We start from the raw sequence: 72,089 nt of genomic DNA, 5'->3' as shown, positions 1-72,089 counted from the left end.
GAACTCTAATGCGCACAAGCAAAGCTCAGGCTCGCTCACGCTGACCAGTGCAGATTGACTGTCTCCGGAGAACACACTGCATTATTCCCCAGACCCTGCGAGATTAAATAAATATCTTTTAACTACGTGAGTGGCCAAAATAATTTCTGTCCAAAAGCTGGAATGGCTACCCACTACAGTCCTTGGCCAGAAAGTGCACACACAGGATGTTCCTTGTGTGGTCATTGTGATCATTCATAGCATCTTTGACCTAATTTAATATTAAGTCAGAACACTGCTTCTTTGCTGCAGTTTCTACAATATGTATAGAAAACAATTCTTAAATTAACACTCAGATTTATTGTCACAGGTAATGTGTCATTAGATTATGTATTTCCCCATGGGAATCAATTGGGCTACTTTTCTTTTTATTTTGACTGATTGGAAATTTTACAAGTCATTTTTGGTCAATGGAGTCTAGTGCAAAATAGAAATTTATCAGCTGGGTGGTGGTGGCACACGCCTTTAATCCCACCACTCAGGAGGCAGAGCCAGGCGATCTTTGTGAGTTCGAGGCCAGCCTGGTCTACCAAGTGAGTCCCAGGAAAGGCACAAAGCTACACAGAGAAACCCTGTCTCGAAAAACCAAAAAAAAAAAAAGGAGAAAAAAGAAAAAGAAAAAGAAATTTATCATTACTGAGGATCTTAAGTTCTTTGGAACCTTGAGACTGAGGTCTTCGGTGGATTTTGTAGGTGGTGTGTACCCAGTGTATCTTAATTAACTTATGGCAATTCTGTACAGTAGCTAGAAATCAAGGGCTGATGACAAAATGCCTCGGAACCAATGTTGTGACATTTTGTTATCTATGACAAGCCACTCCCCTGCCAGTTCCTGATAACTCCTGCAGAAAATAAAAGCAAAAGAAAGCAGATAGCAAGGGTTTCCTTTTTGTTTTCAACTCCATTTTTGTTGTTGTTATGGAGATGGGGTCTAAGGAGCCCAGGCTGGCCTCAAACTTGCTATGGGGCTGAAAGTGAGCACATACCCCAAGCCTTCTGCTTCTATCTTCAAAGAGCTGGGATTACAGGAGGCACTGCCACATCCAACTCCAATTCCATTTCTAAGGGCTATGATTGCTCTAGGAGCTTTTGTGTGCACTCTAAATTCCATGTGAAAAGGTAAATCTCTCAAGAACAAAACGGCACACAGCAAGCTGCTACCCTAGAAAAGAGAGCTGCTTTCCTAGGACTCTGCCTTTTGCTCTCAGCGCTCACAATTCATACTAAGCCCAGCCACTGTGATCTTTACCTAATGCCCAGCTCTGATGCTCTTCATGCTTCAATACCTTTAAGGCCTACCTAACACCTGAGATTTTCCCCTTTGAATCATATCATGTTAATTGTGCTACAATCATATCTCAAGCATATTAATATGCTAGAGTTGCCATAACAAAATGCCACAGAGGAGAGGAGTTACACAAAAGAAACTTATATCTCTCTGGTTGTAGGCTGGAAGCCCAAGATTGCAGTCTTTGCCAGGTTGGTTGCTTCTCAGGCCTCTGTTCTTAGCTTGCAGAGGGCTGCCTTCTTCCTGAGTCTGGTCATAAACCCAAGGCTTTAGCAGGACCCCAATGCCTCCTGCCCTCAGAATGAGTTCATTGACTCTTCTGAGCCTTGATACACATCTGCCACATACACTTGATTCACTCCCCCTCATGACCGAATGACCGTTTCTGCCCCTCTGTGTTCTAGAGATTCACTGAAGAGCTCTTCTTTCCTGGAGAGCCTCTCAGAGAGTTATCATCACACATACTCTTGGGGTATTTTCTACCTCTTTGATGGCATAGACTTGTTCTGTCTGCTAATTGATTTAATTATTGGTATCTCATTACCTTTCCAAAACTAAAGCATGGAACCAAGTCTCATCCATCTACATTCAAACCTGCTGTTGCAAATGGCTCCTTTCTATTAAAGGAGCATTCAAACCACTCCAATGTAGGATGTCCACTTGAAGCTGAGACATGTACTCCTCTGCTTGTTGTCATATAGGCAGCCTTTAATTCTACTCCTGCCACTCAACATAGAATGACTGTGGGCCACAAGGGCAATATCCCTCTGTGTACACACAAATGCATACACATGCATGCATACATCTTCATGGGGACTCTGTGTGGTAGGAATGCCTATCCCTTTAGCTAAACAAATACATTTGCATCCTAGGAAGCAACAGAAGAGAATCCCCCTCCTCACAGGCACCAATGTTAATTTCTTGGGCTAGTATGACAGACTACCAAAAACTAGGTGATCTGAAACAACAGAAATTTATCCACTCACATTTTAGGAGCTCAGTTCAGGTGGTAATATGCTCCCTCAAAGGCAGGCAGTCCAAAGTTTTGACATTATGGCATGATGCTATCATTGTTGTCTACAAAGTTCATGCTTAAGAATCTTGAGTTACAAACGAAATCTCATATTGTTTTAAGTGAGCTTATGATTTTGTATTGGGCTGCCCTCATAGCCATCCTTGGCTGCATGCCCTGCCTTTTGTTGCTTCTGGTGGTTTCCCGAAACCTCTCAAGTTTGTTGACTTGTGTATATGATGGTTAGTCTTAATTGTCAAGTTGACACAATCTAGAATTACCTGGGAAGAGTCTCATTGGGGATAACCTAGATTAGGGGATTAACTTGATCACATTAGCTGAGGTGGGAAAACCCACCCACTCTGGGTGGCAACATTCCCTAGATAGGAGATCCTAAACTGTATAAGAGTAGATAAGACAAGTGAGTACAGTCATGCGTGTATTCATTGTCCTTTGTTTCTAATTATTGATGTGAGGTGACCAGCTCTCCCAGACACTTGATTTCTACACTATGATGTCTGTAATCTAGAACTATGAACTGAAATAAACCCATTTCCCCCAAGATCGCTTTTGTCAAGTATTTTATCACAACAACTGGAAGTGAAAGGAAAACCTGGTGTCATTTCCACTTGTCTCCTTTCTCTGCATCTCTTCTGTAAGGACACCACTTGCATTGTAAGGCTACCCTCACCTAGTATGGCCTCATTTTATCGGGTCATGACTGCAAGCATGCTGCTTTTAAATAAGGTCACATTCCCCAGTGCTAAAGCAGGGTGTTTCAGCACATCTTCCCAGCTCACCACAGCTCTGCAGCCCTCTTGTCCAGCAGATGAGTGCCTCAGCAGACAGCTGCTCTCCACTCTCTAACAGAGAGACCGTAGCAACTTCAAAGCCCTTGAAAAAGAACTGGTAGTTCCTTAGGAAAACTAACTTACCATGAAAAAATTATTTTATGCAATTGTAGTAAAATATATTTAATATAAAACTTAGCAGCTTGGCCACTTCCAGGTTCAGGCTCACGGGCATTAAACATACACATTTCCACAACTGCCACAAACCACCTTTATTCCCCCATTTTCTTTTGCAAAACAGAACTCAAAACATTGGCTGGTCCTAGCGATAGAGTCTCCATAATAGACTGGTGTCATAAGCTGATCTGGTGCAATTAAGAAAACTTTTACATTGCTTGTCCCAGAATGCGACTCAATTCCCTCATTTGACTGATGCAAGTATTTCCTAAGCAAAGGTGACTTGACTGGAGTCCCTTGGGGATGTTTGTGACAAACCCTCATGGGAAGCATTACTAGCCCCATCTGAAAGTGCATTTAAATGAGTGTAGTGCTACAAATCCTGTTCACAGCCCTTACCTATGGCAGAGAGTGCTCAGCACACTGAGATGTATCTTACCTTGAGCTCTCAAGTCTATCGTAGATGGAGATATTTAACACTAGAATGTCTCTGAGAGCATATCTTCTGTTGTTTTAAGACTGGGTCTAATTAGCCTGAGCTGGCTTAGAACTCATTATGTAGCTGACGAACCTAGAACTTACAATCCTCCCACCTCTGCTTCCAGGTGCTGAGATTTCAGGCATTTGCTACTGGCCCTAGTTTATGTACTGCTTAGGATCTGATCCAAGGCTTTGTGTGTTCTAGACAAAGTACTCTACTGAATGAGCTACAGCCTCAACACTTATTCCAAGTTTCATTTTAACAAATAAATACTTAACCTAGTTATTTGTATGTACGAGTGTGGGCGTGAGTGTGTACTTGTATTCAGCTGTACTGGACAAGACTCCTGGGAATGATTAGCAGTGCCTGTCAGGAATGTAGACCCACATTGAAGTGTCATACACAAAGTACTGCAGTGCCGATGGTGTGATTACTAGTTCTCAGGATTGGTGGCACTGAACGGAAGTGGGAACGTGATCCACGGCATTCATCAACTTTGTTAATCACTCCCACCAGGGCTGATTTAAAGTAACCAAAATGTTTCAAACTGGCTCTCAAATTCCTGGACATTGAGTAACCAGTCTTCATGACTTGACAGGCGCCAATCCCAGCACCGCATTGAATCTACTGATGACGTGTATTTACCATTGCACCTGAGACTGCCCCGTGCTCTCCTTCTCCTTAGAAGTGAATTGAAATCCGGAGATGGGGGCACTGAATCAAGATCATAGAGTAATTATCCCAGTATTTTGGAGTTAGTAAGGAGGGATGGGAGTGCTAGGCTAATCTGGATGACTTATCAAGACTACGTCTCAAGAACAACAAACAATGCATTGTCCAGCAAGGCTGTTGCACCGGCCAGTTCCTTGTTCCGAGGCCTTCTGTTGTGGTGGTAAAGACCCCCAGACAATGGCAAAAAGAAACTACCAAGAGACACCCAACACACTCTTGTTAGGCATGGTTATTAAAAACTACAAGCTTTGAGCAATGAAGGCTTCTGGCTACAGCTCAAGCAGGCTTGCAGACTCTGCTTTGGCTATGAAGACTCAACTCCTGCCTCTTGCTTGAGACTGCTGTGCTGGACACAGGTACCTTTCCCTCCTCTGAACTGCAGTTGCTTCTTTTGGCCACATAGACCCAAATGAGAAAGCCAAGGAACCGACTCACTATCTAGTCTATGTTTTCACCTCAAGGCATGCAATTTAGGGACACTTAGTGACACTCAGCTACACTTAGGGACACTGTGACATTTAGTCCTTGTTATTCAAAACAGAATTGAATTCATAACTTAAAAGAACACTTAGAGTGAAACACACACACACTCCTTATACCCATGCTTCTTCTGAGCCATGCTTCTTTATATTCTAATAGCAAGCATGTTATAATCACTTCCCAGGGATGTTCATACAGTAAACTTGTAGGATCGTTGGGGACAGGAAGTTGTTCTTGCTCATATTATATGAGTGAACAAATGACCATTTAACCCATCCTTCTTATTGGTCACTTTGGCTTACTCATATTGCACAAACCCACGGGATCCAGAAGAGACTGATGTTGGAAGAAACTAGAAAGCAAAGGACAGCAATGAAACCTAGCTTTGGAGCTCTATTCTAATTTCAGTGAGAAGGGGCTAAGAGAAATTTTACCACTGCCAACAGTTCTTCCAAAGGGCCCACTTAACTGAATGTCCTCTTTCTCTTCTTTAATGCCAACGACCAAGGGCTGACCAAATCCAGTCACCTCTGCTCTTGCATGGTCTGAAAGTCAGAGAGGCTTTTGCATTTCTATTTTATTTCATTTCATTTTAAATTAAGTGTATATGTATATATTAGGTGAGTATGTGCATGAGTGAGTGTAGCGACCCATGGAGACCAGAAGAGGGCACTAGATCCTCTGGACCTGGAGTTAAAGGCCGTTGTGAGCCACCCAACCTAAGTGCTGGGAAACAAATTCAGGTTGTCTGAAAGAGTAGTATGTGCTCTTAAATCAGAACCCTCTCTTCTTCAGCTCCTGCTTTTACTTCTGTTTTTTTTTTGGGGGGGGGGAGACAGGCTCTTGCTAACTAAGTAGCCTCTACTAGCCCAAACTTGCTATGTAGATGATGCTTTCCACAGACTCAAAGATGCCTATCTCTGCCTCCCACATGCTGGGATTAAAGGGGTGTGACAAACACACCCAGTCACTTGTATGTTTTTAAAATGTATTCATTTTTTATGTGTGGAGTTGTTTGTCTGTATGTACTGTATATAGTATGTGCATTACATCCATGATTGGCACCTACAGAGGCCAGAAGAGTGCACCAGATCCCCAAGACTTGGCATTATATTCAGTTTGTGAGCTGCCATGTGGGTGCTGGGGATCACACCTGGGTCCTCAGGAAGAGCATCAAGTGCTCTTAACAGCCAAGCCATCTCTCCGGCCCCCATGTTCACATCTTTAAAAATACTTAATTTTCTGTGCATTGGTGTTTTGCTTGCATTTATGTCTGTGTGAAGGTACCAGGTCCCCTGGAAGTGGAGTTGCAGACAGTTGAGTTGCCATGGGGTACAGGGAATTGAACCTGGGTCCTCTGTTAGAGTACTCAGTGCTTTTAACCACTGAGCCATCTCTCCAGTGCCCACTTTTACATTTTTAAAGGATTAAAAACCTCAGAAGAAGCTGGATGTTGGTGCATACCTTTAATCCTAGGAATCAGGGAACAGAGGCAAGCAGATCTCTGAGTTAGAGGCCAGCCTGGTCTACAGAGTGAGTTCCAGGATAGCTAGGGCTCTACCTTGTCTTGGAAAAAAAAACAAAAAACAAAACAACAACAACAAAAATACAAAACAAAAACCAAAAACCCTCAGAAGAATTATGACACATGTGAATTATATAAAATTTAGATTTCAATGTCCATAAATAATAAAGTTTTATCAGAGCCAAACTGTGCTTGTTCACTTATGGGTTGTCTGTGGCTGTTTCGTTGTTATAACAGTACAGTTGAATAAATAGGACAAATGCTCTATGACCCATAGTAGTTAAGATGGAGATTATTTGATTTAAATGTAGACATTTGGCAGATACTTGACAGTGACTATTGGCCAGGGCCTAGTTTGACTATATTCTAGTAAAAATAAGAATTTCTTGTGTTCATAGTTATAACTACCTACCTCCCATTTTCTCCATCTAACATCCTATCCCAACAGGTGTCCCCCAATCGCATGTCTTTTTTTTTTCTCAATGGACCACTAAGTCCAGTTAGTGCTGCTCCTTTGTGCACAGATGTTGGATCACTCAGTGGACCACAGACCCCCAAAAGAATGATTCCTCCTCCCCCAGCAACCATCAATCTCCAGTAGATTCTCAGGAAGGGTGGGGGTTGGTGATCATCCACCCTACCTAGGACAGGATTTTGATTGGCTTGGTCTTGTACAGGTCTTGTGAAGTTCTTGTGAAGCAGCTGTGAGTTCATAAGTTCAGCAGCTACTTCATGTCCAGAGGACAGCATTTCATGGCACTCTTCCCCATCCTCTGGCTCTCATACTTTCTGCCTCTTCTTTGGCGAAAACATCTTTGTCCTTGATAGGACACTGCATGCCATTTTTATAACCATCTCTATAACCTTCAAATTTTCTCCACTTACCATAACTTGAATTTTTTAACTCAATATTTATTCTGTATCTACTCTATATTCTAATAAACAGTTCATCTATATTCACTTTTTATGCTGACTCCCTTTATGCCTCTTGATTTAAAATAGCTAATTTGTATTAGTCACACGAAATGACTCTCCCCCTTAATCTGTGTCCACTAGAATCTGTCCCTGACTACTGGGGCTGTCTTAATCTACCTTAGGACTTTCCATGTTCTAAGCATGCCACAGGTATAAATCATAGGAACAGTCAGACGCCTGAGCCCCACAGAAGACACCTGCTTCTCCGATGGCTCCTGCATGATCCCCTTTTCCAGCATGTGGTCCAACAGCAGCCAGTTCATGGTAATAATTTAGGTGCTGATCTAGCTGCCAAGATGGCCACTAAAACGGGGCTGGACTTTGTTATGAGAGTCTCAAAAATGAAAGCCAAAAAACACAGGCAGATTCATCCAACCCAAAGTCAAGGCCAAAATTCCATAGAACACAAAAACTATGAGCATCAAATGAGGCAAAGGTGTGAGAAGAACAAATGCTCAGTGTTGAACAGGCAGGGTCAGGAAGATCTGCAAGGGAAACAGTCTCGCTGAGGTTATGCCCCATTCTCCATGACCTTCCACACGGTTTTCGCTACGGAGACAACCCTTGGTTTTCTGAGCTTCCAGTCTTGCCAAGTATTTCACATCATTGGACTCCTGTTTCTGGAAAAAGCTCAAGGGAAGTTGTAAGTGCTTCGCAATCCCAGGGCCTTACAGAAGATCTCAAAAATAATTGGCTAGGGTAGTGGGGGTGGCAGTAGCTCTGTGGTAGAGCACTCACCTTACATGCACAAAGTCCTGGGTTCAAAGCCCAGCAATGCAAGAAAAAAAAATGTACCAGTTGAGGGCTGTATGACAGGCTGAATGAGTTGTCTACATATTCCTTACATTGGGCTTTTTAGGGAATATGGGGTGGGGGTTGTTTTGTTCTCTTTTTCTAGTTGAATTCATAATTGGGAGTAGGAATTTTGGGCAGTAGTCCTAAAGAGCTTGTGAGTTAGACCACGCACCATCTACAATCTATAACAAGATTGTCAAGGGCCTTGCATGCCAGGCCAGGGAGTGTGATTCCATTCTGTCAGCACAGGTGTCGCTGAGAAGATAACAGGGATTTGCTAGAAAAATGGAGTTCTGACTCGAGCAACTTCTTTATTAACAATTACTGCGCAGAGGCTCTTCTGTGGTTTGAATGCCAACGCTGGGACCCCTGTTATTGTCATTTCCAGGGATAACAGGCAGGGCTGATACATTTCTAGCAAACATCGGTCGTCAAACACAGATGTGCCTCTGTCAGACGCAGCTGTCCTCGAGGAGTTCACGGCTTTTGTGGCTGAGTAGTATTTATTTCTCCGGTCATTCCCCTGTCCTTACGAAGGCTGTGGAGTAGCAGTGCCAAGACTTCCTGATTTCTTCAGCCTTAACACCTGGGCCAGTCAAAGAAGGGGTGAATCAGCTTTGTGGGGGCCAATGGGTCTCAGGGAAGTCAGTGCCTGTCACCAGAGAACCCTAAAAATGGCTTTGTAAGCCACTGGCTATTTCATGTGATCCTCTCAGAGTCCCAGTAGAGATTGGTGATTGCTTTTATTTCTTATTTTTCTTCTGCTGAAGGCGGTTTGAGACCCCCTCACTGAAATGCTGTGTAGAGAGTTATGATCAGGCTCAGGGGAGAAGGGCACCATTTTCAATGTCTGAGAGAGGTGCAGAAGAAAAAGGAGCAGGACAGGGGTCACGCTCACTGCCCCAGAACCTGCGGCCCCTAAGAATGAGACTGAATCCTTCCAGGACAGTTTGTTACTTTCTTTACATTGTCAAGCCAGGGAAGAAGTGTAAGAAAGAGGTGGCAGAACCTCCAGTCAGCTAACCTACAGGAATGCCATGATCATGCGAGAAATGGTTTCTTCCCACTGATGGTGCCAAGATCTGTCCTTTATCAGCCATGCCACCTCCGTACATCTTAATCTATGTCTCTCTCTTTTTATTTTCATTAGAAAAAGGAGGTTGTCTACCCAATAGCCATTTCCTTTCCCTTTTTTTCTTTACCAACAAAGCCATCCTCCTGTGGTAAAGACTAAATAGAGAAGATGTTAAAAATGTTAAGCTCTGAAGCTAAAGTAAAGTGGGGCACTCTGTGGCCTATAAGATCTGAGAGGCTTATGGGATTTACCACGAAAGATCACAAGGGAGGTGTGTGCAAGTGTAAATCCCAGGGCATACATGAGGCCCTTCCTGCCATCCGCTCAGACTTGGACCTGTCATGCCTTTAAATGTCAAAGCAAGCTGAACACCAAGGGTGGGGACAACTTTGCTCAAAGAAAGTGGTGTCTGCTGGCAAACAGGTTCTGTGTAGCCCTGGTCTGGTTTATAAAACTGTCTAGGAAGTGGAGGCCTAGAATGCAGGTACTGGGGAGGTGGAGGGTGGGAGACCAGAGAGTCAAGACCAGTTTATAATGCTTCCTCAGTTCAAGGCAAGCCTGGGTCATGGGACACTGTCTCAAAGCACCAGCACTACTAACAACATATAATGCTCTGTCTCATTTCAGCCTTCTGGATGCTTCCTGAGAACACTTGAGACTCAGAATGGTGAAGCCCCCTTGAGAAGAGGACCCAAAAGCAGACAGGTGAAAAGCATACCATTGCTGAGCAGTGGTGTCCGCCCTGGAACCTCCTGCCTGCAGACCACTTGCTATGTGAGAAAAATGAATGCTATTGTTCAGATCACTTCTGGTCAATCACGTGACCAGACGTGAGTGGGAAAACCTGTCCTCATTGGTGATTATGTAGAGAAAATCAAATCTACATCAGAGGATGTTTCAGTATTATTACTTCTAAGAAACCATTCAACCCCTGAAGCATGAAACTAGAGCCACTGATTTCTGTTCATGGAGTCTGTGGGTTTGGAAAGAGCATACCGGCATTGAATTGTGCACCTATAATGTCTACACCCTTAACTAGATGACCAAAGTTACGGGTGACTCCATCACCAAGAGCTGGAATACTTAAAGGTTCTTTTCAGGTAAGTCTGATAGGTGCCAGCTCTCACCTTGGCTAGGACACCTACGTAGAAATTCTCCATGTGACTTCCTGAAAGTCCCACAGCATGGTGGCTGAGGTCTCAGCATGTGCATCTGAAGAAAGCCACATTGCCTTCTGTGATGCGCTCTTGAAAATCACCAAGCTACCATCTACTATATTTGCAAGCCCAGCCTACTCAAGAGGAAGGACTGCAGATGTCCAGTCTAAGAAGTGCCAGGTAGGGCACGGAGGAAGAGTGAGAGGTGTTTCTGTAGCCATCTTTGGAAGCAGGATCTTTACACATGCTCACTTTGAAGAAGAAACAAGGGCATTATGTAAAGTGCTCCACCTGTTCACACTCTCTCGGCCCCTCTCACCCTCACCTGAGTATACCCATCCCTCTGTGTATTCTCCGTAGCTCCTCTACACCACACCTATTTCCTGATGTGCTCATTTCCCTGTCACTCTCATTTTAAATACAATAGTAAAGCCTTACAACAGTGATTTGTCAAGAACTAAACCATTAACTGGCTCTTACTAAATCTGAGGTAATTGGAAATTCTCAGATATGTTCCTGTCTTGCCAGTACAGGCTTCTTTTAACCTAAGGGAGAGAATTTTTTTTTTTGAAGAAAGTTTTTTTTTTTTTAATTTGTATAATGATACAGTTTTTCATGATATTTTTAATCTAAATTTTTCTTTAAAAAAGATATATCTATTTATTTTAATGATTCATTCATTTTATGTGTATGGGTGTTTTGTCTGAACACCAGAAAAGGGCATTTGGATCCCATGGACCTATAGCTATAGATGGTCATGAGTCGCTGTGTAGGTGCTGGAAATGAACTCATGACCTCTGGAAGAGTAGCCAGTACTCAACTACTAAGCCCTAAACCCAAAATTTTCCATCAGAGATTTTCTCTTTAGCCAGGAGCTTGACCTAGGGTCTCATTTTCATGCCCAAAATCTTAATACCTGTGACCTGAGAAAGGTTTTTTTGTTTTGTTTTGTTTTGTTTTGTTTTGTTTTAAGAAAACACTTAGTGGCAAGAACCACCTAGTACCCAATTTCTAACTCAACTCCAGGTCTGAGCCCCTTGCAAATGAGGAGAACCTCCCTGTGTCTTTGGCAAGCACAGATAAAATGTTGTAGAGGATCTGCTAGCCAGCTTTCCATCACCGTAGTAAAGTGCCAGGAGTAATCAGCATATAAAGAGAGAAGATGTATTTTGGCTCACAGATTTGGAGGTTCCAATTCATGATTAACTGGTTCTGTTCCTCTGGGGCCTCTGGTGAGGATGCCAGATGGCGATGGCTGGAGGGGTGTGGTAAAGCCAAACAGTTTTCCTGATAGCTGACCAACAAAAGAAAGAGAAGGGGTAGGAGCCCCAAATCCCCTTCAAAGGCACACCCCAGTGAGCTAAGCCACTCTTCTTAACACTTTCTCTAAATGGTCTCCTTAACAGCACCTCTCTGGGTGATCCATCACCATAATGGGCACTGAGGACCCTCTGAAGATCAAAACCATAGTAGGGTCATTACCAAACTCACACTCCATAGAGTTCCTGAATGTTTACTTGTTGCCAGAGAATTAGTAATCAACACACTTGGTGGAATGGTTCCACTATTAGTTCATTAAATAGAATGGCTCAACCATGTAGATTTTATTAACCTTTGCCAAGACAACACACATGGATTTATTTTAGACACAAACAGAATCTCATAGAGCCTGAAAATGCCTTCAAGTTCATGTATCCATTCAGCCCACACAATGACCACTGCTATGTTGGGGACAGAATCAGGCACTGAGGTGTGGGAGAACAAGCCCTCATCTTTGGAGAGCTTGGCATCTAGTAGAGAGAGAAGAATCCAGGCCAGTTAGAGCACCTTTGTCTCCTCTGGGGGTGTATAGAGAGATTCTAAGGCATGTTTCTCAATTTCTGCACTGAGAAGGCTGGGGCATTTTGAAAGGTCTGTGGGAGCTCCTGGAATTAAAGGGTGGGCAAAAAAAGGGGAGATCTACAGGTTAATTTCCCTACTTGCCACTAGGGCAATCCTTTATATATCTATTAAGGTCTAGATTTCTAATACAAGATATCCAACAACAACAAAATACTAACCCTACTTTTAAAAAAAAATGCTAGCCGGGCGTTGGTGGCGCACGCCTTTAATCCCAGCACTCGGGAGCAGAGCAGTGGACTCTGTGAGTCGAGGCAGCCTGGGCTACAATGAGCTCCAGAAAGGCAAAGCTACACAGAGAAACCCTGTTCGAAAAAACAAAAAAAAAAAAAAATGCTTAGTGGGGACATTTGCATTTAGAAAGAAGGAGAGGGCTGATGGTCCCAAATGCATCCTAACAGTTACAACTGAAAAACTTGAGCATTTCTATGTAAACAAATGTAAGAACATTCTGAAAGAGATGAAAACAGCATAGTTAAGAACTTATGGACCTCAAGGAATGACATGTGGTTTGTTTCTGGGGTTTTCTTTTGCTTCATAAATCCCAGATTTGGAGCTGAAGAAACTGTCACTGAGACACACACTAAAGAAGGAGCTGAAGTCAGACATCTAGATGAAGAACCCGGAAAGGGGAAGTGCTGTGGGATGTTCTGTATATCCTGTGGGAGCTCGTTCTTGGGTTCCTTGTGGCTTTACCCAGCAGGTCCACATAGAGGATGATTAGGACCATGGGCCTGAGTGCAGGTGTCTGAGATGATCTGCACTTGGCTGTGCTGGGGGATGGTCTGTATGTCAAGTTGCTCTGATTGGTCAATAAATAAAACCTGATTGGCCGTGGCTAGGCAGGAAGTATAGGCGGGACTAACAGAGAGGAGAAAATAAAAGAACAGGAAGGCAGAAGGGGTCACTGCCAACCACTGCCAGGATAAGCAGCATGTGAAAATGCTGGTAAGCCATGAGCTAGATGGCAAGGTATAGACTTATGGAAATGGATTAATTTAAGATATAAGAACAGTTAGCAAAAAGCCTGCCATGCCCATACAGTTTGAAGCAATATAAGTCTCTGTGTTTACTTGGTTGGGTCTGAGAGGCTGTGGGACTGGCGGGTGACAAAGATTTGTCCTGACTGTGGGCAAAGCAGGAAAACTCTAGCTACAGGGAGGCCTATGAGAACTTGCAGACAATAAGCACTGTGCTCCAGGCAAGCCCACGGAGAAAGACTATGTACCTCCAACCCCACAGAGATAGGCTACGCACCTCCAGGCCCGCACGCCACCTCCAGGCCCACACACCCACAAAGACAGACAGAGACTTCCACTCTAAGTGCCACAGTTTTTAAATTGAGATCAAATAGTGGTTCAAGGAACTTAAAGAAAAACAAGAAAAAAAAACTTTTTAAAAATTATTTTTAGTTAAAAATTTTCACAAAATATATTTTGATCATATCCTTTCCCCTCTCCCAACTCCTCCCATGTTCTTTCCACCTCTGTAACCATCCAACTTCATGTCCTCTCATAGTCTTGCTCTCAAAAAACAAAACAAAACAAATTTTAAGATAAAACCAATAAGACAAAACAAAAAATACACAAAAAACATGAAGTCCACTCTGTGTTGGCCAGCTGGCTAACTTGTCCTGGGCATGGGACTGTTCTGGGTATGGTTGATATACCCAACAGCACTCCATTGGAGAAAACGGCCTTTTCCTTTCCCATCAGGTATCAGTTGAAAATAGCTTATTGGTTACTGGTGAGATCGTGTGTCCACTTCCCCTGCTCAGTGTGGAGATTTTGTCTGGTTTGAATGTGGGCTGGTCTTGTGCATGCTGTCACAGGCTCTGTGAGCTCACATATGTATCAGTTCTATTCAGAGAGCTAAAACCAGAGAGTAAAATCCACAGGCATCCTTGTCATAGCAACAGCTACACCGACTGTAAATAATGGAGGTTCAGCAATTGCAATGTGGAAATGGCTAGACTTGATTATATAACATGACCCAATTACATGCTGCTTCAAAGAAACTCACCTCAATTATAACAGGCAAGTTGAAAGACAAAAGAGAGACATGTTAATCCAAAAAAGCAGGAGCTGATGCCTTAATATTAAAGTCAATTTGGGACAAAGGAAACTTGTAGAGACAGAATGGGACACTATGTTATGGTAAAACAGTCAATTTGCGAGAAGACCACAACCCTAAATTCATAAATAAAAACAAAAGGAAAAGAAGTAAAATAAAGACTAAAGGGGAGAGGAAAAGGGGAACACAAACTTTAAAATATGTGAATTAAAGCCAAGCAGTGGTGTTGCAAACCTTTAATCCCAGCACTTGGGAGGCAGAGGCAGGCAGATCTCTGTGAGTTCAAGGCCAGCCTGGGCTACAGAGTGAGTTCCAGGACAGCCAGAGCTACACAGAGAAACAAACAAACAAACAAAGGATTAAAATGGACACATCAAGTCACAATTACGTTTGAAACCTCAAAGACTTTATTGCAACAATTAATAGGACAAGAAGACAGAAAAAGCAGCAAGGTTAAAGAATAACAGCCAATAAAAGAAAAAGACCTCATAATCAACACACACTCGCATGTGTACACACACACCATTAACCAACAGAATCTACCAGAAAACAGTGTATAACATTTCTAAGGGCCCATGCAATATATTTCAAAATAGGCCACATGCTGGGCTATAAAATAACCTAGTCAAATATAGAAAGGTTGAAATGATATGAACTGTGATCACAATGGAATCAAACTACACACTGATAACTGAAAGATAATGGTAAAAGTCTCCAAATATATGAAACTAAACAAGTATGTCTAAGTTATTCACAGGCTGCACAAAAAGTCTAAGGAGAAAACGCTCAAGCTCAAAGAAGTGAATAAAAATAAAAATACAGTATTTCAAAGAAGTGAATAAAAATAAAAATACAGTATTTCAAAATATTTGACACCACCACAGCCACCGTGAGAGGGAGCTTGACAACATTACCTGCTCAGGCTAGGAAAGAAGACGGATGGGATGGCAAGGTGGCTCACTCACATAAGCTTCCCCTCCAGGGAATCAAAGAGCAAAACTAAACCAGAACAGCAGCTGGGGAGACGGATCTGCCAGGAGGGCACGCTGCTCTTCCTGGACCTGAGCTCCTCTCCCGGCACCGTGTGAGACAGCTCACAGCTGCGTACAGGTCCAGCTCCAAGGGACCCAATGCTGTTAGTCACTATGGGCACTAAGACCATGTGTATAACATCCCCCATACACATAATTAAAATAATAAAGTAAACCCTTTTTAAAAAGCAGAAGAAAGGAAATTGAAAAAATAGGATCCAAGCAATTAAAAACAACAATAGAAAGTAATGAAGAAGCAATGTACCAAAGATGCTCCCATGAGAAAAAATAATAAAATGGACAAACCTCTGACAGCACTGATAATAAAAAGACAAATTGTCAATACCAGGACTAAACATCACAATAATTGAAATGACAGTGTGGACGTGTTACAAGTAACGTCATATATGTGATTTGACCTCGCAAATATATCAAATGTGTGAAAGTCATGTACCTCTCCAGATTGCCCACCAGGAAATGCTTTGGATGATCTTATAACTATTAAAGACAGTGAAGTCACACTCTTAAACTCTCCCCAAAGGAAATTTTCTGGTCCAGATATCTTGCTGGAAAATTCTAACAGGTGTATAAAGAAAACCAGTGTCAATCTTACATGATCTCTTCCAAAAAAACAGATGAAGGGATTCCCCTCCAGTTGGGGCACAAAGTACTTCCCTGATACCCAAACCAGACAAAGTATATAAGAGAGACCAGCAGTCCTTCTGAATACAGATGACAAAGTCCCCAACAAAATATTGGCAAATAGAATTCATATGTGAATATGTAGAGTTATACAGAAATATATAGAATTCAATATATGAAAAGAATTATGTGCAAAGAGCAGTAGATTTATTCCCGGAAATATAAGGCTTGCTCAGTATTTGCTCATTCAAAACAGTGGATCACTTGAAAAGGTTAAAGAAAATTCATAGTAGAACAGGAAAGCATTTTACAAAATCCAACACTGATTCATGACTGAAAAGGTGAAATGTGAATGGTGCTGCCAGGAAGGTTGGTGAGTGAAGGTGTGAACCAGCTCTCCTGCTACTTGAGCTGTGGGCGCTGCAGCTGGAGCTGAGGATGTGGACTAGTCACATCTGGAGGCCGCATGGAAGGGAAATCAAGGTGTATTTCGGTAACCTGGGAATTGGTGCTGGGAAGGGAGAGTTAGAAAGGGCTTTCAGTTACCATAGGCCCTTAAGAAATGTATGGATTGCGAGAAATCCTCCAGGATTTGCTTTTGTGGAATCTGAAGATCCTAGAGATGCAGAAGTTTGGATGGGAAGGTGATTTGTGGTTCTCCAGTAAGGACTGAACTATCAATAGGCATATCTCAGAGATCTCATGTTGATAGGCACCTGCCCTACATCCCTCTGATCTTAATGATAGATGCTGTGAGTGTGGTGAAAAGGGACATTATGCTTATGACTGCATATTATTGCTATGGCCCTAGAAGGTGAAGCAGGGCATGATGTAGATCACATCCCCCATCCAGAGGTCACGACACTCTTACAGGGCACAAGCCAAGGAAGGGGGTCAACATCACCCTCTCCTCTGCTTTCAAGGTCTGTGTCTCTTTGTAGATTAAGATCAGTTTCTCTCAGAGAATCTAGAAAAAGTTTGAGTCCCCACTCAAGGTCTAGATCAAAATCCAAGTCTATTTCACTACTGAGAAGCAACTGAGCAAAATTCAGATCTCCGTCGCCTAAAAGAAGTCATTCTCCAATAGGAAAACCTCAAAGAAGTGCAAGACCCAAAAGAATGGACTGCTGTTTTCAAGTTCACCCTGTAGGGAAAAGTTGTTTGGTTTACATTATCGTCAGGGATTTGTTACGTCTGTAAAATATAATCTAATCAAAATGGATCTGGATTATTACCCTGTACAATTCAGAGCAGTAAAATACTGTTTTGTTGAATATATTAACATCTTATGGTCTGAAAATGTGGGTTTTTATTTGACACATTTAAATGAAATGTTTCTAACTAGGAAAAAAAGGTAAAATGTGATAGACACAAACAATAGAATATTAATCAGCTGAAAAGGTACATTACCTAATTTACTGGAAATTGATAATTGGTACTGGAGAGCATCTTAGTTAGCGATGGCAGCCAGATTCAGAGAGACACATATCACATGTACTAGGCCTTTTCTTTTTGAGCCACCAACCAGCTCTCAAATCATGACACAGAGATGTATCACTTGTTATGAATACTTGGGCTTATTTTATGCTCGTTTCTTGCTAGTTCTTATAGCCCAACCTGGTTTTCGCCATCTATGTTTTGCCTGGGGCTTTTTACCCTTCTTTCCTTCTGTATGTCCTACTCCATCTAGCTAGCTGGAGGCTGCCTGGCTCCTGTCCCTCTCTTTTTCCCTCATTCTCTTATCCCATTCTTCTCCCTCTTTCTTCTCTTCTTTTGCCTAGATTTCTCTTCTGTAGTCTCCCTGTCTGCCAGCCCAACCTATCTCTCTCTATTGGCCATTCAGCTCTTTATTAGACCAATCAGGTGCCTTAGGCATGAAAGGTGAAACAAATGCAACCCATCTTTGCATAATTAAACAAATGCAGGACAAACAACTGTAACACACCTTCACATAGTTAATGTAATATTCCACAGCATAAACAAATGTAACACATCTTTACATAGTTAAAATCATATTCCACAACAACTGTATTATTGTCATTCATATATACAATCTGGACGTGACATTTTTAAAAGCATAAGAGATATGGAAGTATAAGGGAGCCTACTTTGGAGAGGGGAAGGAATAATGGAAGTATATGACATATATGTGTAAAATGTCAGAACAAAGTCCACTTTTTTATATGCATAATGAAAGTTAATTTAAAAAGACTGATAGCAGACTTCTGGTCTCCAGCACAATTTAGCACAAAAACTAAATATGTGTTGTTTTAACAAATCCAAAACAAATAAAAACAAACAAAACAACAACAACAAAAAGAAACGCTGCTCAGCAAACTAGGTATGAATGGGATTTCTCCAAATTGGCAGTCTACAAAGGATGGTTAACATTAAGCTGAATGCTGAAGGATGAGCGATTTCACACCATGACTAAAAGCAAGCCATGGGTTTCCTACTCAATACAGTGCAATAAGGATGGATGGGACAAGTTAAGAAACAAACTTACAGCAACTGGAAGGAAGAGTAATATTGCCCATATTGGTAGATAATATGACTGTTCATGTAGAGAAACTCAATAAGCCTACCCTCCTGAATCCCAGGGCCAGCAGAGGTAAAAATTGCCAGCGTTTATTTATTTATTTTAAAGATTTATTTATTTTTATTTTATGAGTGTTTTCCTGTGTGTACTTATGTGCACCACAAGCATGCTTGGTACCTGAGGAGGCCAGAGGATGGTGTTAAATCCCTTAGAACTGGAGTTATAGGTGATTATGAGCCACCATGTGGTTGCTGGGAGCTGAGCCCAGGTCCTCTGCAAGAGCAGTGAGTACTCCTAACCACTGAGTCATTTCTCCAGCCTTCTTTAAAAATGTGTGTGTGTGTGTGTGTGTGTGTGTGTGTGTGTGTGTGTGTGTGTGTGGTGTGGTGTGTGTGTGTGTGTGTGTGTGTGTTTATTTAAGAGAGAATCTCACTAGCCTGGATGGCCTAGAATTCAGTTATGTAGACTAGGCAGGCTTTGAACTCAGAAGGCCAACTGCTTCTGCCTCCTGAGTGCTGGGATTGAAGATGAACTCCCCCTCGTTTATCTTGAAAAGTGGATGGGGCATTCAGATTACTGCTTTATTTGCTTAATTTTTATGATGTTAACTTATTTGCATGTGTGTAGACCAGAATTGGTTCTCTACTTCTACCAACTGGACCTGGGGATCGAACTCAGGTGATGAGGCTTGGGGGCAAGCACCTTTACCCACTCAGCCATCCTACGAGCCTTTCACACCTGCATTTCTGACATTAATTATGAACACATAGACATTAGACTTAAAGATGCAGTATCTTGAAAGTAACTTTAAAGTTGCTACAAAAGATTTAGCTGTAAAGTTAACAGAACATGTGCAGGACTTGTGACTGAACATGCACATTGGTGACGAGTATCAAAAAAGATATAAATAAATGAGGAGACACACTGGGCTCATGCCTTGGAGGGCTCAGCATAGTTAAGAAGTTACCTCACCAGCCGGGCAGTGGTGGCGCACGCCTTTAATCCCAGCACTCGGGAGGCAGAGGCAGGCAGATCTCGGTGAGTTCGAGGCCAGCCTGGTCTCCAAAGCGAGTTCCAGGAAAGGCGCAAAGCTACACAGAGAAATCCTGTCTCGAAAAACCAAAAAAAAAAAAAAAAAAAAAAAAAAGAAGTTACCTCACCAAACCAGTACACATACTTAACACAATCCTTTTGTGTGGAGATAGAAAACTTTCTGATGTATGTATTTAAAAAAAAAAAAATCAAAGGAACTAGAAGAGCCAAAGTGTCCCTAAAATGAGAGGCACATGGAAGGAATCCATCAATAACTAATCAAACTCATCAGGCTATTGTGGCAGTCACGACCGTAGGGGCTGAGTGCAAGACACCAGGACAAGTGAGCCAGAACAAAGAAACTATAGGCAGAGTCAAAAAAAAAATTATGCATGTCCAACTGATTTTTGGTAAAAAAAAAAAAAAAAAAAAAAAAAGGCACGCTCTTTCTTTCTTTCTTCCTTCCTTTCTTTCTTCCTTCCTTCCTTCCTTCCTTCCTTCCTTCCTTTCTTTCTTTCTTTCTTTCTTTCTTTCTTTCTTTCTTCCTTTCTTTTTTTCTTTCTTTGAGACTGGGTCTCACTGTGTAGCCCTGACTCACCTGTAACTTGCTATGGAGGCTGGCCTCAAATGGAGATCCACCTGCCTGCACTAGGATTAAAGTGTTAAGTGTACCACCCTGTCCAGCTAGATTCTTCAATAAATATCGCTAAAGCTATAGGATAGCCATGGAGCAAAAATAAAATAAAACTTAAGATTCATACACTATACTACAATTTAAAAAAAAAAAACAATCACAAGTTTAAATGTAAAATGTAAAACTACAAAATCTTCAGGGAGGAAATGAAAGTTTTTGGCATCCGGGATTATGCAGCACATTTTGGGGGTGTGGAACTCAAAGTACACTCTACGGAAGGAATGGTGGGTGAGCTGAACTTTAGATAAAGGCCTGAGAACTCTCCCTCTGTAAAAAATCCTGAGGACAGAAAAACTAAGACCCCGCGAAAGAAAGAAAGTTGTGTGAAATCACATGCCTGACAAAGAATGACTACCTAGAATATTCAAAACTCAACAGTAAAGACAAAAAAACAAGCGATCCAATTATAAAATTGGCAAGAAACATGGAAAGACATTTCAGCGCAGTGGGTTCACAGATGGGAAATGTGCACATGACGGGTGCTCAACATCATTAGCTGTTAGAGAAATACAAATTAAAGCTGCGTCGAGGAGCCACCACACACCTATCGGGACAGCAACGGTGAAAAGCAGACAAGACCAAATGCTAGCTAGGAGGCGAGAAGTACATATTGTTGGTGGAAATGTAAGCTGGCAAGCCACTCTCAATGACTTTGGCACTTAAAAAAATGGAAACATAAAATACCATATGACCCAGAAACTGTACTCCTAGGCACGTAGCCCTGAGAAATGAAGACTTGCACTGATTCAGAGATCTATCTGTACATGTCCTGGTTAGTTTTTTTTGTCAACTTGACACAAAGCTAGAGTCATTTGAGAGAAGAGGAGACCTCAATTGAGAAAATGTCCCCACCAGACTGGCCTATGGGCAAGCCTGTGGGGCGTCCTTGATTAATGATGGAGGCGGGAGGGTCCAGCTCTCTGGGGCGCTGCCACCTCTGCGCTGGTACTCGGTTATATGAGAAAGCAAACTGAGCAAGCCAATAACCAGAGCTCTTCCGTGGTCTCTGCTTCAGTTCCTGCCTTGAGTTTCTGCCTTGACTTCCCTCTATGATGGCCTGTTAGAGAGACAAATACGCTGACATGAACCTTTCCCTACCCAAGATGCTTTTGGTCATGGTGTTTTATCACAGCAACAGAAATCCTAGCAAAGACAGTACAGTCACAATAACCAAAGATTAGAACAACTTTGAAGTCCTTGAGTGGGTGGGTGGTTATAAAGTGGTGGCACATTCAAATTTTGGAATATAACTGAGGCATGAAAGAAAGGATCTAGCGTACTTGCTGCAGCCTGATGAATTTGCAGAGAATTATACTGAGTGGAAAAAAAAGCCCACTTGAAAAGTTACCTGCTGTTTGATCCTATTTATGTACGTTTTGAAATGACACATAGAAATGGAGGACAGGTGGGTGGCTGCTAGGAGTGAGGGGAAGAAGGAAAGTGTGTGTGTGTGTGTGTGTGTGTGTGTGTGTGTGTGTGTGTGTGTGTAGATAGCTCAATCAGTAAGAGCTCACCATGAGCCTGAGGACCTGAGTTTGGTCTTAGGTACCCAGGTAGAAAGTCAGACATGGTCGTATGCACTTGTAACCCCAGGACTGGGGAGGCAGGGATCACTGGGGCTTGCTAATTAGCTAGTCATGGGCCCTAGTGAGAGCCCTGTCTCAGAGAAAAACAAAACAAAACAAGGCACATGGCACCCGAGCTTGTCCTCTGACCTCCGCGGTGGGCCCATATACGCCTGCACACACACGATCAACCACACCCACAGATGGGGACGGAGAGAGTCGGCTCTCTCATGGTATCTTGGTATGTCAGAGCAGATGAGAAACTGTAACCTTCCTGAAGGTAGATCGGCACCATCTGAGGAAGTGCCCAAGAGTCTAAAAGCACAGAGAAAGCATGATTTATTAACAGTGGCTGGCAAACGGGCTCACATCTAAGAAACAGGTGGTAACTTTGGAGAGCAGTCGGAAACTAGAGGGTACTTGCTGTATGGGCGAGCATTATGGACTCTTTTAGTATATCCTATATAAATAGCCCATAATGGGAGCGTAATTTTAAAAATGGAGACATGGATGGCATAATTGGGACAGAAAGGGCGGTGCTCCCAGGCAGAAGGAGTTCTCTAGAAGTGGGTTGGGGCACGTCTGGGAATTTATCCCCCCACTGAAGTGGGTCTCTGCTTCCTTGAATTGATGCCAAAAATATTTTCTTCTAAGGGCGAAATACCGCTTCGTGCTTCATGGAAATGTCTCTAAGCATGAGCCTCCTTAAGCTGCTCATGGAGCATGGGAGAATGCAAAGGAAAATCTCAAACACTAATCCTATGAAAAAGGGGAGACCTTTCATATTGGGAGCCCAGCAGGTGAGAGTTTCCAGAATGATCCCGGGCCCCATGAAGAACAGCAGCCAGCAGCTCATCCAGCTTCCCCGGCGAGAAGGTTCCCAGGGTTTCCGGAAGCAGGCTCCTCTTTGGGGATTTGGGGTGAAGCTTAGAATCAGGTTAGAATGAGAAGTTGGTGAAAGGGGGGCGCTGAGAGGAGGAAGGGCCAGGAAAACAGCAGCAGGTACAATCCTGGGGCCTAAATTTGACGGTAGCGTTACAGACTGTCCAAACACAGTTTGCAGCACTGGCTGGCTGAGGACAGACAGAGGGGCCTGGTGAAATCCTCAAGGGCAGGGAGGGAACTACTTTTTTACAAGGTCATAGCACAGGCTGGCACCACCCACTCAGACTTACTTATGTGGGACAGAAACGTCCAGAAAGAATTGGGGCTTGTCACCAAAACACAGGCACACAGGCCTCTACCACCCGGGTCTGCAGCACTCGGCCATTTGCTGACACCTTCCAGGCTTGCATTTCCCTCTCTGGAGAAGGTCTTCTTATGTCATCTGTGGTGACAATCAGAGGAGAGTGAATGTCTTACATCCCGCGGATGACCACTCTGTCAGGGAGCTTCTGCGAGACACACGGACTCAGGTTAGGAATAGCCACTGTCCTGCCAGAACTGAAACCTGAAAAATGACTCTCTTTCCTTTGGCTAAGTCATATGTGAAGCGCTCGGTGGTTTGGTGTCTGAGGGTTTGCCACCAGCCCAGTAACAGCAGGATGGCTACGGTCCTCCATCATGGGTTCTCCATATACATTTGATAAACACATTAAGGCAGAAATACAAGATTAAGGGAGACGGAGGAATCTACTGTGTGTGTGTGCAATGTGATATGTTACTAATGGATTTCACATCCAACTCTGAATGTCCTGGCAGCCACGGCAGTAAGGTAAGTGTGTTGAACTACTTACTTCTCACTGTCTGGAAGAACATACCCATGCCTGCCCAAATTCTAGAGCAAACTGATGATGTGCACTACACTAGCTTCTAAAGTAATTCCACAGCAAATGTAGCAATGGTTTTATGGCGACTATTTCTTGGGGGCTAGGGGCAGAGCTCAGTGGTAAAGAGCATGCGAAGAATAGTCAAGATTTCCCCTGTGCTGTTCTCCACAAGGACCCAGCATAAGATCTTCAAGCACAATTCAGAATCTTTTGCCATTAGGGAGACAGAGTGATGGAGTCTCCTTGCTTTTTAGTGATCCAGCAGAGAGCTCAGAGCAGGCTACCGAATCACGATGGCACATTACCACCTTTACGTGGCATCTGATTCTGACGGCCTACCAGGAGCAGGTAGGAAGAGACTTGTAAACTAGCACCAGAGAGGGTCCTGAAGTGCACATTCGGTCAAATTGCTCCCAGTGCTGATGTGCACAGCCTGATGCTTGGAGAGCCAGGGGAGCCCAGGATGATGGTGTGGACCTGCAGTGTCAGCACTCGGAAGGTTGAGACAGGAGGATTTCAAATCAAGAACTGCCTGGGATGCGTGCCAAGAATCCCATCTCAAAAGTTAAGACAAGGGATTGGGGAGGCTGACTAGGTATCACGGTTTAGCCTATCATCCCAGCTTTGGGGAAGTCAAGGCACTATTTAAAGATATAGGGAATTTAAAGCCAGCCTCATCTGGCTTTTGAGACATTATCTCAAAAAATACAAAGGCAAAGCAAACATAAAGCTCCAAAAGCTGAGGATGTAGCTCACTGGGTTTGATCCCCAGAACAGTAAAACAAAATAATCCCCCACCATCCTTCCACACATTGCCATTTTAGCCCAGGAGTTAGCACATAGCTAGAGACCAGATCCCCCTCCAAGGACCACAAAACAATTGTTCTTGGCCACTAACCTTTTAAAGAATACAAATAAAACCCTCCGTTCTTCAGAACACACCCACCTGCATTTGATGGGTCCTGGCACCCTTTCTTTGCAAAGTCTCCCAAGCATGAGATAAGATGTTTGGGCGGGTCTGCCCTTGAGAATTCTGGTGCTGGGAAACTTACACTCTTTTGTGCCTCAAGCAACCCTATCATTCCATTCCCTCTGCCTGATCTCTTATCTCCATGGACTCCCGCCCCACATCCATTCTGCCACAGGCACCCTCATGCTTCATCTTCCAAGTTCCCTCTGATCTTGTGACTTCCACCTAAAAACCTCTCGTGTAGGAAGTCTTCTTTTCCTGGACATACACTCCCACAAGGTTCTCTTGCCATTGGTTCTCTCCTGAGCCTCCCCAGGACTTTCTGTTCACCAGCACCTTCACTCTACTCTAAGTTCTATGAGGGTAGCTACTCATTGACTCCACGTCTCTGGTTCTCAGAATAGAGCCTGGCTCGCTGTCAATGCGTAATCAATATTTACCAAATGCTTGAAAGATTCTCTGGCTTGTCATATTGCATGCATGAGAAAACCAAGGACCAGAAAACTTTCACCTAAAGTTCAAATGAGCGCCTTGCAGAGAGCCAGCACCAGAAATAAAACAACAAGCATGCACTGATCCTTCATGAAGTTTCTGGCACGGAGATAAGTGCTATTCATCCGTTATCTGGGTCAGTCCTCATCAGATGACGATGAGGTCATTTCCAAAGCCACGTGCCATCTTGGAGTTCTTGCTTTTCCACACCCTCTCCACAGTCTGCCACCTCCACCCACAAAATACATCCCATCTCTGACCTCTTCCCTACGCCACTGTAATTGATTGCCCAGGTAATTGCAGGCCACCACCTGGTGACCTAACGTCTTCCATCCTTGGCCTCTGTGTTAGCTGCCTTTCTCATACCCGACAAAAGTAACTCAGAGGAAGAAAGACTGATTCGGGCTCAGGGTCTGAGGGGAGAGGGCCCGTCATGGTGGGAGAGTCACAACGGTGGTGACTCTTTGGTGACGTGGGTGGGTAGCTCATGGCTGTGACAGTGAGAACATGTGGCAGCTGGCTGATGTCTCAGCAGACCAAGAAGCAGGCTTAGGCTATAAGCTTCAAGGTCTGTTCCCAGCAACCCACTTCTTCTAGCTGGGCCTCCCCACACTGTGGAGGATCCACAGTCTCCCCCAAACAGTGCCACCGCCTGAAGGCCAAACGTTCAAAGAACATGAGAGACAGTCCCTATGCAAACTATTTACAAAAACCCTCAAAATTCTCCCCACCAATGAACAGAGAGATTATTTATTTATTTTAAATTTTATCTTTGTGTATTGTTTGCATATGTGTATAATGCCTGTGTGTGTGTGTGTGTCTGTGTGTGTGTGTGTGTGTGTGTGTGTGTGTGCTAATACACAGTGGCATGTCTTTGGAGGTCACGGAACAACCTTGGGTGTCTGTGCTCACCCTTCGACCTCATTTGAGGTAACATCTCTCTGCTGTTTCTCACTGCAGGAGCCAGACTAGCTTCTGGAGAAGAGCTGTCTCTGCCCTCCATTCTGTCACAGGAGCCCTGGGACTAGACACCTACTGCCACACCTGGCTCTTGTGTGGGGTCTTGGGATTTGAACTCAGGTCCTCATGCCTGTAAAGCAGGTGCCTTACCAAGACATCTCCTCAGCCCCAAAGATGCTTTAAAAGTGTAAATCAGAGCCAGGTAGTGGTTTATGCCTGTAATCCCATCACTTAGGAACTGAGGCAAAAGGGTTGTTGTAAATTTAGGGACAGCCTGGGGCTAGCTATGTGGTGAGTTTTTAGGTCAGCCTATGCTGCAACCCTATCTCAAAAACAAGTAAACAAATAAACGACCATCAAAAGCATAACAAAAAGAAAACAACAAAAACTAGGTCAGATTGTCACTCTTGCGTCTACAGCCTTCCAGTCTTTCCATCATCACTCTGTGATAAACGATGCTCTTGAGACCCACCAGCTCTGGCCTGGGCCTCCTTCTCTGCTTTCCCCACTTCCTGTACCATCCTTGCATGCTGGCTACCTTCGCCCTTCTTCCCTGAGATCACCCTACTTGTTCCTGCTGTTGAAGCTTTGCCTGAGCTGTCCCTGGATGCTTGTTCTGGCTTCGAAAGTTCCAGCATCAGGGAAGTATTGCTCGTTGGTGCCACAGGCACACTGGTCATCGTCTGGAACACTCTCCCCACTTGCTCGTAACTCAGGGACAGATCCTGACACAGCTGCCTCAGGCTTGTCATTCTGATCTTGTTCAACTGGCTCTTTCTCAGAGAGGCACCCCGATCCACCCCTTAAGGAACCCCCTTCGGCCTCCTTTCTTTATAGCTTTTAACACTATTCATATCTTCTCTCTTAGTTAGGTTTATATTGCTGTGAAGAGACACCATGACCATGGCAGTTCTTACAAGGAAAACATCTAATTGGGGCTGGCTTACGGTTCAGAGGTTTAGTCCATTATCATCACAACAGGAAGCTGCAGAGGTACCTGAGAGTTCTTCATCTGGATCCACAGGCAGCAGGCAGAGAACTGGCTTAAGCTTCTGAGACCTCAAAGCCCATTCCCTAGTGACACACTTTCTCCAACAAAGCCACACCTACTCCAACATGGCCACACCTCCTAATAGTGCCACTCCCTGTGGACCAAGTATTCAAACACATGAGTCTATGGGGACCTTCCTACTCAAATCACCACATCCTCCCCCGTAGTCACTAACTGCTTGCTTGCCTCACTAGCATATTGCCCCCACCCTGAGTTACTCAACCCCCAAGACCTCATCTGCCACATTTACCCCCATGTTTCTATACCCTGAGTATTACACACTGCTTGAGTTCATGGTGAACATTCATTTTTCAGATACGATAACTGAAGCTTAGAGTTCTCTGAGCCCACACATTTTAGAAATTGCAGAACTAGGGTTCCCGCACACGCAGCCTGTCTCCAGAAATTCTGTTCATCCCTAAAGTCCCTGTTTCTTATCTCTGCCACACTCAGTGCCTGGGCCTCTCTAGCACTCATGATTCCGTTTGCTTGTTTGTTTGTTTGTTTGTTTGTTTGTTTTTCACGACAAAGTTCATCTGTGTAGCCCTGGCTGTCTTGGAACTTGCTCTCTAGCCCAGGCTGGCCTTGAACTCAGAGATCCACCTGCCTCTGCTCCTACGTGCTGGGATTAAAGGCATGTGCCACCACACCTGGCTTGTATTCATGATTCTTAAAAGGGGAGGTCTGGGTAGCTTCCTTCCATGATGGCTCAGGTCCCCCAGATAAAATGGGCTTTGAGAAATCAACCCTGTTCCCATTAACTTGAGGACTTCTGACACCAAGGTCCTACGGGCCACACCTGCCACCCAACCCAAGTGAGAAGACACTCGGGCAGCTCCAACTGTGCCCCTCAGGAGTAGTGCTCACTCGGCCCTTTTCCTGGGATTTAGCTGGGAAGAAAACTGTTCTCTGTTTTAGAGGAACGGCTGAGGAGATGGTGATGTGTGCAGATGCGTCTTGACTGTGACTTGACATGTACACAGGATTCTCTACAGCACGTGTCCTGAGAGCTCGAGGTCATGCATGAAGAAGGCAAATGGAGCATGAGAGGGCCCCAGACAATAAACTACAGCCCTAAGTCTATGTGGGTCCAGCGGGAAGAGCAGACCACTCCCCGCTGCCTCAGCTTACTTATCTGTAAAATGGCCACAGTAAGCCCTACCTCCCAGCTCCTCTGTGCCATCTGTCAGGTGATAAAGCTGACGAGGCAGGAGGCAGAAGGAGAGCCAGTCCCAGCCTTCCATCTGGAGATGAGAAAACGTTTGCAGGGGCAGGGATTTGAAAACTATTGATGCCCTACCCCGAGCTGCTGTGTCCAGTACGCCTGCTCGGCCATTATCTTTATGACATCTGACGGACCTCAGAGAGCCACAGCCCTGTTGCCGTAATTACTCCCACGAAGGTAATTAGATGATGATAGCCAACAACCGTAAGGTAGCTAGGCTCAGAGATGCGCTGTCGTGTATTGACGGATAACAGTCATATTTCATTTTGCCAGCTAATATTCCAGTCCCTGTTGAGATCTCTGTCCACTGCTTACCTCTTTCAGGAAGTGGCAGAGGTCAGCCCTCCTCTGCCTGTCTTCCCGAGCTCTAGCCTTACCAGTGACCTGTTAGAAGATGAAGGTCATCGTCCTGGAAGGTGGCGTGTAACTTGTCCCACTGGTGGATGTCACTGGTTTCTGCCTAACCCTTTTCTGAAGGAGAGCTGGTTTTCTCAGGAAGCAGCACTGCCTGCCTGCTTTCCAGAATCTGGGAGAAGATTCTAGCACCATCTAGCATAGTCCACTAGTCTTAGAGCATTATGGTCTAATTGCAGCCTTAAGAAACATGACTCTGAGGTGTCTGAAGACTCAGAGCTACATATAAGAGGCCTGCGGTCCCCACTGACTCATCACTCAATGTAGGCCTTGCCTTCTCTGGGAGAGATCTCAGAAAGACAGACAGGACCACAGTCCAGAAATCAGCCCACAGAGGACAATGTCACCACCAAGCTAAGGAGCAGATGCCTAAGCTGTCAGGGAGAGAGCTAGGCTGCCGGAGGGAACTGATTGTGCTTGCTCTCAGGCTGAAGGGCCACAATTACTCCTGTCCATCCATGCCCTGTCTGCCCCCGAGGCTGCATGTGCCGCAGACGAGCCCCTCAGCGAGTGCTCTTTTGGCGGCTCCAGGCTCAGCACATGACGGCCCCCCGACCTCCACACACCATGCCTTGTCTTGCTCAATTCCCCACTTATTGTGCCATTTAGCAGCAAGAGAAGAACCATGGCCTGCCCTGGGGAGTGTCTGTGGCAAGAGCAAGCGCTGAATTGATTTTCAAGATTAACTCTCATCCCCAGCTGGGAGGCAGCGTGCCCCGGAACTGAGCAATCTTCCTGGGCTTCCTCCCGTTTCAGAAACCTCTTTCTCTGCTAGATGTCTGGCAAGGCTGGACTGGTGGGTCCTGGAAGGTCTTTTCCTGACACTGATAGATAAAGCCTCCACATGCATGCACCAGCAGATGCCGAGAGAGCTGCCGGTAAGATCTAACCTACAATTGTTTCATCTTTGCTGTGTGATCTTAAGCAAACGTCTCATACTTTCTGAAGCTTAGGCTTCTCCTCTGAAAAGAGTCAACACCTCCCTCGTGGGTAGGCTTGGGAAATTAGAGATCCTTTGCAGGAAGTGCCTGGCCCGATAAGGTTTTAATAAAATGACTGATGGTCATTATGCAATCCCTACTCCCCTCGAGTAACCTATCTTACCCAGGGCTATTTTCTCCGAATATCTGGAGAAATAGTTCTGGGTTATTTCCATTTTCATCAGAAATTATATAAACTAATAGAGAACTCCTGGGAGATAGAAGAAACAAGAAGACTTGTGTTCGAGGCCAGCAGTGTCAGTGGGGGCTACACAGTGAGACGCTGTCTTGAAAAACTGAGAATGAGCAAATAAGCAGAGCGACAATGACAGCAGACCCATAGAACAGTGAGCAGTCGATGACAAAATCCTTCGACTAGGAAACTCTGTTGTTTCCAGAGCAGGGGGCTCCTGATGGGTCTATACCTTTGCATCACCGTCTTCTTTACTAAATGCACCTGCCCATCATTATTTATTTATTTCTTTATTATGGGGCCCATACTAGCTTGACTTCCCTGTGTAACTCCATATTTCCTCGCCTCCACATCTCAAGTACTAAGATGACATGGATGCACCACCACATATGTGGTGCTGAGGGTGACTTATGCATGGTAGGCAAGTGCTCTATCCACTGAACTCCACTTCCTGGTTCCTGGTTCACTTTTAGATAGTGACCAGTCATCCAGGTCTCCAGAAGAGATCTAGAGAGTATGTGTATCCATCTTGTAGACTAGCGTCAAAGCTCTTCCTGGTTACAGTTCAACCTGTTTCCTCTTGGAATTGTCCCCGCCCTGTCAATGTCCCCTTTGGCATAGGATCCCCATCCCAATCATAGTTTTAGACATCTATTGAGAGCCAATGAATACTGTTGTAGCCATGTATGAGTTTTTTGTTCACCGCAGATAGGGCACTGGTAACAGACAGAAAAAATGGTTCCACTCAAGTCTAGATGTGAATTAATGAGTTTATTGGGCTTACTTACAGGAACATTAGAAGTTATGAGCACATGGGGTGACTAAAGGCAGCTGCATCACTGAGAACGCCAGGCCAACGGGAGTGATGACTCATGAAAACTGAGTCCCTGGAGCTGGCTGCACAGTTGGCAGTCAGTTCCACCAAAGAGTCTCCCCTTTCCGGGATTGTCCACTGTTTTTATAACCTTGGCGAGGGGCCTTGGGATCCTAGTAACTCTCTGAGCTTCCTGGACTTTGTAACTTCCATCAGCATCTCAAGTCTTAAGAGCCTTCCTTCTGCCAGGAGGCAGTTTCAACTCCTAGGTAATGGCTACACAATGTGCCCTCGGTTTTAACCATGGCTGCCTTCTCCGTCACCACATGCTTACCTTGCAAGAGTCTGCTTTCCTAGCCACCACGTATAACCCAGTTCTCAGTGACACGACCGATCCCAGTGGATTCTTATCAGAGGTGCAGAGCCCTAGGCTGTGTGTTCTAGTTAGCTTCTTTGTTGCTGTGATAAAAACACTGACCAAAAGCAATTCAGGGAAGAAAGCGTTTATTTTAGCATACGCTTCCACATTACAAGTTCATTGTTGAGAGAGTTCTGGGCAGCAACTAAAGGCAGAGACAATGGAGAAACGTTGCTTACCTGCTTGCTCTCCATGGCTTGCTCAACTTACTTCTTATACAATTCAGGATCACTTGCCAGGTGTGGTACCATCCAGAGTGGACTGGGCCCTCCCATATCAATAATTAGTCAAGAAAATGCCACGCAGACTTGTCTATGGGTCAATCTGATGGAAACAATTCCTCAGTTGAAGTTCCCTCTTCCAAGATGACTCTAGTTGGTATCAAGTTGACAAAAACTACCCAGCACCGCCAGCTAAGCAGAATCCCTAAGGATGAGCTCAGGACTTGCCTGTCATTATGCCTAAGGAAGTTTGAGGGCCACTTAAGAGATACAGCAAGAAGGAGTTTTGTCTGTGGGGAGGAGCGCATAAGTACCCAAGTAAAGCAATCTGCCACACAGAAGCACTTGCTGCTTGTGAAGTACTCCATGATTTTGAGAGAAAAGGCCTATTTCCTAGTCAGGCTATATATTCATCATTTCCTGGTGTGTAGAGCTGTGCAGCAAAAAAAAAAAAAAAAAAAAAAAAAAAAAAAAAAAAAAAAAGTGCACCAAATGCTCAGGTCATGTCTGATTTCAATCTGATGGGCAGAGGAGATAGGCCTTGACTTTCGCTTGAATGTTGCCAGAAGGAATTTAGTTGTCTAATATTACAGATTCCTTGATACCTGTGTGTTATGTTATTTTTTTTTCCTGAGAAGATGCAACAGAAGTGCCTATTCACCCCAGCTAGAGAAGGCAATGATGGACCAAAGAAACAACTGCATCCCAGAGCAGCCTGAAGGAGCAAGGGGTCTATTGTAGTTACTTACAGGAGCATGGATGAAGGATGAAACATGGATGATTTAGGTAGGGCAGCTGCATTATTAAATGCCCACCCCAACATGGCTGATGACTCACAAAAGCTGCATTATTGGAGTCCCTTCTACAGCTTGCGGCAGCTGCACCATAGAGTCCACCCCAACCCCCACTCCCCCCCAACACCACCCTCCCACCCCACCCCCGCAAGCTTTGGCTGCTTATATAACCTCAGAAGAGCTCCATGAGAATGTTGTAAGCTCACATGATTCCTGAGTCTATGTTTGGCCAGCTTCTGTCCTCCCTCGAGCAGAGAATGCTCCAAACAGGAGGGAACAGCTACACAACATCGTGGAGAAAAGGTTTGTGGAGAGCTGGATCAATGACTCCATCAGTAAACTGCCTGCTTTGCAAGTATGAGGATCTGACTTCAGATCCACAGAACCTATGTAAAAATCAGGGTGTGATAGCGCCTGACTGTAAGCCCAGTGCCGGAGGTGGGGACATGCGGATCCCTCAAGCTCACTGGCCAGCCAGCTTAGCTCAATCAACAAGCATCAAGTTCAGCGAGAGACCTTGTGTCAAAAGGAAAAGGTGGGGAGCAAAGGAAAGATACTTGACATACTCAACAAGTGCACACATGTGTCCCCACATACGTGAGCACACACTTATAAATATATACATCACACCCCCTGTGGTGGTTTGAAAGAAAAGGGCCCCCAAAGGGAGTGGCACTATTAGGAGGCATGGTCTTGTTGGAGGAAGTGTGTTGTGGAATATTATTTTAAGATATGTTACATTTGTTTATGCTGTGGAACATTTGTTTAATGATGCAAAGATGTGTTGCATTCTTTTGTGTTACATTTGTTTAACTCTGTGAAGCTGTTACTTTGCCTGTCTACAACACCTGATGGTCTAATAAGGAGCTGAGCAGCCAGTAGCGAGGCAGGAGGAAGGACAGGTGGGGCTGGCAGGCAGAGAAAATAAATAGAAGGAGAAATCTTGGAGAAAAAGAAGAAAGAGCAAGAGACCAAGGGGAGGAGGACACTGGGGGCCAGCCACCCAGCTACACAGCCAGACACAGAGTAAGAAGAAAAGAAAAGGTATACAGGAATAGAGGAAGGTAAAAGCCCAGAGGAAAAAGGTAGATGGGATACGTTAAGAAAAGCTGGCTAGCAACAAGTCAAGCTAAGGCTGGACATTTATAATAAAGAATAAGCCTCTGTGTGTAATTTATTTGGGAGCTGGGTGGTGGTCCCCCCAAAAAGAGCAAAAACAACCAACAACAGAAGTATGTCACCATGAAGGTGGACTTTAAGGTCTCATATATGCTCAAGCCACATCCAGTGAGAAAGACCACTTCCTGTTCCCTGGAGTCAGATGTAAGAACTCTCAGCTCCCTCTCTAGCACCATGTCTGCCTTGCTTCCCACCATGACAATAATGGACTAAATCTCTGAACCGTAAGCAAGCCATCACAATTAAATGTTTTCCTTTATAAGAGTTGCCGGTCATGGTGTCTCTTCACAGCAATAGAAACCGTAACTAAGACACCCACACACACACACATAGTGGGGTGGATTTGGACAGCAGAAGATATATGATGTAAAGAAAGTAATATTTAGACTCATTATGTGCCCAATAGGCTATATGACTTTATATAATCATATGTCTAATCCTCCCAACTATCTTAAGTAACAATGACTAGTTCCATCTTCATAAAAAAAAATTATTGCATGAAGTTGAATACTTTTTCCTGTTTCCCTGAACTACTGAATGGAGTCCATCTTCAAACTGGAGTCTGACTAATTTCAACCTCGCATCCTGCCTCTCTTTTGTTGCTTTCCTAGTATATGTTTATGTGGCTCTTGTATCTACAAAAGCATATCTATGTAAATCAGGCTCTACCAAAACACATAAAAGAACCACATCTATCAGGAGGTCAGACTTGAAAAGAGACACTGCAGAAGCTCAAAGGAGGTGGCATTTGCCCCTCCCCATGGGGGGCGATGCTTGGGATTGGCTTGGAAAGACTGCACCAGGAGAGAGAGAGTAAGAGGGCATCCACCCTGGCAGCAACAGTACAAACAACTGCCTGGGGGAGGAACTGGCATGTCATCCAGACTGACTGCAACAGCTGCTAAGACGCAGTAAGGGAAGGAAATGGGGACTTAGAATATGGCCACTGGGTATCATTTTCTACTTCTCCTATAATACTCTGCACCCCTGGGAACTGGGGGCGAAGGCACAATGGTGGGGCTTGTGGAAGTAGAAATGGCCAAATGTCAGCTGCTTAAGGATTAGCAGGAGTGTTTTATGAGTGGGATGGCCGACTCTGAGGCTCTAAGTCCAGAAAGGAGTTGGGGTGGACCATGAGAACAGGAAAGATGAGTGATTGATAAAGAATAAATGCCTGTACTGAGAAGGCGAAGAGGCTGCCTCCAGCTGCAGCCATCAGAAAACCCCAAAGACAATCAGTTTAAATAATGATAGAGTGTTTGTGTCCACCTACATGACAAGAAGTCCATAGGTAAGACACAGCAGATGAGGGCTGGGAGAGCTCTGGTTCTTTTATTTCCCAGGCCAGTAGCAAAAAGAACTACAGAGGCTATCCCAGAAAGTGCAGTATCCAGCGGAGCAATTGAACTCTCTCTTCTCTCTGTCTCTCTCTCTCTCTCTGTCTCTCTCTCTCTCTCTCTCTCTCTCTCTCTCTCTCTCTCTGTCTCTGTCTCTCTCTCTCTCCACACACACACACACACACACACACACACACACACACATTTATTTATTTTTACCAAGAAGGAGGAATCATTTTTCAAAACCTCCAGACTTCCTCTCATGTCTCCTTAGGCAGAATTAGGTCACCTCACCACCAAGCACGGCAGAAGGAAGAGGTTACTGTGATTGGCAGCAGCTGGAGTAGAGGAGCTGAGGACAGGGAGGGACCCACACATGCTGACCACGTGCTTCTGTCCTGAGAGGTGTTCAATGCCCAGTCACGCGCTGCCGCTTTCTCTTTACAAATAAGAAGCCGGAAGCGCTGGAGATGGGCCCCTGGCCCAGGGTCCCACAGCACTGCCTGCTCCGAAGTCCCCGATCTTTCTGCTGCTCCTCACTGCAGAATCGCGGAGCAGAGTGCAAAGACCGATGCTGTGCCAAAGAGGGGATTACGAACATTCAATGCCCTCCATGTCTTTGAAGGGTTACATGCTTGGTTGGCTTCAGTGAAGCCCTTCAGGACTAAAGACTGAAAGAGCCAGTTGAGAGCATTTAAAAAAAAAAAAGACCAAAAACCCCCAAAACAAAACCAGAATCCCTCAACAGGACCAGTGGGATTAAGGAAGGTGGGTAATGTACCAGACACTGAGGCTCAGTGAAAAGGCACATGCTGGGACCTGGAATGTAGCTCAGTTGACAAAGTGCTTGTACACAAGACACTGGTTTCTACCCCCGCCGCCCCCCCCCCCCCCCGAGCCACATAACACCGGGTAAGATGACACACATCTGTAATCCCAGCACTTGGGAGGTGGAGGCTGGAGGATCAGAAATTGGAGTTATCTTCAGCTACACAGTGAGGTCAAGGCTAGCTTGGTCTTCATGAGGCCCTGTCTTGAAAAGGCCACAAGTTGAGTAGTGAGGGAGGAGAGCTGGGTACTTTTATTATTATTTTCTTTTCCCTTTTTATCTTACCAAATAAAGACACGATTCTCAGACTACCAGCTGTCCCTAAGGGAACAAAGCACCCCACATCATCCTACATAAGGTGGGAACTTGATGGAAGTGTATTCACTTTCTCGGGCATCCCTAGGGTGCAGAATCTGGGAGCTAGCAGCAATACTAGCGATCATCTAGTTGTTTTGAAGTGGGGGGAAAATTAGAAACCACAGAAGTCACGCTGTTTGTCTTGGGTCAGTAGCAAATAGAGACTTGAACCAAGTCTCTAATCTTTGAGACCAATATCTCCTCCTCTGAATATGCTGTCATGTAAGTTGACAACCAAAACTGGTCACTAGCCAGATGTGATGGCCTAAATTTGTAGTTCCAGCACTCAAGGAGCAAAGGCAGGAGGATTTCTGCTTATTAGTCAAGGCCAGCCTGGTCTATATCGTTGATTCCGGGTCAGCAAAACCGACATCATGCTACCCGCCACCTCTAAAGAAATAAATAATTAACTATGGAACGTCTCTAAATAACTAAATAATTAACTATGGAACACAGACATGCTTTCCTAAGGGAATCCCAGCCCACTGCCATTGACATTCCCAGGTAAGAAAGCATGCTCACAGTGACCCTGCTGGGTTGGCTGTTGACTCTTTTCAAAATCAACAATGCTAGAACTTCCTTCATGCTCAGCCTCACCCTTGCCGCAGCAGGGTCTACACAGATTATGTGTCCCAGTTGACACTGCAGCTACTCCCCGGGGCTGGACCAGCAGTGTCCTCTTCCCTCCAGCAACCTGACACCTCGCTGCAATTCTGCTCTTCAGCCACTTAATCCCCACTCCATATTAATAACCTGGGGCTAACCCATCAGGAATTATTGAAGTTGAAAACACGGAGGCAGAAGTGGCCTGGAGCGGCAGCTGCTCTTTATTTAGGGCAAAGGTGATTATAATTCACAAAGAGCCATGAACTGGTTTGGGAGCTGACAGAGTCAAAACCAAAAAGACTGGGAAGATTTGAGAGGATCCCAGCTCTTGGATTCTAGAGCTTAGAAAGCAGACGTAGCTCCGCTGGCCTCCCAACCCAAGTGGTAAAGTTCCTGTCTGACTTTGAATCATGTAAGTCTCAGGAACCAAAATGAAAGTACACAGCATGAGCTCTCAGAACACACCTGCATTCCAGGACTGCTGGACTCAAGGCTAGTTCAACAGTAAAAGGCAAGTTACTAAAATCCCAAGACGCGTTTCACGACACCTGCCAGCTGCCATCCGAATGTCTGGCCCTGAGTCCCAGGAGAGGATGGTAGGAGGACATGGACATAGCTAAGTTCTCATCTTCTTCACTAGGACATCTCTAACACTCCTGAAGTCATGCTTTTACCCAGCTCCAGATTAATTGTCCACTACCTCAGCTACTCTCCATAATTGATCATGTGTTATGGAGAGAGATTCACATTGTATTTATCCTTTGATCCCAAGTGCCCTCCAAGTCCTGGGCATGAGAGGCAACCCAGACACAGGAGGGTACAAGGATGTCATCCTCTGGCAGTCCTTAAATTCTGCAGTCTCCTGATTGCCCCACCCTGTTCCCTATATCATCATCACCCTGTAAATCTCTGAAACATGGGAGGCAGATGGTAGATATTTGTCTGCTCTGTGTTTTAAAATCCTCAGATATCCCTCCATCACATGCGGAAGGATGTCCAAACTCCTGATTTGGCTAGCCTGCCCTTTGCAGCCAGTGCTTGTCTCATTTCAGGCTCAGAGACATCTATTCTTCCATATTCATCCTCTAACGATTGATCCTTAGCTCCTGCACATCCTCTTCCACAAGGTCCAGTGCAGAGTTGCCATTCAGTGAAAGATTTTTAAGTAAATGAATGTACTTGAGTGTGAAAACACCATCAATACATGGATACTATGAGTCCATATGACAGAGGGAAAGAAAGCTAAGCCGGTGACCAGGCTGTGGCTAAGATGGCAGGTTCTAGAGCCTAGAAATGTGGGTGGGAATACCAACTCCCTTGGGAGTTGAATGCACTAAGAACTGGTTTTCCCAAATATTCAGGTGAAAGAGAACCTACTTCATTGGTTGTTGTGTAGAATTAAAAAACAAAATAGTTCCTGTGAACCTGTAGCATAATGGCTGCCATATCTACGTGCTCAATAAGCGATAATTAATGTTCTTACCAATTGGAAACCGAATCCATTTTTTTTTTTTTTTTTTTTTTTTTTTTAAGATTTATTTATATGACTGCAGGCCATAAGAGGCGCAGATCTCTTACAGATGCTGTGAGCCACATGTGGTTGCTGGGAATTGAACTCAGGACCTTTGGAAGAACAGTCAGTGCTCTTAACCTCTGAGCCATCTCTCCAGCCCCGAATCCATTCTTAGAGAAGTATTTATAAATCTACTGACTGCAGCTGAATGTCAGGAGGTGACAGTGGCACAGGAGATGCCTCCAGTTACCACGAGGAGTCCAAGTCCTCCCTTTATAAGGTTTCTGCCAAGACCAGGATGGAGAGACACCTTTCCAGTCTGCAGCATCACTCAGGAAGATGTCATCAAGGCAGAAAGGCACAGAGTGTAGGTTCCCATGTCTCAGGCACTAGACCTGCACCAGAATTTGTTCCCTCATTACTTAGTGTCTGAGCCTTGAAGGAAACATGTAAATTATGCAGAAAGGCACCATATTGTCGGAGGCAAATGAGACCTTCATTATCCCTGTGTGAGCATGGCTTAGCCAACAGAGCAGAGAGAAACAGTAAACCCTTCAAGGTCTGGCGGCACAGATGGGTGCTCAGAAAGGTTCCAGGGACCCTCAGAGCAGGGCCAAATGCTGTCATTATTCAAGTGATTAACACATGGCCAGGCACGTGGTGCGTCCCTAATGATTCTGCTCCTCTCCAGTCTTCTCTAGGGGAGGTAGCTCATCTGTCCTCCACGCTCATCTCTACACCCTTAAAACACTCAAGCCCACAGCTCAGCGCTTAGCAATACCCTCGCCCACCCCCCACCGCTGTTAATAGGAAGACCCGTTGTCATGTGCTCCAGACACCAGGTGTCAATATCGGTTTATACCATTGTCTCCTCCAGGATTCCCATACATCAATCCACTTTCATTCACTGAGTTTACTGGAGAACGTAACAACCTCTGTCTATCATAAAGCACTCATTCACCTTTGGCTGAATGTTGACATTTGTTTATGGTCTTCCTCTACACCATTGCTGCTGCCATCAAGATCTATTGAGAAAAGATTTCTCCAGCAACTCATCCTCCAGAATGTTGTTTTTATTTTGAGACAAAGGCCCATGCAGGCTAGGCTAGTTTCAAACACTGTGTAGCCAAGGCTGGCCTTGAAAGGATATTCCTTCTTCTACCTCTCCAGTGCTGGATTGCAAGGGAGCATCACCACCCCACCACAGTCCTGCTCTTCCTGTGTCATTGGCCTTCTCTTCCATTCCAGAAGCCCTTATTCGTAACCACATCTTCTACCTGCCAAGATCTACCACTAGCATTGTAAATCTGCCCATAATGATCTTTCATTCTCCATTCCTCTCCACCACCAGTGTCCCCGAGTCCCACACTTCATTTCTTCCACCCCTACTCATGGGGAAAGTCCCCACATAGAACTTCTCCCCATGCCTGGTGACAGGTCTGCTCTCTCCCCCTCTACTCCTGCATACTAACATTGACTCTGAAAAGTGCACAGTTCAGCAGCCCTCCTTTGGTTCTCTCACCCCATCTCTGAAGTCACCCCCTCTTTGTCAGATCCAATGAACTTTTAAGATTTAACCTTCACTGACATACCTGAGGCATTTGGCAAGGTTGGACACATCCTTCTTAGAACTTTGAACGAGTCCTCATCTTGAGTTCCTCCCTCTGCTCTATATTCATCTTCACAAGTAACTTTCTCTGCTTTCTTGTTTGGGCTCATCCTCTACATGTCAGTGTTCTAAGGGGATCTGCTCTCCATTCTCTGCTTTTGTCACACGGTGGCCTGGGCCATGGCACCTATTCATGTGGCTTCTCCTCTATCTTTGTCCATGTCATAACTCTCAAATACCTCCAGACCTCTCCCCTGAGCTTCAAAGGCATGCAGTCAGCCACACATGGAAATGTCCACCTGGGTGGAGCAGCTCCATTGCTCAGGACCTTGTGTTATCGGTTGCAATCACCTCCACTGTGCTGGCCAGTGTTATGTCAACTTGACACAATCTAGAGTCATCTTGGAGGAGAGAACCTCAACTGAGAAATAAGACTGGGCTCCAGGCGGGCAAGTCTGTACAGCATGTTCTCAATTACATATTGATGCAGGAGGGTCCACCCCATTGCGGGCAGTGCCACCCATGGGTGCTCCTGGGTACTATAACAAAGCAGGCTGAGCAAGTCATGAGGAACAAGCCAGTAAGCAGTCCCGCTCCATGGTCTGTACATCAACTCCTACCTCCAGATTCCTGCCCTGTTTGAATTCCTTCCTTGACTTCCTTCAGTGATGAACAGTGATGTGGGAGTGTAAAAATAAACCCTTTCCTCCCCAAGTTGCTTTTTACCATGGTGTTTCAACACAGTAACAGAAACTCAACTAAGACAGCCACTCTGCTCCCATCTCACTTAGAGTCCTCTGTCTATCTCAAGGAGGCTCAGACACATGAGTCATGATCTGGCCTAACAGTTTGTTGGTTTGTTTTCTGACTCAGACAGGTGAGCAATGAGATTCCCCCACAGCTGTAGAATGTCAAGTAACTGATCCTGCAGTATGAAAGAGCTCTGCCCCATCTCCTAAAAGAGCAGTTCACGCTGGAGAGAAGGAGACTGTTACTAGGAAACTGCTGGTCATCAGAACTGAGAGGTGGTCCCCCAATGAAGCCCATTCTTTTAGGGAATTCTTTCTAATTTGCAAGATATATTTTGAGTGCCTGTCTATTAAGCTCTGGGATGAAGTAAGGGAACTGTCCATCCTGGACAGCTTCTGGATAACTGTTCCCACTTGGGTCTTGCCCACTTACCCGACTGATGGGACAGGAGGAAGATAAAATTCATGTTTGTAAGTGGAGATCACAGTAACTAGAAGAGTCAGGTGTGGTGTCAGTGACCGGTGATCTTAGCACTTAGAGGCAGGCCTGGACTACGTAGCAATTTTCAGGCCAGCCAGGGCTACATAACAAGATCCTGCCTCAAAAAACAAAAACAGACCTAAAAAGTAGACAGAGACAATAGGCTCTACAGAAAAGTCACACACTAACAAGATCAGCCTTTTAGTTTCCAAATCTGTGTCCTTGAAGAATTCTCTCTCTCTCTCTCTCTCTCTCTCTCTCTCTCTCTCTCTCTCTCTCTCTCTCTCTGTGTGTGTGTGTGTGTGTGTGTGTGTGTGTGTGTGTGTGTGTACAAATGTTTTCCTGTGTGAGTGCATGAAGAGACCACAAATGAATATAGGGTGTCCTTCTAAATTGCCTTTCACCTTAGTTTTTGTGACAGGGTCTGTCTGTCTGAACCAAGAGCGCACTAATTTGGCTACACTAGCTGGCAGTGAGTTCTTGGGATCTACCTGTCTCCACATCCCCAGCACTGGGGTTATAGATGTATGCTACAGTGCCTGCCTGGCTTTTATGTGCAGACTGGGGATCCAGTCTCAGATCCTCATAGTTGTGCACCGCACTGACAAAACCATCTCCCTAACTCCCTGGTATTGTGGGGGACAAAGTCTTGCTGTCTGGTTCAGGATGATCTCACACTGTTTCTGCCTTAGCCTCCCGAATGCTTGAATTATAAACATGTGCCACTATGCCTGGCTGAAGAATTTGTTTGGCTTAATGGAGGCATTTCTACAACAAGCACAGCATTATTCTTTTTTTTTTTTTTTAATCCCATATTAGGCACAGGTAATTCACATCTTCAAGTGGCTGGTGTTGTGTGTATTTAGTGCTACATCAACTCCCAGGTCTTTGGAGATGGCTGATCAGTTCATCTGAGCTGTGATTGGCTGAATTTTTTCATGGTCTGATTGATTCTAGTATCACATACGATGTAGATTTCCAAGATGGCAGGCTTCAGTGGTGGTTCCTGCTATGATATTGGGCAGGAGAGCTGTCTATGGAACAAAGCACTTGGCTTTTGATGAAATATCTAGTAACATAGATCATGTAAATGAAACATTCCCCTACATCTGAAATCATTAGCTAATTATTAACAAGCATCAGGTCACACTCATCAGTTTACAGCGGTTGGTCAAAGTTACCCGCTGCCCCATTGCTCATGTCGCTCAGGCCCAGTGCTTTCTTGCTTGACAGGCAAAGTACTGCTTACCAAATCTGGACATCTGGAGGCCCTTTTCTTCTGACTCCCGCCAGCATCCCAGTGTGAATGTGATGGATTTGTCATGGCAGTCGTCATGGGTCTGTGTCTTATGTATTTTTCAACTGAGCTCCCACAGCCCCTCTGTGAGAAAGGCTTTTTAAACCCCATGTCCAGAAAGATCAAAACTCCACGAAGCCATCCAGCTAATGCAAGGTGGAGCTGGGATGTGCACCTATGTCAGGAGGACCGCTTGTCTTTGGGCTTCTTGTAGCTCCATGTACACAGACTCCTTCCAATACCCAATAAGGTTCACAGCAAGACTCAGAGCCTAGGCAGCAGGTGGTTATCCCTTTATTCTGTGGCCTGGATGATGCATCCTTTCTAACCCTTGTCCGTCTTTGGGCTGGACTGCTATGTTACCTTGGAGTACTCCCTTTCTACCCCAATTCAGTTCAGTGCCTTCCCTCATGAAGACAGCCATGGGCTAGGATTCTCTTCTCCACTGTAAACATCTTTCTATAGTGACCCTCCTGCACCTCCCCTTGTCCTTGGGATTTATTTCATGTTCCACAAACACCAAAGGCTTGAGGTTGGCATCATCATCTCTGACTCATTGCTACACCACTGCTAAGCATGGCCTAACACCAGGGACATACATAAGAACTGTCTGAGCCTGCAAGGATGAACAGAGAGACGGATAAATAGTGAATGCCTGAGAATGGAAGAAATGAATGATTGAAGTAGTTTTTCCAGAGAGCAGTAAAGTAGGCTTTGCATGAAGCATGAAGGTGAGGGAAAAAAATGCACAAATTCAGAGGATTCTTAAGGCAAATGCAACTCCAGCTCTGAGAGTCATTTCCTCAGAACTCTGTGCTTCCATTCAGCTTACTTTATGGAGAAGTGGTGGACCAGCTTCTGGAGACTTTCACTCTTAGAAGGCCTGAACCTTTACTCCTCTTTCCACAACTCCACATCTGTCCACCCTCTTTTCACAACTCCACATCTGTCCACCGAGTGAGAAAGGAAATTTTGCAGACATTTCTGAGACATATACTACTGGATCTCATTGACATACAAGCGCAATGTAATAGTGTTGTCAAGGATGAGATTCATGTGCACCTGCAATGTGCCAGGCATCTCCCAGAACATTATTTAATTCTCCCAATGACACTGTAATGCAGGAATTTTGCAGATGAGGACATGGAAGGTAAGAGAACTTCACAATTTTCATAGGACCAAATGTCTCATACATGACAAAGCCAAAGTTTAAACACTTACCACCCCTCCCGAGCACCTTCTCACCAAGCTCTTAGCTCATCCCCATGACTGACTTGTAGCACCATTTCCTCTCTCATCTACAGAGCACTTGACATGATGTTCTGTGCACCCTGGGGACACTGAATCCATAGGAACCTGGCTGGCTGAAGGACCATTTTGAAGCTCATTTTATAAACAAGCATGCTAAGGTTTATGAAAACATTAAAAATTAACAGAGTTACTTATTACCCAAGTTGATATATTCTAAATCCCATGTTCTGCATAGTGTACTATATACCTCAGAAAAGACATGTATAATTTTCTTTCTCATAAAGCAGAAGGCTTTGGTGGTAGAAGAGCCTCATGGTTAAAACCATGTTATCTGCAGTCTGGTGATGATGTTTCCCCTTAGAGCTACATTTGGGGCACATCATTTAACATTCCTGAGCCTCCATTTCCTAATATGTAAGACAGAGCCTGACTGTGACACTTTATAGGACTGCTTTGAGTGTTAGACTTAAAACGTCCATGAAAGCACCGTGCCAACTTTTACCTGCATGTGGAAGGGAGTTGACAGTTATAATTGTACTTGTCTCAGAATGGATAAAATGAACCTCACAGAGATAAAGTGACTGCAATAGTCACAGAGAGACATTCATTAGACCAGGAACGAAGCCCAGATGTCCCTAGGCAGAGGTCCATGTGCCTTTTGCTCTGTAGCCAAGAATCGTTATTTTGCAGGGGTAAACTTCTGCCAGCACCACGTGTCTTCCCTGCTTTTACACACCTCATCTTCCCCTCCTCCTGCCCGTCCAGCTCTTTCAAGGCCCCTTGACATTCAGGGTAAAAATCTTTTTCCATCTTCGCTTGGCTTAACTGTTGAATTAAGTGGTCTTATTCTGTTAAGAAGTCCTACCCAAAATGAGCCGTTTTGAGAGGAGGCTGCATGAGTCTGCTCGGGCCTGCTTGTCAAGAGCCCGAGTGCCTTCCCTAATGAACATCGTTTGGGAGCCGGCTGGGATTAAGCCATTATCTGTGTGATCTTCACATGACCCTTTATAGACCCAAATTCATACATTCCAATTCTGTGTCTAACTAGGGAGGCCATGCAACTCCTCTCCCTCCGCTATCATCTCTCTCCAATCTCCAGGAGCCATTATACAGCAATCTCACTTTCTCCAATTTCATTTTCACTTTCAGAGTAAATGCCACTTGTCAAGCAAACTACATATTCTTTGGATCCCTATCTGCTAAATTATTCCTGAACTTGATTTTTTTGGGGGCCCCACTCTAGCTGACCTAAATTCTTCTTTGTCTTCTACCTTTTCTCCTTTCTCGCTGAAGACAGCCATTCGTGGCATCGGTGCCCAGAGAACTTGTTCTGGAATCACATATCTGTTAGCCCTGTCTGAATTAACCAATGCTAATCTTTTCTCTGAACTGCAGACAGAGCTGATCCTTTGAATGAGAAATAGCAGTCCGGGTTTCAGCCCCTCTGCAGCAACGCTCTCGGATGATTCTTCTGGAACTAAGATCCAAGTCCTAGGCGCATCTAACTGCAAGGATTGTCTCTATGTACAGTTTCTAAAAGTCCTTGACTCTCTTGGGAGGGTGATTCATGGATCCCAACTCAGATCTCTTCTGCCCCAGCCCATCTCATATTAGATGCCTTGTACAGATGCTGGGCCTTTCTGCCAGCTGCAGACAGAATGCATAATGGGAGAAAATGATCCCTGGCTAGCAAAGAGCAAGTATATATCATTGCCTCTCAGTGGTAGCAGTCGAGAGTTTCCACAGTGAAACCATGGCTGTTAATGCAGGATGAAAATGATCTCACAAGGAGGCCGACAGCCTTGGTGCATTCTACTCTGAACAGACAAGGGGCAGAGTACTGGCCTGGGTTTGAAGTGCCCCAAATTCAAGGGACATGACCACATATAGAAACTCCAAAGAGAATAGCCAAGCTTGTGAAGACACCAAAGTGTGTGAAGGATGGTTACAGGAATTGGAATACTTACCCTGGAATAAAGAGTGCAGATGGGATAAGCCAAGTGGAAAAGTTTGTCTCAATCTCCTGTTTTACAAATTAGAAATCTGAGACTTAGCACAGACCCAGGAATCACCAGGGCAAGCTTTTTAAAGAAGTGAGGTCATTTTGTTTTGCCATCTAAAATCCTCCAATGGCTTTGCCATGCTCTTGGAATAAAGGGTCAGCCCCAAGCCTTGCCTCCCACCCCAAAGATCTCAAATGGTGGTGCCAGCCCTCCTGGGTTAGGGAGAGGACCAGCTCAGCTGCACCAGTCAAGAGGCACCCCCATCCCCCCATAACAAGGCAGAAAGTCCGTTCTGCTTTCTTAGTATCTATGACACCGTTACCTGTCACCCAAACGAGACTGTGAGAAGACCCAAGTAGTAATCGCCATAACCTGATATTCAGAAACATATTCGTGCATGAACAGGAGATCACTATGTCTTCTACACAATGATGAGAAACAAGAGCAGAGTGGACCAGAAAGTACCAATGAGGTCAACGCACATCTCAAAGGGATGAATTATAACACCAATGCTCAGATGGTATCTGCCACATGTAAGCCCATGAAGCCTGTTACATCTTACTTTAAATAAAAGAGTTGGAATGACAACTTCTGAGCATGGTCACTTCAGAGTTTAGCTAAACGTCAGTAGGACAGGAGCATGCCCACACCATCTGAAGGCTCTACCTATTGGGGAGCTTTGCCTCAGCTCAATCCTTCGCATGTTCATTCCCAACACTTCTCACCCTTTATCCTTATTTATTTATCTGATGGCATATTCTGTCTATTGTTCTTCTCTCATCCTGCCTACAAAACCATGTTCTCCATAAGGGTAGGAAGCTAAGCCTGGATAGCTAAGTTTATGAGTTCTCTAGTACTGCTTAAAAAAGTATCCCCAAATAGAGTAGCTTAAAATAATAAGCCCTGATCGTGCCCCAGCTCTGTGGGTCAGAGATTCAGAAGCAGCTTTGCTAGGCAGGTCTCCGTCTCTTCATGTGGCCAGAGGTGCAGTAATTGAAGTCTTGGCTGGGGCCAAAGCCCTGCTGTACTCCAAAATGGCTCCTGCATGTGGGACGGGCTGTAGGCAGGAAGCCTCAGCCTCTTCTCACACTGTCCTCTTCACAGGTCTAGCTCTGTTGAAGTACCCTTCCCCCAGTCACCCAAGGAAAAGCAAGTCAGAAGTCACAGTGTCTTTTGTGAACTGGCCATGGAAGGTGCACATTGTTAGTTTTGAGCCTTTTTTTTTTCAACATTGTATAACAATTGCTATTTTTACTTAAAATTCTGACGTTAGGAGTAAGTTTCATCTGAAAGAACAAGCATTAACATAGCCAAGAAAATTCCCAATGGAAATGCAAGTGTAATCTGGACAAGAAGTCAATGTATTTGCAAACAAAACAAAGTGATGCTTGGTGTGTGTGTGTGTGTGTGTGTGTGTGTGTGTGTGTGTGTGTGTTTAAAAGAATGATCTATGTATTTATATATGCCACCACTGGGCTCAATGAAGAGCTGGCTCCATTGGTTCAAATGTTTATTGAACAAGCATTAGGACTTACTTGAGTTCAGATCCCCAGTGCTCACATAAAAAGGGTGAGCATGGTAGAGCACACCCACAACCTGATAGCTGGTTGAAGGCTAATCAGGAGAAGGGCAGATCCAGGCTCACTAGTCAGCCTGTCTCACTGAAATGGTCAGCTCCAGATTCAGGAAGAAGCCCTTTCTCAACTACAGTAAGGTAGAAAGTGATAGAGGAGGATATAAGATATCAACCTCTGGCTTCCACATGTGCCCTCATACACATGCACACACATATACACTATACACACACATGTATACAAACAAGTGCACTTACATACACACATTATACACATACATACAACACATGCATTATATATACCATATACACCTTATATACATACACTACATACACACATATATATTACATATACATAGATTGCATGTTTACCAATACAGTAACCAGAGAAGGTTCTTGAAAGACCCAATGATTACTTTAATGTGCATTTGGTTGTAGGCACAGCACCTAAAATTAAGTAGCTCAACTCTAAGACAAAAGCAGAGATCTTGATGGTGGCTCCTTCCCAGATTCTCTGTGGAGAACTAAGAAATTTAACTAGGTTGAGAGGGAAGAAAGTGGTGAGCAGAGGCAAACTGCCTTTAAAAGGAAAGAAAGTATTAGAACCTTGGTGAAGTTCAATGAACCAAAGATGAAGGATCAAGCCAGACAGTCCTAGGGTGCAGCACTCTCAGAAAGGACAGCATGTGCAGCCTTGGGAGCAGGAAAAAGTGGGGTGTACTTGAGGAATAACAAAACTAGAGTGTCACAACAAGGCACCAGACGAAGTGTGGAAAGAAGCATGGCAGAGAGAAAAAATTGTAAGACCCTGAATTCAACTCCACAATGTAAAAAACGCCCTGTATTATCATGACATTTATTTATTTATTTATTTTTATCTTATGTGTATGTTTTCCTGCATGTGTGTATTGCACCAGGTATGATGCTGATGGAGGCCAGAAGAAGGCGCTGGATCCCCTGGAACTGGAGTTACAGAGTTTTTTTTTTTTGACCCACCATGGCATATTGGGAACTGAACCAAGGTCCTCTGCAAGAGTAACAAGTGCTCTTAACCACTGAGCCATCTCTCCAGCCCCATAACTTTAAAAACACTCAAGTTATTAATGAGGTTCACTACTTTGAATGCTACCAAAAGAACCGTGTTTATATTTTTGTTTCCATACTGGTTTTGATTGACACTGAAGTATTCACTTTGGGTTTGCTAAAGCTAGAATTGATAAAGTGTTTTTAAAATTCTACTTTGAGATCAAGGAGAAGATGTTTCTGAGGCAATTGCACTCACCCTAATGAACACTTGGTCCTGAATGAAGAGCTCCTGAAGACATTGGAGCAACAACCCACCTTTCAGAAGGCAAGTCTTCTAGTTGCATAGCCGTGTTAAACACTTGATGACATTGAGTCTCCGGTTCAGTTTTCTCCTTGAACGTTAAAAATGGAATCCAACATTTGGAATACTATGTGTTCACTCCTTTTCCAGTGTCCACTATAATGACATGATGTCCTTTGACCTCTGCAATATCTCATAACACTATAGATGGAATCAATAATGTGAGTGGGCTTCATGCAAGGGGTTGAGTCTGAGCAAACAGGGATCAGTGTGAGCCACCTTTCATGTCTATCTAGCACACAAACCCTGTTCTGCAGCTGCCAATTTAGTGTTAGCATATGTATGCTAACAAAGAATAGCATATGGTAGGTTCTCAGTATATGTCATGAGTTTGTTTAACCAACGAAGGAAAGATGAAGCCCATGTGAACTCAGCATTACAAATCATGTGTTCAATCTCCTGTTGGTGCTCTTTTCCTATACAACAAAGCTTTCCATCTTTAGGACTTTCCTGCCCTTGGGGCTGGAAAAATGGCTCAATGGTTAGGAACATAGGCTGCTCTTGCCGAAGACCCGAGTTCAGTTCCTAGCACTTACTTACATGGCAACTCACAATTGTCTATAACTCTGTGTCCAGGGGATCCAACACCCTCATACAGACACACATGCAGGCAAAACACCAATGCACATAAAATAAAAATAAATCATTTTCAAAAAGACTTTCCTACCCTATGTTCCATTTTCCGATATCATGGCATATGTCCCCATCTTTCCCAGATGTGCCAGAAAAAATGGACCCTGATGATGGTTTTTCCAGCAAAGAAATGAACAGCTTAAAGATATCATTATGAAGAATGTAGAAGTGTGGTACAGAGGCCTAGTTGGCTGAGAGGATGTGAGATGTCAGATGTCATAAGTAACCCTTGATAGCCGAAGCCGTCACTATGAAACTTCATCCTACAGATGAATTATCAGGGTGTCAGTTTGGCCAGACGTCCAGGTGGAGCTCAAGGTTCCATTAGGTGATTGACAGAATCTGAGTCATTTTTGGTAAGCGAAAAGTAACCCCACTTTTCTAGTTGGCATCACTGAGGACCCCCTTGTGGAAGGTGTTCATGAGATGAATCTCAGCTATGAGCCTACAGTATTGTCAGAAAACAAACAATGGAGAGAAGAAGAAAGGCGTGGGTGGTAAGACCAAGACAGCAAAATGATTTCCTCGGTAGGGGCTTTGTATGGGATGGAAGGGTTGTGTTTTCTAAGGGTTTTTAAAAACATTTTTTTTTTTTTGCAGGAGCTGATGCATGTGTGCATGCACCTGTGTGAGCACACGCCTGTGTGTGCATGGGTGTGCAAGTTAGCTTCTGGTATCCGCCTGGGAATCTGAGTCATTTCACTTGTTTAGAGTCAATTGCAATAAACCAGGTGGTGGTGTGTCACTCATGCAAATCACTTCTCCTCACACATGGCTGCAGCCCCAGCTGCCAAAATGGTGTCATGTTCTTGTCTCCAGAGCCTTAATAAGAAGAGAAAATGCAGCCTGGAGTGTAGATGTACCCAACACTCCCGGGATATCATTGAGCATGCGTGGTTACCACTGAGCCCGTTAACAGCTTGTGACCAGTCTTCCCGAGACACGAGAAGAAAAGGGAATGCAGATGATGCTGAAGGCTAACAGATCCAGCCTTTAAGGCCAGAGCATCTGCTGATCTACTTGGGGTATCCATCACTTGAACCACAGGATCTTGAGTAGGGAACTAACATCTCACCTTCCTGTCCTACCAGTACCACTGGTTAGTTTTTGGGCTCAATCTACCACCAATGCCCTAATTTTTGTGAGAATCCAAACAACCAGAGTCAAGATGCCCAACTATTTTGACTTTGTGGTTCAGAAGACAATATTCAAATAGTGCACTTCCAAAAGGAATGTTTAGTGAAACCTGTTCTCTTATTGAAATGTTACATGTTCAGCAGTCACTGTTAACTACAGGCACCCTGTTGTATGAATGTTCTCCAGAACACACTTATCTTGTGTAACTGGAACTTTATACCCATTGAACAGTAACATCCATTTCCCTTCTCCCTAACTTCTGACAACCAACATTCTCCTCTGTGTATTTGACTGTTTTGGGGTTCCTCAAACAAGTGGATTCAGACAGTGTCTGCTCTGTGACTAGCCTGTTTCATTTAGCACAATAATCCCTCTAGTTTCATGCATGCCATCATAACATGTGTCAAGATTCTCTCCTTTTTTTTTTTTTGTAGCATGTGGTCTTTTGATAGTAATAACAGAGAGAAATTGGAACTTGATTTTCTCTTTTACACTTAACTTATAACTTAAATGTTGTACATATGATTTATGTTAGCTATATAAGACATATACAAATAAAAAGAGGACCCAGCACTCGGGAGGCAGAGGCAGGCAGATCTCTGTGAGCTTGAGGCCAGCCTGGTCTACAAAGTAAGTTCCAGGGAGGGCGCAAAGCTACACAGAGAAACCCTGTCTCGAAAAAGGAAAAAGAAAAAAAAAGAGGAACTCATCTGTAACATTCAAAAATATTTATTGTTATTACTATTTTTAAATTGTGTGCATATGTGTGCACCTGTGTGTGAGTATGTGCATGTAACAGGCTTTATTTTGGGCCACCCACCAGCTCCCAAATCATGACATGGAACCTTATTATTGTTATTGCACAGCCTCAGCTTCTGCTTGTCCCACTGGCTCTTATAACTTAAATTAACCTTCTTTTTTTCATCTAAGTTTTGCCTTGGGGCTTTTTACCTTTCTTTCATTCTGTATGTACTACTTGGTGTCTGTCTGTCTGTCTGCTAGCTGTCTGGATGACTGACCCGGACACCTCCCTTTCTTTCTCACTCAGTCTCTTCTCTCTTCTCTTCTTTTTCAAGCCTAGATTTCTCTTCCTACTTATTTTCTCTGCCCGCCAGCCCCACCTATCTCTCCCCTGCCTAGCTATTGGCTGTTCAGCTTTTTATTTGACAAATCGGGTGCCTTAGCAGGCAAAGCAGCGCATCTTTACATCATTAAACAAATGCAGGATAAACAAATGTAACACACCTTTACATGGTTAAAGTAATATTCTACAACATGTGTACATGAGTGCAGATGTCCTTGAAGTTCAGAAAAGGGCACTGGAGTCCCAAGAGCTGGAGTTACAGGCAGTTGTGAGCCATCCATCATGGGTTCTGGGAACCAAACCCCTGTTCGCTGCAAGAGCAGTATGCACTTTTAAACACTAGGCCTCTCTCCAGCTCACATCTGTAATTTTTACAGCAGAGGTATATAGGTACCTCTTGCAGCATTTTTCTCAGTATGCATTATATTTTTAATGTCATAATATACATGGCTTTATTTCCTGCATTGTCCTTAGCAATGTTTTGGATATATCACTCTCTATTAATAAGTACTTGTGACTGCTTATGACACCAATGTGCAATATTCCATTGTGTAAATACAGCCTTGACTTTAGACAGCTTCCTTTTTATTTTTTGCTATTATAGTCAGTACTGTGATCCTCGGTGTTAATCACCAGGCCAAGCTTTATTAGCTCTGTTGTCTAACTCCGGCCTCCATTCATAACTCCCCCCTCCATTCATAACTCCCCTGTCTGTCCCCATTATAAATAATTAAAGTGTTTTACAGTTTATGCTTATCAAATTACATATTAATGGCTCCTAAGGCAAAAATCATTATTATGATTAATTACAGAAGACATTCAGTTCACACAAACCAAATCCTCACTTCATGTCAGAAGTAATGCCTTCGTCTACAGACTGAACTTCATAGGCCAGAATGATCTTTCACAAGGAACAGATGTCATACAGGAGCCTCCTAAGTAAGGACAGAATTACATCATTATTTAGTAATACAGATAGGAAAATTAAGTTTCAAGGTAAGAGGATTTGGTTATAAAATACAGTTTGCTATATTATAAGCAACGTTGCAAGGTAGAAAGAATGTGAGCTTGGAGTTAAAGGCAATGAGATGGAAGTTTGGCACTAACCCGGATTTGCTGTGAGATGCTGAACTTCTTTGAGCTTGGGCTTTATCGGAAAGACACTTCCTACTGCTGAAGGGAGGGTGCTCTAGTTTGCTTTTCTCTTGCTGTGATAAAACATTCTGACCAAAGCAACTCGGAGAGGAAAGGATTTGTTTGGCTTATACTTCCAGACCACAGTTCATCACTGAGGAAGTCAGGGCATGAACTCAAGCAAAAGCTAATGCAGATGCCACTGAGGAACAAGGTTATTATTAGCTCAGGTCTTCAGAGGCCCATGACTAGCTAGCTTTTGTATTCAGCTCTGGACCACCTACTTAGGGGTAGTATTACCCATAGTGGACTGGGCCCTCCTGTATTGATTAGCAGTTGATCAATGTCCCTGTGATACATCTAATCTGATTTGGGCAATTCCTCACTCCAGGTTCCCTCTTCAAGGTGACTCTAGGTTGTGTCAAGGTAACAATAAAAACTAACTAGGACACAGGGTCATAATAAAGATTAAAATGGTTTTAATAATATCAATATGACTTTTATGTCAGAGATTAATAAGGGGGAGAAAAACCCTTCCTTCCTATGTAGGAAGCAACAGAGTAAAATATCTCCCATTTAAGAATAGGACCTAGAGAATAGCTAGAGCCAAGATTTTTCAGCAACTTAGAAAAAAATTTTCAATCTGTGTTTCACCAAAATTTGGAATAGTCCTAACAGAGTCACCAAATGTCACTGGGAAAATCAGTGTCCTTTCTTGGGGTTCTTAGTCTCATTAAGGAAAGAATTTAAGAACGAACTTAAATAGAAGTTCAAGGGCGATTTTATTAGAGTTTAAAAGAACACCACCCAGCCCCACTCCTGGCTAGCAAGCTGCCATTTTGGCGGCTGTCTGGAAAAGGAAGATGAAAAAAAAAGAACAAAGAAAGCCATGCTATTTGAATGAAACCAACATGGAGGATAGTCACAGGACAGAAAACCAACCAACATGGAGGACAGTCACAGAACAGACAACCAACATGAAGGACAGTCACAGGACAGACAACCAACATGGAGGACAGTCACAGGACAGACAACCAACATGGAGGACAGTCACAGGACAACCAACATGGAGGACAGTCACAGGACAGACAACCAACATGAAGGACAGTCACAGGACAGACAATCAATCAACATGGAGGACAGTCACAGGACAGACAACCAACATGGAGGACAGTCACAGGACATTCAACATGGAGGACAGTCACAGGACAGACAACCAACATGGAAGACAGTCACAGGACAGACAACCAACATGGAGGACAGTCACAGGACAGACAACCAACATGGAGGACAGTCACAGGACAACCAACATGGAGGACAGTCACAGGACAGACAATCAACATGGAGGACAGTCACAGGACATTCAACCAACATGGAGGACAGTCACAGGACAGACAATCAACCAACATGAAGGACAGTCACAGGACAGACAACCAACATGGAGGACACTCACAGGACATTCAACATGGAGGACAGTCACAGGACAGACAATCAACCAACATGGAGGACAGTCACAGGACAGACAATCAACCAACATGGAGGACAGTCACAGGACAATCAACATGGAGGACAGTCACAGGACAGACTATCAACCATGTGGCAGGTAGGGAAGATTTAGAGAAAGAGTAAAGCCCAAGAGTCAGGGAAACCATTCTTAGAAAAGGAAAAGTTACACTTTTCAGAATGGTTCAGAACAGCATGGCTGTAGCTTTGTGAGTGACTGCACTAGTAGGTGGGAATTCTGGGAAGAATAAGCACATTCTCTCATTAAAGGCATAATTATTCCTCCTATTTCTTTAACACAGCTTAAGGTGAGCCCACCTTCCTAGGGGTGGGTCCTTGGCCAGGTGATTGCCCTTCCCAACTACCATGTTAGGTCTCCACTCAAACCAGGTATGCCATTCTCTTGATCTGAGTGAAACATTTTCCCACAATGGGATTTTATAGCTATTGTAACATGGTTCTATCTTAGGTATCTCAGACAAGTGGAATCCTCCATTAAAAAGGCAGGCAAAGTATTTACAGCCACACTGAGACACTTTTCAGATTTAACTGGGACACTATAAGCAGTTATTTCAGGCAACAGGCACAGATATGATCTCTTCCAGTAGACCAGGCATCTTGTTTTGGGCAAGAGGTGGGTGATAGGTTGGGGATCTGGCCTCCTCTGTGATAAGGAAATGCTCTGTTGCTGAGTGCAGCTCCCCAGTCCTAGCCATCATAGTACCAACCTGTTTATGCCAATCTATATGAGGCAAGTGGAAAACCAGGTAATTTCATTTCAAAGTACTCAGTTGTTATCCAGGTGATCAAGAAAAATAATCCAGACAGTCACGGAAGTGTGCAGTTTTATTTAGTTTGATCAGAATGATCTTTGGCACTTTCTCTTGAAATTATCAATTCTCAGTCTTCTTGTGATGTTTCTTTTCTACTTACTTGACATTTTTTACACATGCATTGTATGTTATGCTCTAGGCTGAGTCCACTGGAACTATAAAGACAGCTGAGGCATTGTCCTTGCTTTAAAACAAAACAAACAAACAAAAAACCCTTCCTTTGTTGTTAAGCCAGGGAAACAAATGCAGGAGCCACTAACAAAGATGTACAATGCTGGTTGGGAGGTGGCTCACTGGGGACAGTGCACAAGTATGAGGACCTGAGTTTGAATGCCTGCCACCCAAATAAAATCCATGTGTGGTCATGTATGTTAGCAACCCCAGTGTCCAGGGCAAAGACAGGCAGACCCCAGGAGCTTGCTGGCCAACCAGCATCGCTGAAACAATTAGCTTTGTAACTGGCCTCCCTGCCAGGAATAAACATATTGTAAAGAGACACAAGTGCTCCTCTCTTTGGCTACCAGACCACTGATAGGCTCCACACCAAGAGTGTAGAATTTTCCCAAGACTCTCTGGCTGGGAGGAGAGACTGCTGAAACTCTGGATTCAAGCAGAGGAGGAACTTACCTCCTGGAGAAAGATTCCACAACTTTCTAATGATCTTGCTTAAGAGAATATCTGAATGTCAAGGGCCTTGGGGCTGAGGCAATGGTGAGCTGGAGGCCACGCCTTGGCCAGATTGCTTAGTTCATATCTCTTGCTTTCTATTCAAGCCCTATCCTGCTGTGACCCTCAAAGATGGACTTGGAAAGGTCGCTGGATCTCTCTCTATCCCTCTTCCCAACTTGGCCACATTGAATAAACACCCCTTTTCTGCTTCTCACCTCAATTTTGCTCTTTTAATTGTCTTATGGAGATGGGTGTCTAAACCTAGCTTGTTAACAGTACAAGCTGTGATCCCCCAAGTCCGACAACAGCTTTAAGTTTGATGTAGACCCAGTCTCAAAGGAATAAGGTAGGAAGTCGTAGAGCAGGATCCCTGACAGCCTCCTCAGTTCACACACATGTATTCACAAACACACACACACAGACAGAGACAGACAGACAGACACAGAGAAACACAGACATACAGACACACCCACAATTAGACAAGTTTAAAAAGTAAACAAATGAGTACATTGTAATGTGCGAAATTCCATCATGGTGTGTACAAAGCTTGTGGAATTCAAAAGGCCATCAACACTTCCCAAGGAGGCATGGTTTGAGTGATGATGTTTGAGTTGTCTTGACACTTTCTAAGTGGACAAAGAGAGGAATAATTTCTCTCGGCAGGTTTGGGGAAGTCTTCCAGTGTGTTGTGTGAACTGGAGCCCCCTGTGAACAGGGCGATGAACTGGTCTCTGGACACTCTCCCAGTTGCTGGAACCTCCCCAGCAATGGAGTTCGAACTCAGAAGTCTCCCGATCCAGCCACCTGGAACCGAACTGTACCAGCCCAGAACATCTCAGAAAGCTCACACCCATTTTTCTTCCAAGTCTTTCATAGTAATATCCCTGTCCTTCTCATTCTTAAAATCTTTTCCTGAGTGTGTGCACTTGTCAATGGGGTCATGAGTCCATTGAGCTCCACTGGACTTCTGCCATGATTTTATGCGAATGAAAGCTTTCTGAATGCCTGCTGCACCCTGACCTTCAAAACACTTACGTGTGATTAATATTTGGCAGTTTCTTTTTATAAGATTCGAGGTTGTGGTATTTATGTGAGCAACAAATGTGAATGTAGCCTTCGCCCTCTTTTAAAGGCTTTTCTGCTATCATTCACACAGGGCATAAAAAAATTAATGTGATTCTAAATAATCTTGACCTCTGGAGAAGGCAGCAAATGCTTGTATTTCAAGGTAATTTTGTTATAGGCAACTGAGAAAAATGAACAGTCTAGACATATGGAGCAGGGATAACCAAAGGCAGACCTATCTCAGAGGTCCCATTTTCACACTAACAGATAAATGGGTGTGTCTGTGGCCTCTGACCTCATAGGAAGGAAGGAGGGAAGGAGGTGGCCTAGACTTCTACTACAGTCCCTTACTAAGCCTTTCATTTATAAAAGACTAACTGGGCTCAAGGAAAACAATGGAAACTGGTATGGTGGTGGTGCCTGCCTTTAATCCCAGCACTCATGGAGCAGAGACAGGTGGATCTCTGTGAGTTTGAGGCCGTCCAGGTCTACATAGAGAGTACCAGGACAGCCAGAGATCCATAATAGAGAGACCCTGTCTCAAAAGAAAAAAAAGGAAAGAGAAAGAAAGAGAAAAAGAAAAGGGATTGAAAAGTGAACATCTTAACTGAAAACTTCAGGAGAAGGACTGGCTCAGATAAGCTTAAACAGAAACACTCAAAAAATGCTACACTGAGCTGGTCAGTGGTGGTGCACGCCTTTGATCCCAGCACTTGGGAGGCAGAGGCAGGTGAATCTCTGTGAGTTCAAGGCCAGCCTGGTCTACAAAGCCAAGTTCCAGGACTGTTACGTGGAGAAACCCTGTCTCGAAAAATCAAAAAAAGAAAGAAAACAATGCTACACTGTGTATCTTTTTATTTCTTAGAGCGTCTCTGCTTGCTTTCTAGCTTCCTTTCTAAGCTGACTTGCCTGCTGTGATGACCAAATGACTCCTAATGGTCCTGGTTCATCTCTTTACAGCCCAGCCACCTTACAGGAAAGAGACAGTCTTTCTTTGTGGTGACTGGGGTTCTGAGACTGTGTCTCACTGGGCCAGCCCGGGTTGTGTCTCAGTTACTGGACTAGTCACCATGCACGGAGTATGTACTGAGGTCTGAAGGTCATCTGCATAATTCAGGTTGAAATTTAACTGCCACAGAGTATCTAAATGAAGAAATGGGCAGAATTTGGAAGGTGGAGGCAGAATGATCTGGAATTCAAGGCCAGCCCCAGCTACATAACAACTTTAAGACCAGCCTGGGACACATAACACCCTGTGGTGATTTGAATGTTTGAATACTTGGTCCCTAGTTGGTGGAACTGTTTGGGAAGGGTTAGTAGGTGTGGTCTTGTTGGAGGAGGTGTGTCACTGGGATGGTCATTGAAGTTCAAAAGACTTGTGTGGTCCCAGTGGGTGCTCTCTCTGCCTCATGGTTGTGGACCTCAGCTGTCTCTTCACTATGCCATCTCAGATGCTAACCTTCTGAAACTGAAAGCCAAATTAAACACTTCCTTTTAGAAGTTGCCTTGGCCATGGTGTTTTATCACAGCAATAGAAAAGTAATGAAGATAAAGCCCGTCTTAAAAGGAACAGAAGAAAGCAGGGAGATCTTCCAGAGGTGATGAGGTCATGAGGGGCTCTAGTGAGGATGGGAGCGATAGTTATCAAAAGACCCAGCTTGGTAGAACTGAGTTCTGGCCAGCTTTCCTCTCTGTAATGGGCGACTGTTCACTGTGCTGTCTTTTATCACAGCACAAGGGCCTTCGCCAATTACCGCCATATATTATGCAAATGATCTCGGGCTCCCCAGCCTCCAGAACTACAAGCCGGGTAGACCTCTACTGTTCTTAAGTTACCCCATCTGTGCTGGTCCATAACAATAGCTGAGAGTCAGTGTCCAGCCCTGGGTTTGCTGTTTCTCCCCCAACCCTCCTTTTCTTCATCTGAAATGCCGATGGAAAAATCCATCTGACTGTGAGAACCAAGTATAATACTCGGTATTCCAGTGTGAGGTAGACCATGCAGGGCTGGCCTGCCTCTGAACAAACTGATAATGACTTAATGAGTCCATTTCATTTCATTTTATGTTATTCACAAAACCTTAAAAACCAGCAGCTACTGGAGCTGGAGAGAATGGGTCAGTGGTTAGAGAATGGGCTGCTCTTCCAGAGGATCCAAGTCCAAGTCCAGTGCACAGCTCCCACGTGACAGCTTACATGGCCCCAGACATGTGTATAATGCACAAACATCCATATACACACAAGAAAGTAAAACTAAAAAACTATTGGTACCTGGTTAGGCTTTCGGAAAGGAAATGTGAGTGCGGTACATACCTCGTCTCTGGAGAAGGACCACATAACAGTGACCGACTCTACCATGAAGAAGCTTGAAGCCTCCTCCCCATTCCCTTGGCTCCTTCTCACTGGAGCCCAAATGCTGCCTGATGCTTATTGATTTGCTAGTGCCAGCCACTCTTTGAGTGGGTATCATCCTCTCCCACCTAGACTATAAAATCCAGTCCAGTCCTTGGCCACAGACTGCCCAGTGAGACTTCTAAAACTCAGTCATGTCTTATCTCTGGGAATAGAGGCCTCTGTTCTTAGTCCTTAACCTGAGACGCATGAAGCTCGGCCGGGAAATGCTTGCGACATGCCTCAGCCTACCCTCAGCTCACGTCAAACATTAGCCAGACGATCCCAGCTGCCTTCGGAATGGCTGGAACCTGGAGTCCAGACAGCATAAGAGCAGAAAACACAAGAGGCAGAACTGGAGTTGCAAACCAGAAAAGTGGAGCCTGGACAATCGGTGGGGCGAGGGGTGGAGAAGAGAGGGGAGAGGAGCCGAAGAGAAGGGTGGGGCAGGGGTGGGCAGGGATTGGAGAAGATTGTGGGTAGGTATGAAAGCCCCAACAGCTGAAGGTGGAAACCCAAAGATAATCTGTGTGGAAGAAACTGAAGAGGGGAGCCACCTTGAGCACAAAGTGACAAGGAGGCTGCAGGACCCTGATCCCAGTGCTTCAGGACAGGTAGGCAAGGGGAGAAGGAGGAGGTCACTGGATCTGGCCAGCAGGGTCCCCTAAGAGTTTTCACTGGCACAAAGTGGGTGGGAAGCAGCCTGCAAGTCTGAGAGAAGAGAATCAAGGGAGGGGGGGGCAGTGGGAGGACCTGGCCCTCCACAGGAGAATGGCTGAGGTAACCTGAGGCCATCCCCTAAGAGGCAGCCCATTGTTCCTGGCCTGTGGTGGTGTGCCAGCTCCTTGCCTCAGCTCCATGGAGATTTCAGCAGCTACCACCTGTTCCTTGTGGCCCAGCTAGGCAGCTGGAGTGTGAGCTGGTCAGCTGTTCGCAGCGCTGGCTCAAAGGTACCAAACAGCTGGTGCTGAAATCCCATTCACCTCAGGAAGCCTTCCTCCTTCCCTGACCTGGATCACCAATGCCTTCCCTCTGAAGATCCTGGCGGCCACCCCTCAGGATGCTAATTCCATCCCAGTGGTGACCAGCAGCAGGATGCTACTGAGCACAAGTTCGCGGAGAATGGAAACACAGGTCCTGTACACTGCCGCTTTGTGATGCTTGTTCATCGGGGCACTGTGGGTCTCCTCTCAGACCCACAGTCTCTTCATCCACACAATGGAGACAGCAATACTGACCTGAGAGAACAGACCTCAAGGCCAAATCAGAAAACATGCCCAATCCTTTCCAGGCAGGTCCGTTGTCAAGAATGTTTCATGTGGCAGTGCTCATTGGTCTGAAGCTCCAGGTATGCCGTCCCCAGGTTCCTCACTTCTGTCACAACCAATAGCCAGTGCTATGGCCACTTACATGTGCACCAGCAGACTCCACATCCCACCTCCCACACTGCTGCCCCTGTAGCTCAATGGGACATCATTGCCATCTGGGAAATGGCAATCTCTTGATAACTAGTTACAGGACTTAAAATCCTGCATCTAGGGCTGGAGAGAAAGCTCAGTGGTTTGGAGCACTTGTTACTCTTACAGAGGACCTGAATTCAATTCCCAGCACTATGTGGTGCCTCACAAACCATCACAACAGTTTGAAATTCCTTCCTCTGACCTCTTTGTGCACCAAAGACACACACGGTGCGTGCGTGCGCGCGCGTGCGCGCGCACACACACACGCACGCACGCACGCACGCACGCACACGTGCAGGAAAATGCATACCATAAAATAAATAAACCTATTTTTTTAAAAAAAAAATCTCGTTGTTTGTGAACTAGGGAGTGACTCAGTGATAGAGAACTTGCCTAACATATACTGGACACTGGACCCCATCCCCAGCACTTAAAAAAAGAAATCCTTCCATCATGTCATCCTGCCTTCAAACCCTTCTCACTGGTGTTTACAAAAAAACCCTAAGCCTGTGCCCTGTGGAGCCTGCACCTATAGAGTCCTTAACACTATGGAGTCTCCTGGATAGTATCACTCTAGTCTCACTGGTACTCCAGAACTCCTCCAGAGAGGTGTGTTCCTGCTGCACAGTCTACCCCATGGAGTACTCCAGGGCCTCCTCCAGAGAGGTGTGTTCCTGCTGCACAGTCTACCCCATGGAGTACTCCAGGGCCTCCTCCAGAGAGGTGTGTTCCTGCTGCACAGTCTACCCATGGAGTACTCCAGGGCCTCTCAGAGAGGTGTGTTCCTGCTGCAAGTCTACCCCATGGAGTACTCAGGGCTCCTCCAGAGAGGTGTGTTCCTGCTGCACAGTCTACCCCATGGAGTACTCCAGGGCCTCCTCCAGAGAGGTGTGTTCCTGCTGCACAGTCTACCCCATGGAGTACTCCAGGGCCTCCTCCAGAGCGGTGTGTTCCTGCTGCACAGCCCCTCCAAGCTCATCTCTGGGCTCTTGCTCTGACACAGCCTTACCCATGCTTTATCATCTTCAAGTCTTTGCTCCAGCAACACCTCCTTCAAGGGGCCCTCACAATGTCCTATTACAGAGTGCACTCCCACACACAGCTCCCAGTCCCACACCTTACCCCAGTCCTGTCGTATTTCATCCCATTTTCCTATGGGCTGTCCCTGCAGAACCCTGACTATTCTGTTCATGTGTGCTTGTTTGCTGGAACAAGGCTTCTGTTCCCTCTGGTTTCTCTTGAGTACCTAGACAGTACCTGCCACGTGATAAGCCTTCAATATCTCTTGACTGAAAGAAAAAAATGGATGAATGTAGTTCCCATATCTGTCTAGCTCAGGCATGTCCTAGATCCTGTCACAATGTGCCACACTGCATCTGTGAAATACAACTTGCTTGATTTGCTCCATGGAACTGCTTAGTATCAATACCAATTCAAGCTTTGAATCAGCAGCAAAAGGACCACTCTTTCAATTATTTTTATTATAAGAACACTCAACTGGGTACAATAATTCACACTTACAACCATAAACAGTGGGGAGGGTGGAGCATATGTGCCCTCAGTTCCGGGCTAACCTGGGCTATAGAATGAGCTCTTGTATCAAAAAAAAAAAAAAACCTGAAATAAATAAAATGAGTAAAAATCAAGGGGACTGGCCAGGCAGTGGTTCAGGACTTTAATCCCAGCACTTGAGAGGCAGAGGCAGGTGGATCTCTTAGTTCGAGGTCAGCCTGGGCTACAGAGCAAGTTCCAGGACAGCCAGGACTACATAGAGAAACTCTGTCTCAAAAACAAAACAAAACAAATAAACAGAAAAACCCCAAGGGGCTGAAGAGATGAGTCAGAGATTAAAAAGTATTGACTGCTCTTCCAGAGGACCCTGGTTCAATTCCCAGCCCCCACATGGCAACTACAAATGCCTGTAACTCCAGGCCCAGGAGATCAGGTATCATCTTCTGGTCTCTACAGATACCCAGCAAAACACTCATACACATTAAATAAATGCATAAATAAATAAAAGTTTAAAGCTAGAACAGTCAAAAAGTATTGGGGAGTAGATAAATTCATTATAAAATACTATACACAAAACAATTAATAAAAATTTCTTCCTCTTTATCACACCTCTCCAGTCTCACACCATGTCCCATCAAACTGCTGATATGTGTCCCTGAAGACTCTTCCTATGCACAGACACAGGTCTACATATGTGGTGATATTTTATTTGTGCTGAAGTGTGGTGATATTTTATTTGGGAGTTAATAAATAAGGCTTGCCTGGAGGAGATCAGGGGGGAAAGGCCAGTCATTTTAAGTAAACAAAGAAGTAAGGCAACACACGCCCTTAATCCCTTAGCAGGCTGGATCTCTGGTGTTCAAGGCCACACTAGGAAACACAGCTAAGCTTGATGACACATGCCTTTAATCCCAGTACCAACCACAGAGACCTGGAGGTCTGTAAAGACAGACAGACAGTGACAGAGTTGTATAGGAAGAGGAAGTGAGGTAGCTGGGCTAAGAGCCAATGAGAGGGCAGAAAAGCAAGGCATATAAGCCTGAGTAGACAGGAAGTCACTCTCCTTGGAAGCTGCAGAGTTGGTAAGATGAGGTTGACTGGTGGTTTTCTGTATTTCCCTGATCTCTCTAAGGCTTTAACCCAAATTTCTGGCTCCGTGTTTTTTATTTAATAAGGCCATTTAGAAATTTGTCTACATACATACACGTAACTCTCTCTTCCAGAAGGTGGTAACATACCATGCTCCATCTTTCACTCAGCAACATGCCTTAGACATCCTCCTCCTAGCTGTCTCCTTTTATTCTACGTCATTTCTAGCACCTGCCTGGTAGTCCTGAATACAGATAGAATCAAGCCTTAGTATAAGTCCTGTGGATCTTATATCCTTCACATGGGAGTTACGTGTGCTCCCATTTGGGGCTGCAGATACTGCTGCAGCAAGCGTCCCTGTTCAGAGTGCTGCACTGCACTGCAGCAAGCACCCCTGTTCAGAGTGCTGCACATAGGTATTTCTGTAAGAGAGATACCCAAAACACCAAAGAATGCAGGAAATGCAATTTATGAACAGTTGAAGACATAAATAATTACGCTAAGGGATGATGTTTCATCAAAAGACCCACAACCTACCAGATGTGGTGATACACACTAGAAATTCTAGCAACTTAGAGATAAAGGGAGGAAGGTTGGAAATTTGAGGTCATTTGTGGCCATATAGCCAGTTCCAGACCAGCCTGGGCTACAGGAGCCCCTGTCTCAAAACAAAACAAAACAAAACAAAAACAAACAGCACACACATGAAAAAAAATCTACAACTCAGTTTATTAAAGACTCAATAATAAGTCTGATGGCAGAGGGCAGTGAATGGCATTTGATAGGGACCCTTTTGTGGATGTATCACATCCAACCTTACAGCTATTTTGCAAGATGGGCTTTGGTGGATGTTATCACATCCAACCTCACAGCTACTTTGCAAGATGGGCATTACTGCTGTCCTTTGAAAGTTGAAGAAAAACAGGCCTGGCAGTGGAGGTGTCATGCCTAAAGTTCCCCTCTATTAGGTGGCAGGGCTATGGCCCAAACTCAGATTTCCCTGCCTCTCTCTGTCTCGATGAAAACACCGAGACCTGCTCAGCTGCCAGCGTCCACTCCGAATTGCCTGCTGTTTCACAATTCTTCACATTCTTACAGCTTATCATGAAACCCTGAGGACCGTCCAAGGTTAGAAAATTCCCTGCATGGTTTTCCCCAGGAGAGAGCAGAGAAAACTCTTTGAAGCTGCCTCCATTTAGGAAAAGCCAGTCTCAACGGCTCTCGCTTTCGTGAATGAGTCGGGCCTGGGAGAATTCTGTCCAGTCTTGGAGCTCAGATTGAAGAGGAAATTGGGCGCCCACCGAAGCTGTGCCGTTAGCCACTGCCAGAAACCACTCCCTCGGTGACAAAAGAGGCTCCGAGATGTTTTAGTAGCTTTATTCCCAAGTGGCTAACTGGCGAACAGAAAAGGCAAAGGGCCCCAACTGTAATCCATACAGAAATCCACAGCTGGGAGCCTGGGAACAAAAGCAATTGAAAAGAAAAGGCTGGAGGTGTAGCTCAGTCTGTGGAGTGCTTTGCCTAGCTTGCCCGAAGCCCTCAGTTTGATCCTGGGGACTGTATAAATGGGGCATAGTGGGGCAATCCTGTAATCCCAGCCCTGGGGAGGTGGAGGCAGGGGGATCAGGAGCGCGAGGTCATTCTTGGCTATATATTGAGATTGAGGCCAGCTTCCAATACATGGGACCCTCTTTAAAAAGAAAGGGAAGGAAGGAAGGAAAGGAGGGAGGGAGGGAGGGAGGGAGGGAGGGGGGAGGGAGGAGGGAGGGAGGGAGGAAGGAAGGAAGGAAGGAAGGAAGGAAGGAAGGAAGGAAGGAAGGAAGGAAGGAAGGAAGGAAGGAAGGAATCGTCGATTTTGTAGAAATGAGCTGATGGATTTAGGAAGCCCTGGCATCACAGGGCTGGAAGTAGTGGGAAAGATCTGCCCGTCTGACTTTAGTTCCAAACCTTCTGCTCTCCGGTGGAGAGTCGTCCACTGTGCCCTTACAGGCATCCCTTACACGGAGCACACAGCTGCCCCTATGTCCAGGTGTGCCTTGCACCTCTGTTAACTCTTCCTCGGGGACTCTGAAGCCAGCCTCCCTTTCACTGCCGACACTGGTCGTGGGTCTGCTCCTCTGGGACCCTCCCAGAACGAGTTCGGTCCCGCCACCCCGATCCAGCCCTGGCAGCCTGGGGATGCACTCCAATTCCCCAGCCTCGAGGAACTTTCACAGCTGGGCTGAAGGCCCGGAAGCTTTTCTTAACAAACAGGTCTAGCCTTTCTGGTTAGCAGCCTGCCGTCTGGACAAAGAAAACCAATCCGGCTCGTCTTTTGAGTCTGCGGCCAGATGGGGAGGGAACAATAGCCCGGGGAGTCATGGAGGGAGGCCCAGCCTCTTCACATCTTAATGAAGGTGTGAACTTTGAAGTTGTATTAGGAGCACTTGAAAGCCCACCCCCGCTTAAGCTCCTTTCAGAGACTCCCAGTCACCCCGGATAATGAGGCTGCAGCTGTGTGGGAAGCGCTGGGGCCGAGAAGGGGAGGACGAGGTTATCGAGGCAGGAGCCCGGAGGACCCTGGCAGAAAAGCCACCCTTGGCTTCAGCCCTGCCCTGTGACCAGGCCTCCATGGCTCTCAGGGACAAGGAACTCTCTGTTCTTAGCCAAAAGAGAGCAGCCACCTTGTGACAGACAGGGGGATGGCTGGGAGAGTCCCTTTGACAACTTCCTCAGTGATAAAAAAAATAAAATAAAAATAAAAAATAAAAATGACTCACCCCTGGAGGCCTCCTGACGTTCTCCTGTCGTTCTGAGGAACACAGGAGTCTCTGTGGGGCCGAAGGGACAGTGGTTCAGGGAACACAGCGACCCTCACACGGTCACTGGGCCAGTCCGTGGTAGGTCTACTGGCTCTTACTCAGGTCTTTCCCTATTCCACAGCCAACTTTTCCCTTTGAAGCCTTCAGGTCAAGTCTGAATGTCCACTGAAATGTCAAACCGTAATCAGGGGCCAGCAAGATGGCTCAGCAGGAACTTATCATGTGAGCCTGGAGACCTGAGTTCAATCCTCAAACCTCAAGTATATGCAAGTATATGCAGGAAAAAACACCGTGGCACATGTTCCCAGCCTACCATCACATACACACACACACACACACACACACACACACACACACACACACACACCACAACGATGATGATGATGGTGGTGGTGGTGATGATGATGATAAATAATAATAATTTTAGGGAAGATAAAACCAAAACAACATAATGAGTTTGAACACTACAAAAGAACGCTTACCTTGATAGAGAGCTGTCTGTCTAGCCCTGGTCTGGATCTGTCTACAGGTGTGATGTCCATGTAATGTTCACCACAGACCCACAAGGAAGGCTTATTCTTATTATAGATGGGGAACCAGAGGCACAAAAAGAAGCTTGCTCAAGGTTCCTCAGCCAACAGATGACCAGGCTGTGGTCTGAACTCAATCTCTTCAAGCAGTTTGGGTCACTTGCCACATTTTAACAGTAGTAGCCCGTGTGTATTGTGAAAACTGGGAAAAAAAAAATAGAGAAAAAGAAAGTGAATGTTTTATTACCAAACATGAACGCTTTTGTTGTGTCCTGGTTTTTTTCTCTAGGTACTTATGTATTCATGTAGTGTGCATGTAATAATCACCAACTGCATGCCAAGCATCATTCTGGACATTAAAAAGGGAGTAGGGCCAGGTTTCTGTTCTGTGGCTTGGTAATCTCGCATCCTTCAGGGACTCCGATCAGCAACTTGGCACTGGGCTTTCTTTCCCAACACTGCCCTCACCTGGAGCCCCTGACGGCTTCAATCACGATTTAAGGGACACCTTCGGGTGTCTCCAGCAGCCAGTATCCACCACGTGCTTCCCACTCTAACTGCCAATCTACAATGACAGTTCATGTGCTGGGTTTTCACCCTTCCTGAAAATAGAGGATTGCTCTCAATCGCCTTCCATCTCTTGACTTAATCTTAAGACTGACCAAACCTGAGCCCAGTGAACATGAGTGTCAGATTCTCCCGATCCCACCTTGGTCTCCAGCCACCCCCATTCCTGTCTGCTTTTGATTTTGTTCTTACTTCTTATTCCATTCCCAGGGCTGTCTAATGAACAGACTTATTGGCTCTGTCCCACATTTTGTTTTTTAGAATTTAGTGTGTGTGTGTATGTGTGTGTGTGTGTTGCCATGCGTGTGTGTCCAAGTATGGAAGTCAGAAGACAACCAGCAGGAGTCGATTCTCTCCTTCCACGGTGTGTTTAACTCAAGGATTAAGCACAAGTTATCAGACTTGGTGTCAAGAACGCTTACCCACTTACCTTGCAGCCCTGTCTCTCATTTTTGTAGTCTTTTTTGACTTGAAGGTGAATGTTCACTTCCATGGTTTTGTCCTTCGGTGCTCTCTAGCTTGGTGCATTGTTCGCCTCTGTCTACTATGATCTGAAGGAAATGATCGCCAAGTTGTGAATTGCCCTGATCCCCAAATCCTTCCCCAGTGAAGAGGCTCGGCAGACGTGATTGAAGGAAGGTACCAGACATAAGAAGATGATCCTGAGTCCTTCCCACTGGAGAGTCTTCCCCCTTGAAGAAGGCACTGTGACTATGGAGGGGAGCTGGGGAGGGGCAGCCTCACTGGTGGCAAACACAAGGGAGGAGGGGCTATGATGGGGATCCTGGAGGCTGGAAATGGCTGTGCCTTCAACCCCTGCACAAAGGACCCATCCCTGCCAACCCCTTCCTTTTAGCTCGGGGGGGGGGGGGGGGGGGGCCCTGTTGGACTTCCAATTTACAGAATTGTAGGATTTCAACTCTTGCGATTTGAAACAATTAATTCATGAAAATGTGACATCATAGTGATGGGAGAAGAATATTCAATCCTTTCCCCTCTTGTCTTCTCCTCTGGGAAGTTTTCCTGTCTGAACCGGCCAAGGCATAGGGAATGTTCCCCAGTGTGCCTAGAGGTCCAAATGCTAACTCTTGTATAGTGTAACCTTTCATTTCAGTTTTTACACCTGTAAAGTTTAGACAATAGCATCACATGCAGCCTTGTTGTAAGTACTAGTCTGGAGGATGTACAAGTAGAGAACCCAGCACAGTAGGTACACCACCAGCTTCACGGAGGAGGAGTGGACCACAAAGAAGCACAGGCTGTTGATTTCATGTTGGCTATGAACTGTGGCCACTAAGGGGGTGGTCAAGAGCTCCCTCCACTCTGTTCCCGAGGAGAAGGAATTCTTCCTCAGGCAGAACCAGGACTAACTTAGAACCTGCTGCCCTTCTGGCTATCACACTCTTGTGGGTAGTCACAGCTCCTCTCTTGAGGGACGGGGAAACTCTGGGTTGACAGCAGTCGTTTCTCAAGTTCTGAGTCACTCCATCCAAAAGCAGAGAGACAAATATAATCCTGTTTATAGGTGTCAATTGGATTGAAACAAGGATTTATGAAAGCACACACAAGAAAGCTGAAACATCGCCTGGGGTGAGGAGCAGGCCAGAGAGGACATGAGCTGTGGCTTGGGAGAAGGACAGGAGCTGGGGATGGTGGCACACATCCACACTCTAAACACCTCGGGAGGTGGAGGCAGAAGAATTGCCACAAGTTTGAAGCCAGCCTGGTCTACATAGAAAGTTTAGGGCTACACAAGTCAGACTGTGTCTCAAAAGAAAAGGGAGGGGAGGGGGCAGAGAGCGAAAGAGAGGAGCAGGGAGGTGGTAGCCAACTAGCCAGGGAGGTGAAGGGCAGAGGCTTGGAGTAGAGAGAGCATTTGAGCAAAGAAATTCAAGGTTTTTTCATTATGCCCTGAAGAGCAGGGGCTTGTGGGGTGTGGAAACAGAGTGTTGGCTGATCACACAGGTCCAATGTCTCATGCTGAGAAGCTTGGATCTTAAATGGTGCTACCAGGAGTTTTCCAAAAATTTTAGTTTTAGATACATCCCTTCAACAGGAAATATAAAGGATGTGCTGGTATTTGGTGGCACACGCCTTCAATCCCAGCACTCAGGAGGCAGAGGCAGGCGGATCTCTGTGAGTTTGAAGCCAGCCTGGTCTAGAGACCGAGTTCAAGGACAGCAATAATACACAGAGAAACCCTGTCTCAAAAAAAAAAAATCAAAACCAAAAATAAGAAAGGAAGGAAGAAGAGAAAGAAGGAAGAAAAAAGAAAGGAAGGAAGGAAAGAAAGAGAGAAAGAAAGAAAGAAAGAAAGAAAGAAAGAAAGAAAGGAAGGAAGGAAGGAAGGAAGGAAGGAAGGAAGGAAGGAAGGAAGAAAGACAAAAAGGAAAGGGAAATACAAAGGATGCTTTGGGAACACAGGAAGAGACTATAACTCAAGAGGCCACCCAGGAAGTTGTTGAGTAGTTCAGGTGAGAGATGCGGCCAGTATAATGGTGTGACAGATGAGTATTTGGGTATTGGCTTGGATATAGGCTCGGCTGACATGAGACAGAAGTGTTTCTTTCACTGATTCCAGCCAGGACTGAATTTGGGCGATTGCAGGTAATAGATTTCTCTGCTTCACAGAGTCATAACAAGCTCTAGCTGCCTGGACACTTCTGGCAGGCCACTATGTTGGGGAAGGCATATATAGTGAAAGAGATTCCTTCTTCTTATAACTCCAAGAGAGGTGAGGGAACGTGGTCCTTAGTTGGGTGGTCATGTGCTCGCCTGAAAATCAGGAAGTTCTTTCACTCAAAGGGCACAAAGGCAGCAGGTGCTTGACGCAGGAGGCTGTCTCCACAACTCAGGGGGAGACGAGCTGTCAGAACCAAGGGCAGTGCTAAGAATTGTTTATTTAGAACTCTAGAAGGAAGAATTTAGAAGGTTTCTATCACAAAGAGGTAAGTGTCTGGGAACACAAATGTTGAACCTGGTTTAAACAATGGATTGTGTGTACATACCTCTGTGTATCAAAGCATCTCATATTTTGATATGCGATTACATGAAATGCACGATTGCCGTTTTGTTTATTTAGTTTGTGGGTGGTGGGTGATGTTTATGTGTGTGCAGGTGTGCTAGTCTATGCATGCATGTGTGTTGGCCAGAGGTTGATGTGGGCATCTTTCTTTATCACTCTTCATCTTATTTTTCGAGGCAGTCTCTCATGAGCCTGGAGCTCTCTGGTTTGGCTAAACTGGCTGGCCAGCAAGCCTGTGGGATCCGCCTGTGTCTTACTGCAGTGTTGAGGTCATAGGTGTGTGCACCATGCTTGACTTTCACATGGGTGCTGGGGTCCAAATTCAGGTCCCCATAGTTACACAGTAAACACTTCACCCCCCCCCAGAACCGTCCCCCACCTCAATTTTCATCTATATAAATGGATGTTACTCTTTTTTAAGGATTTACTTTACTTTAAATTGTGTGATATGTGTGTGGGTTTGTGCACATGCAAATGCAGGCGCCCTGGAGCCCGGAAGAGAGCACTGGCTCACCTGGAGATGGAGACAGAGGTGGTCCTGAGCTGCCTGGTGTGGGTGCTAGGAACTGAATTTGAGTCCTGTGCAAGAAGAGTGTGCACTCTGAAGGAACCCTCCCTCCAGCTCCAATTTTTGTATTTTAAACATATGAGTCAAAAATAAATTTAACTTTTAAAGAATAGATATGAAAGAAAACAAAAATGAGGAAAAGCTGAATCAGTAAGATGTGCTGGGTTCTCAACTCCAAACAAGAGAAATGGGTTCTGATTTGAGCAGGAATGGCTTTCAGGAAAAGGGACATCCGGGGTCTGCAAATCACGGGATTCACTGGAGGATTGGCTCAGAAATCACCAGGATCCAAAGAAAAGCAAAGCTGGCATCATAACTGGAGCAGGAGCTGCCGGGTGGGACATGCTTGTGCTGCTGTTCCCACTGGGTCACATGCCGCTGTGTGCAGCAGGGAACAGCAGAGCTGCCATGGACACCGTCACCACCCTCCCCTGCACTCTGGATACTGTTAGTGCATCACCGTGCTCCTTTGCTTCCCTGGGAAAAGTCCGGAAAATGAGGAGCAACCCCCTCCCAACTCTCTAAGTACAGGCCAAGCCCGGAGCCATTCTTTCAAACAGTACAGGACGGAAGGAAGACCAAAGGTGGCTTCACAGTGGAGAAACTGAGGACATGGACAACGAGAGATCATGCTGACAGTGCGCCCCCTCTGTAAGATGTGAGGGAAGAGAAACCCCACTTCCGGCACATTTGTCTGCCAAGCCTGTAACCCCAGTCTAATAATGAGAGGAACGTCGTATAAACTCCATTCATTCTTAAACCTAAAACTCCAGTTAAAGACCGTCCTGGGGGCATATATAACCCTGTGTTCCCTACAACAGTCAGAAATATTCAAAACAGAGAACGTCTGAGAAACTACCAAAGAAGTCAAGTGTGGTTGGGTGCATGTCTGTAATCCCAGGACACCGGAGGATGAGGCAAGAGAGTCATAAACTCCAGGCCAGCATGGACTACCTAGGGAAAACGTCTCAAAATGTAAAACAAACAAACAAACAAATAAATAAATAATAAAAAATAAATCCACAAGCAGATACAACCACAAGTGTCATGTGACATCCTGGATGGAATCCTGGACCAGAAAAAGGGGTATGGGAGAAACAGTTAAAACATTCGCTATTTACCCAGAGGAGAAGTACATTTAGTCTAAGAGCAAAGAAGATGTGGTTGCTAAGGAGATTATGCCATTACAAAGAAGGCAACTTCAGTCAGCCATCAGAGTAGATGGTAAGATCCTATTGCTGAGGACACCACATACTTTGGACACAAAGAATATAGATAAGCCAAGCTGGAACTGGGCTAGATGTTTCCTCCATGCTGGCCAGTGTTTGTAGTACTGGCAGATGTTAGATAAGTTTCTGGGGGAGAAAAGACATCAGCAGTCTTACCCAGCTATGGACCCTACGTACTATAATACCAACCTCCCAGGCAAGATGTGTGGTGCCCATTGATACATGATCGTGTGGGAACAATCATTCCCAGATTGGAATTGAGTCCCACCCACTTCACAAGAAATAGTGCTAGAAACCTGGACAAAAACATTTTAATGGAGAGGTCACAAGCCTGGGGTGGAACACTTTACTGTTGATGTTCTGCTAAATAGAAATGTCGATAGAC

At 45.0% G+C, this 72,089-nt stretch overlaps 1 pseudogene; it reads left to right on the top strand.

The window, feature by feature from the left end:
- The first annotated feature begins 16,610 nt into the window (after nt 1-16,610).
- LOC114695697 lies at nt 16,611-65,654 on the top strand (annotated as a pseudogene).
- The last annotated feature ends 6,435 nt before the right edge of the window (nt 65,655-72,089 follow it).

This window comes from Peromyscus leucopus, chromosome 2, assembly GCF_004664715.2.
Source record: "Peromyscus leucopus breed LL Stock chromosome 2, UCI_PerLeu_2.1, whole genome shotgun sequence".
NCBI classification, from domain to species: domain Eukaryota; kingdom Metazoa; phylum Chordata; class Mammalia; order Rodentia; family Cricetidae; genus Peromyscus; species Peromyscus leucopus.
This window is presented reverse-complemented; position numbering and strand designations above follow the sequence as displayed.